At 46.4% G+C, this 70,553-nt stretch overlaps 3 protein-coding genes across 3 annotated transcripts; 1 reads left to right on the top strand and 2 right to left on the bottom strand.

Annotated features, from left to right (window-relative positions):
- Window positions 1–3,834: 3,834 nt before the first annotated feature.
- Window positions 3,835–17,893, bottom strand: ZNF12 (zinc finger protein 12). The gene is made up of 5 exons (XM_034988319.1): window positions 17,724–17,893; window positions 16,893–16,957; window positions 10,402–10,528; window positions 10,064–10,159; window positions 3,835–6,038 (listed from the first exon to the last, which is right to left on the bottom strand). The coding sequence occupies exons 2-5, from the start codon at window positions 16,905–16,907 to the stop codon at window positions 4,186–4,188; spliced, it is 2,091 nt and encodes a 696-aa protein (XP_034844210.1). The 5' UTR covers window positions 16,908–16,957; window positions 17,724–17,893; the 3' UTR covers window positions 3,835–4,185.
- Window positions 17,894–23,436: 5,543 nt separating this feature from the next.
- LOC117999231 (speedy protein E4-like) lies at window positions 23,437–28,009 on the bottom strand. The gene is made up of 7 exons (XM_034988172.1): window positions 27,974–28,009; window positions 27,619–27,751; window positions 26,927–27,124; window positions 26,214–26,272; window positions 25,618–25,703; window positions 23,669–23,837; window positions 23,437–23,496 (listed from the first exon to the last, which is right to left on the bottom strand). Exons 1-7 carry the CDS (start codon window positions 28,007–28,009, stop codon window positions 23,437–23,439), a joined length of 741 nt encoding a protein of 246 aa, XP_034844063.1.
- Window positions 28,010–37,107: 9,098 nt separating this feature from the next.
- Window positions 37,108–57,764, top strand: RBAK (RB associated KRAB zinc finger). Its single transcript, XM_034988318.1, has 5 exons — window positions 37,108–37,189; window positions 37,978–38,036; window positions 48,445–48,571; window positions 48,865–48,960; window positions 54,413–57,764. The coding sequence occupies exons 2-5, from the start codon at window positions 37,998–38,000 to the stop codon at window positions 56,329–56,331; spliced, it is 2,181 nt and encodes a 726-aa protein (XP_034844209.1). The 5' UTR covers window positions 37,108–37,189; window positions 37,978–37,997; the 3' UTR covers window positions 56,332–57,764.
- The last annotated feature ends 12,789 nt before the right edge of the window (window positions 57,765–70,553 follow it).

Here is a 70,553-nt window from a genome sequence, read left to right as displayed (position 1 = left end):
CTGAGCCGAAGGCAGTCGCTTAACCAACTGAGCCACCCAGGCGCCCTTAACGTGCATATTTCTAATGACAGAGGAGTCCAAGCACTGCCCTTTCTTGCTCTTTTGCTGGGTATCTTCATGTGTTCTAGTTATTGGTCTTTAAACAATTTTGCTTTATAGACTGTAGATTTTTCTGTACCTTTCCATTTGGCATCACAAAAGCCCCTTTTATAATTTCATGTTTTTAATTCAGAGAAATTTTTAATTCATAATTTCTTTCCCACCCTGTCTTAAGAACCCCAGGATATGGGTATTATGTCCACTGTCTTCTGGCCTCAGTGTTTTGTTTTCACATGCATCCCTTCCTTCCTTCCTGGCATCTTGGGCGAACAGTTCCTATTACCACACAGCCCACTGTCTGGGTCTCTGGCCGTGTCCATGCCCCGCCCCCTCTTTTGGAGTAACTGTTCCTGCTTCATACAACCAATATACTTTTTTTAAGGATGTCTTGTAAGACAGTTTTGAAATCTGGCTTTTTACATCCCATTAAGTTTGCCAGTTGTGGAGACGTATGGTGTGCTCTTAGTAACTCCTACGTTTGTTTGTTTCCAGCATTAATTTTCGCTTGGGTATCTGCAACTCCAGGACGGTAACAGGTAGCAGCGTGGCTTCAGCAGACCGATGTGCTACAGAAGAGAAAGCCCACCCCCAGCTAGGAGGAACCCCCCTCCTGATGGGTCCTCTCCTCCATCCAGAAACACGTGCCCACTTACTGTGAGGACTTGGCCGTGGAGTGAGAAGAGGCTGCTCCAGGCATGTGTGTGTTGTGTGCAGCCCTCATCCCAGCTGCACGGAGCTGGTGCACCTGCTTTCTGTTTCATGAAGGCAAGAATGTGCTTGGGACACTACACTGGAGAGCAGGAGAGTGCAGGAGACTCCAGTCCCAAAGTTCCCCAGCACCTGCCCCTCTAGTGTCTCTGGCTGCTCACACCTCCCCCAGGGGCCCCCCCACTGCAGTTCCCTGGACCCGCAAACTGCTCTTACTTCTCCGGCAGCCCCAGAGTTGGAATCTGGGAACGAGTCAGCAGCTCAGGCTAGTTCATCAGTTTGGCAGGAATCACAGACTTTACATTCAGGGAAGGGAAAAGTAATTTATCTGTGATGCAGCCATCTCTGTGATGAAAAGGAAAAGGAATTTGCTTGATTTGCAGGCATTCTATAAAGTGGGCAGTTATCTGGGCTGCAGTCGTGTGGCTTATCCAGCCTTCCCTGGGGAGCTTAACTGCACAGCACAGCCAGGCTCACGGCCATGGAACAGAGAGGAGGGTGACTCTGGGGTCTCTGAGAGGACGGGCCCTGGTGTTAACACGTCTTCGATCCGACCTACTTGACAGTGCTTCACTGGCTTGAGGACAACAGGAAAAAACTGGGGGAAGCTCACAGGTCCACCTGCCAGGAAGGGTCTGCCTTCTGCTCAGCCCTTGAAAACCACTCTCAGAGTTCATCATCTGCTCACACTCCAGATTTTATCAGGTCACTGTGTGTAACACACAAGAACGCACGCTCTGCCCCAATTCCACGTTTGGTCCTTGCTGCAGGACAGGGAAGCAGACGTCTCTCTAGCGCTCTCCCTCATGAACTCAGGCCTGTGTATCTTACACGCTTGCCAGGAACAGAAACTTTTCAAATACTGCATTCCATCAAATTTAAGACAAATTATTTTAAGTGCCTCTAGGGAAGAAGAAAAACAGTATCATTAAGAAGAACATGCCACTGAGCCCACTCAGATATAATAAGAAAACACTGACCGCTTTGCGACTACAAACAAATCCTGTCACTATGTCATCAGAGATGCAGTTCAGGACCACGTCTGTGCGCCAGGCCCTTTCACGCACAGGCACTCCATGAGAAAGAATGCTGTAAACCATTTGCACTTTTTAAATATTTTACTTAAAATGCATACTGTGTATTTAAGCTATGAGGACAAACTACTGTGGGAAATCTTTGTAGCTATCATTTCAACAAATACACCATGAATATATTTTCCTACACAAACTATATGATCTAACAGACTTTTCATTCCGGTCATGAAGCATACTCACAATCTGCTAGAAGAATATGGAGGGAAAGTGCTGAGCAACAAAACGGGTTCCATGAATGATTCAAATACATGAAAAATACGGCATTTCACCTCAGTGGGCAGGGCTGTTATTCAAATATAGGCTCTCGGGCTGATCACTGGAAAGCAAGGGTCCTTACCTCCACACCATACACTGTGAACCAACAGTGGAGTGATGATCCCTGAATAACATAAATTAACCTGAACAAATTTAATGTCATGCATTGTAAAAAGGAAGGTGTATCTGACATCGTTATCAGGCTCTAAGGTCAATGATGTAACCATTCGAGGAAACATACACATTTAATTATTTCAAGTTGATTTGTAGTGCTCAAACTATTTACATCAAAACTTACAGAAAATAAGACCAACCTCAATCAGTACTTCTAAATAAGTGATTTACCTGAAGTCCACTTCTCCACTGCGTAATTCCTACGAAGGTGTAACTCTATCTTCAGCTGTCCCTACCAGAGCAACCGAAATCAACTGTCTCCAAAGTAAATTTCGTCTCCTCCAGAAGCAACAGTCCAGAGGTGGACAAGCTACACGGCTGGTTGGTTCAGTGGCTCCACATCGTCCAGGTCCCAGGTTCTCCCAGTCTTCCTGCTCTGCCATGCTTAAATTCTAATTCAGCGTTGAAAGACACAACCAGGCATCACATGCCGTGAAGGCAATGTTCAACTAAAGACTCTACTTCACCCTGCAGGACTCCTTCCTTGAATCTTTGAGGGAACCTTTTCCAGAAATAACCTGTCAGATATCTTGGTTTATCTGAATAGAACTGGGTCCCATGACCATTCTAAACCAATTGCTGGCAGTGAGAAAGGGATTATCAATATGGTTGAAACTAGTCAGGATTCCCCCCCCCCCATTCCACAAGGAAGAATGGATCCCCAAATTCCACCAGCAAACAGTAAGGAGTGACCAGGGTCACTCAACAGTGTCTGCCCCAAACCCACAGGAAGAATTCTTCATTCAGGAAGGAAGGAGTAGAGCACAGTATTTAAAAATACTATCCTATCAAATAAAAATACAGGTAATTCCTAAATTACATAGTATGTGTGCTCTGCACACTTCTTCTGTAAGCATCCAAATAAAACAGATGGAAAAAAACTGATATAAATGGGAATATCTTAAGTACTTAAATATTTTAAGTAAATGTTACTGTATAGAGTACAATGAGTACTACAGGCGCTTCTTACTACTGGAAAAGTCTGGCATTAGCAATTTAAAATTATCTAAGCACTTTTCTATCATATGTGTAGATTTCTAACTCTTGCTGACTCAGATACAGCTGAACATGTTATTAAAACATTGGCTTCTTTACAGAAGACTTCATTCATTAACAATGATCAAAGACATTCATAAATGCCAGGCAAGAATACAAGAAGTACTTGAGACTATCAGATGTTAGTTCAGGGACGGTACCAGGGTATCAGGATACTAACAAGGTGGAGCTATTTAAAATGGATAATCTTACCATGTCTACAAACCATTCTAATAAAGATACAATGGCTTTTCAAACATGATTCAAACTGAACATACACTTCCTGTAATGTAGCATCCTAAAAAGCACGCAGACAAACCAAAAACCCCTCAAATGAACGTAAGTCCTGCCTTCCCAGGAACCACTCCCGTGCGAGAGGTTGCTATGCTGTGGTCTTGATTACTGTCAGCTGATTTTACAGCTTCTATTTACACAAGTATCTTTATCGTCTGTACTTTTGCTTTTAAGAAGCTTGATACATCAGAAACGTAACATTTAATATCAATAATTTCCAAAGGAGCAGGTTTCCCACCTTCCTTAAAATTGAGAGATTTTTCCCTTGGTATGAATTCCCTGATGTGTAAAACGAAAGTTTGAGTCCACGGTGAAGTGCATACACATTCTAAATACGTATCAGTTTTTACGCCTGTATAGTCCGGTATCCGGTAAGTCCTGTGGTCTTGTTACAGTTGTAGTTTCTACCCTGTGAACTTTCAGGCTTCAAGTCTGAGTAACACAAAGGCTTGTGCACAACACCCGTGTGAGCTCTGACGTACGTCGGCAGGCGTCTCCCGCTCCCACACTGAAAGGTTCTCCGACTTCAGAGAAGCCTCCCCACATCCAGTACATTCACATTCCCTCTCCTGTGAATCCTCTGATGGCTATTGAAGGCTGATTTGTGGTAGAATTTTTTCCCACACTCGTTACATTCATAGGGCTTCTCTCCGGAATGAGTTCTATAGTGTACAGTGAGGTATGACATCCGAGAGAAGGCTTTTCCACATTCATTACATTCAAAGGGCTTCTCTCCCGAATGGATCCGGTGGTGGATGGTGAGATAGGACATCTGAGAGAAGAACTTCCCACACTCGTAACACTCATAGGCTTTCTCTCCTGTGTGTGTCCTCTGATGTCTGTTAAGGGCTGAATTCTGGCAGAAGGTTTTACCACACTCATTACATTCATAGGGCTTCTCTCCTGAATGAATTCGATGGTGTATGGTGAGGTACGACATCTGGGAGAAGAACTTTCCACATATATAACATTCGTAGGGCTTCTCTCCTTTATGTATTCTCCGATGTCTGCAGAGGGCTGAGTTCTGGTAGAAGGTCTTCCCACACTCATTACATTCGTACGGTTTCACTCCTGAATGAGTTCTGTGGTGTATAGTGAGGTACGACAGCTGAGAAAAGAGTTTCCCACACTCGGTACATTCGTACGGTTTCTCTCCGGTATGCACTCGCTGATGCCTCATGAGGGCTGAGTTCAGGTAGAAGGTCTTCCCACACTCGTTACATTCGTAGGGCTTCTCTCCCGAGTGAGTCCGGTAGTGTACAGTGAGATAAGACAGCCGTGAGAAGAATTTCCCACACTCGTTACATTCGTAGGGCTTCTCTCCGGTGTGCGTCCTCTGATGTGTGGTGAGTGTAGACTTGCGGCAGAAGCACTTCCCACATTCATTACACTTGTAGAGTTTCACGCCCGTGTGGATTTTCTGATGGTCGTTAAGTGCTGACTTCTGGGAGAAGGTTTTTCCACAGTCGTGACAAACATAGGGTCTCTCTCCTGAATGTGTTCTCTGGTGTTGTGTGAGGTGTGTCTTCTGGCAGAAGGATTTTCCACAGTAGCTACATTCATAGGGCTTCTCTCCTGAGTGAGTTCTCTGATGTTGAATGAGGTGTAACTTCTGGTAGAAGGTTTTTCCACATTCGTTACATTCGTAGGGCTTCTCCCCTGTGTGTGTGCGCTGATGGACAGTGAGGGTCCCCTTTTGGCAGAAGGATTTCCCACACTGATTACATTCATAAGGTTTCTCTCCTGTGTGAGTCCTCTGATGGATGATAAACTTTGACTTTTTACAGAAGGATTTCCCGCATGCACTGCATTCATAGGGCTTCAATTCCATATGAGACCTCTGGTGTACGCTGAGGTTGGACATTTGCAGAAAGGCTATTTCAGATTCATTCCACTTATAGGGCTTCTCCTCCATGTGATTAACAAAAACTGCATCTTTCTGAAAGGCTTTCTGGCATTCAATATATTCAAAGGGTTTCTCCAAAATATGAATGTTCTGATAAATACTTTCTTCATTTAGACTATAACCTTCCCCATTTTGATTAAATTCGTAAGATTCATCTCCTGGATGAGTTTTCTCAAGTTTAACGTGGGGAAGTGGTTTCCCACACGCACTACATTCATCGGGCTTCATTCTTGCATAGCTTCCATCACTACTAATATATTCTGAAATAGATTTCAAACTCTTTTCACATGAGTCACATTTATAGGACATTTTTCTTGAAGGAATGGGGTTCGTTTCCACATTAAAAGTCTTACCAAGACCGTTACCTCTCTCTTCAATCAGGGTTTTGTTGTTGATGGATACAGCTTGCCTTGAATATTTGCCTTCATTTTCCTGGACTCTTTCTCCCAGATCATTGGCTTTCCAGACTTCTTCTAAAAAGAGGCAAAATTAACAAAATTTTGTATATCTTCCTACGTAAGACATGGAAGGTGACTTACATGTAAGCATTTCATTTTAGTGTAGATGCTAGCTCCATGGACAGATGAAAATAATTCCCAGTGTACTTCCTTCCCCTATTGTTATGGTTTGGAATAAACACATGCACGCACGTGCACACACAGACACAGACACACACACACCTCTGAGGTGAGGAAAGGGGAAAAACACAAGCACCTCTGATCTTTGCTACTTTTTAAGATTTTGTCCAAACCGGGCATAGATATACACATGGAGCAGTGATGGGAAGACAGAGGATGGTGGATGAACAGCTGACACGCAGATATGGAAGGACTCACAGCAAATGGGGTGCACGAAGGGCAACACGGAGCAGTGTGGGGCGGAGGGGTGCACAGGTATCCGGGACGACCAGGTGTGGGGGAGGGGACCAGCACTTTGCACCACACCACTGCACAGCAAGTTGGGAGAGGCAACTACAGTCTCAGGCACCATCACCTTTTACTGAGATTTTTGTGGCAACGTTCTCATGGGCCTAGATCCTTCCAAACTATTTTGCCCAGATTCTGCACAGCAGGGCCAAATCCACTCACACTCAAACCTCCTCCTGTTTAGAGGAGCAGCCATGTGGCCAGGGCTCTAACTCCTGTGGTTCTGTGTCACATGGGAGGAGAGCCCCAGGAACTCCGTATGTGCAACAGGAAGGATAAAACAGACCAGAGCATGCTAGCCCTTCAGAAGTTTACAATTTCAGGGGCACCTGGGTGGCTCAGATGGTTGAGCGTCTGCCTTCGGCTCAGGTCATGATCCCAGGGTCCTGGGATCGAGCCCCGCATCGGGCTCCTGGCTCAGTGGGGAGCCTGCTTCTCCCTCTGCCTCTCCCCCGCTCGTGCTCTCTATCTCTGTGTCTCAAATGAATAAATAAAAAATCTTAAAAAAAAAAAAAGTTTACGATTTCATAAATACTCTCTGATGTTATGATTTAACCTGAAGTCAGACCACGGAACTCTGTTTCTCTCTGGACAATACAGCATGTGCTCTGGCTACCTGGGGGAGTCCCTATGTCACCCGTTGCTCAGCATCACCCACAGATGGCGCAGAGACAACGGTACTCACGTTATAGGGTCGCCATGGGATGACATAAATTCATAAAGTGCTCTGAGCAGCCTCTGGCACAAAACGCAGGCTCAGTAATGCAGCCGCTAGTTTTCCCATTTTCAGTCTCCCGGCGATTTCCTTAAATGAGTCCTGCCTCCGACACAGTGCTGTCACTTCATTCTGTGAACAGGCTTCACCACTCCTGAGTTTCACTTGGTTTCATTTTCACTTACAAACCTTACAAATCAGATCCCCTAAACTGCTCTTTATTTTTACTTCCAAGTTTTTAGATGAACTTGACTATTGTACTCGCTGTCATCCACATCAAATGAAACTGTAACAACCCTGTCCTCCCCAAACTACTGCTTCCCGAGTCCACTGCCAAAATGTTGACAGATAAAATGGGGGGAAACATCTGATAAAGAACACTTTCCACCTGGATTCACAGTATGGTTCCAAACTGGGTTTATATTAGTCTATGAAGAATAATTTCTGCTCTAGGAAAACCAAGCTATTTGTTGGACAAACAATGTCATCTGATACACCCAAGGGGGGGCTCGGGTGTGCAGGAGGGGACCAGCACTCAACACTACATCGCTTCGCAGCAAGTTGGGAGACATGGATTCCCGCCCCAGGCACCACAGGCGTCTTCTGAGATCGCTGTGGTGCCCACAACACCCAAGCTCACTTTCAAAGTCTGCGCTCTTACTGCTTTATCCAGTTCGCTTGACCTCCAGCCCTGATCTACTCAAAACCCCTCAGGGAATCTCCGTGTTTAAACACAAAAAACGAAAACTTCTTAAATCCTTCCTCACTTCAATTAGCTCCATTTCCCCTGAAAAAGCTGAAAATAATTACCCCCCATACAATGACTTTAGCACAGTAGTGGTTCAGCCGTGCCTCAGATCATCAACAGTCCATATGAAGGCAGAGTTTTAAATTGTACTATGCAACTCTCTTCTCTTTTCTTAACCAAATCCTGTCTCTTAGAAAGTATGACTCTCTTCCCTATTTTCTTTGAACCCCCGAAGAGAAATCAAAGCTGTTGCTCTTCATCTGAATCCTATGGGTATCTTTCATGCACCTGCAGAGTAAATGGGGATGTGACCCAGGCATGCATATACAGATCTGCTTATAAATTATTTCTCAACAGACAGACAAGAATGTTCTTTCACCTACCTGGCGCCTCAGATACTCAAGTGCAGACTACACATTACATACTAAGGAAGGGAAAACACATTACATACTAAGGAAAGGAGAACACATTACATACTAAGATAAGGGAGAACACATTACATACTAAGATAAGGGAGAACACATTACATACAAAGGTAAGGGAGAACACATTACATACTGATCTGGGGAAGAAAGAAGCTCAAGGGCGCCTGAGTGGCTCAGTCAGTTAAGCGGCTGCCTTCAGCTCAGGTCATGATCCCAGGGTCCTGGGATCGAGTCCTGCATCAGGCTCCCTGCTCAGGGGGGAATCTGCTTCTCCCTCTGCCCCTCCCCCTACTCATGCGCTCTCTCTCTCTCTCTCTCCCCCCTCCAATAAATAAAATCTTAAAAAAAAAAAGCTGAAGCAAAAAATATATCCTACCAAATAACAGATTACTTGATCAAACCTAATTTTTTTCAAGGTATGGCCATGAGGCAGAGTCACTTAGAGAGAAGGAGCAGACTGAAAGAATAAGAGCTAAAAGGAAAAACTTCAAGGAGGGGTGGAAAAACTTCAAGGAGGGGTGGAAAAACTGGGCTCAGACTGGAAGAACGTGTTGCTATCTGACAAAGAGAGCAGGCCCCTCTGAAATAAAGTGACGGGGACAATCACCACAAGAACAGAAGACATTTAGGAGCGAGGACCCCGTGGAGTGTAGCAAGAGTTGTGGAAAACCACAGAACATTGATTTTCCAGGCAGCACAGGGAAGAGGAGGGATGTACACTCCCTCAGGAAGCAGCAGGGAATCACCGAAGGCTCCTCCTGGGCCACCTGTGAGATCAACCGGAAACTTCGAGGAACCCATCTTGCAAGTGCACTTAGCGTGAGGGGCCACAGGGCAGCTACCACGGGAGATGCCGGACAGGAGGACAGGGATGGTAAAGCATAAAAAAAACAGGCAAACAACAACCCTAAGGACAGAGGTCGGAGGAGCCCTGAGAAGAAATCAGGAACTAGAATCCACCAAAGGTGGAAGCAGACCCTTCAGAGACACTTTCTGGAGGGTGGAGGGAAAGGACCTCACTCCCGTGCACCTCACTCACTGAGCGCCTGACGTGACAGGACGCTAGGCAAGCGCTGGGACCGAACGGTGAGTAAGAGACAAGGTGGACACGAGTATCGGGGACAGGCGGGAGACCCAGACACTGCTGTCACCAGACGTAAGACGGGGCTGGATCGTGGGAAGGACGAGCAGCACACAGACCACAGGTGAACCGAACTCACTGGCTCAGGCACAGGCTGGGGTTTGGAATCTGACCTCGGAGAAGGGAGATGTGAAACCAGGGACAGAAACCAGCCCGAGGCATTTCACAGAAAAGAGGAAGAAAAAAGGAAGGTGGCAAGAACCGAAGAGTCCCATCAGTTACTTTTCAATTACAGACTTAGGAAGGCCTAAGAACTGAAAGAACCCACGACAACGGGATGGCTGGAAATGCCGTGGGGGCAAGCGTGGGGCGAAGCGTGGGGGAGGAGGGAAGTGATGGGGGGCGGGGGCTCTGGGGAGAGACAAGCGTGGCAACACTCTGCAGGCACAGGTTCCTGTGAGGAAGGAAGAAGGCGCTGGAGTGGGACTCGGGTAGCTGGGGCACACGGGGGACTGCCTGTAGTCCCTTCTGCAGGTTTCCCGTTCGCGATTCCTGGGAAACACTTCCAAGTTACCAGTCTCCGCACTGCCCGCACGCACACACCTGGGTAACTCTGCGGTAGGAATGCTCCTTCTACTATCCATGGCTCTTCTCCTTGCTCCAACTTGATGATAACTTCCGGTTTGATAATGTGACAGCCTGTTAACAGAAACGAAAGAGAACTTGAGCCTGACTGTTGGGCTGCTGGGTCTCTATCGTCTGAGGTCGGTGCTGCCTCACGACCGGCACCACAATTGGAACCTTTCACTGGGGAGGTGAAGACCAAAATGGTGCCCAAAACAGACCACTCACATTTGTTCCATCAAACTCAAAGTTAGACTCAGTCACATTTGAGGGAAACCCCATGTATCCTAGCAATCGAGAAAGCAGGCTCTCCTCACCCACGGAGACGAGATGGCTGTAGTTCTCCAGCATCACATCCCGGTACGTGGTCTTCTGCTCGGGCTCCAGCTGCTGCCACTCCTCCTGGGTGAAGTCCACGGCCACATCCCTGAATGACACTGGCCCCTGGAACGGCACCAGATCGGAACTGGATGAGGTGAAGGCAGACGAGGACAAGAGCTTACCAAGCTCCCAATCAAGTTAACTATAAATATGTGTACCTTCTTCATTGTGGGAAGAAAATGAACATTCCAGAAATACGCCAGGATGAGTTCATTTGGCACACACAGTCTTGCACTATGAGCCAGGAACAAGCGTGGCTGCTGGGGACACTAAGACCAGTAGACGCAGCGCAGCTCCGGCCCCAAGAAGTGCAGGCCTGAGGGGCACTCACAGAAACACAGGATGCACTTTGCTCCTTTTTGCTTCCAGAACTTTACCAATATTGGCTCTCCTCTGACCTCTTCCACTGCTCCTTCTCCTTTGCTGGCTCCCCTGTTCTCCAAGGCATCCTCAAGTTACAGGGCCCGGGGCTCTGTTTTTGGTCCTTTACTCTTTGCTGTCTGCACCCTGCTGTGATCCCACCAGACCTCATGGCTTTAATGCCCAGCTATGTGTCAGCATGTCCCAAACGTATACGAGCCACCGAGACTTCTCTCCTAAACTCCAGACATGTCCCAGATCCAAACTCAACAGGCTGAAATTCAACCACTATCTCTGTTCACACTGTTCCTACTCCGCTTACAGAAGGAGCTGACCCGTTGTGCTGGCCACAAGGGCCAAAGCAACAAGCCTGGCGACGGACCCCCAGCCGTGCGTGTTACTGCCCGGTAAGCCTACCCAGTCTGACCACGGCTGCCGCGTGAACTGTCGTAATGGCGTGGTTCGGCTGTCCCTAATTCCCAGCCGGGTAACTCGGAATCCCCCTTCTTCCCATTTACACATTCCAGGAGGGCAGGAGCATGGTCCCGAAGAGGGGCGAACAGCTCACAACAGACCCAGAAACTGCCCAAACCAGACCTTTAAACGTGGATCTTCTGAATAAACCACTCCACTCAAATACACCAATCATCACCACTGTCCCGCTATATCACTACCTCTAAGATAAAGGTAATGGTGGAGCCGATCAGGTCATGTAATACCAGCATCAAATGGGCTAATCCATGGAAAGCACTTAGCAAAGTTCTCTGGACATTAAGACACACTTCTCAATGACACCTGTGTATTACTGGTTGACCATCCCTTATGCGTCTTATCACTCTTTCCAAATAAGAACAGAAAGTAATCAGAAAAAACAGAAGTGTAAGTAACTAAACGTAATGTAGCTGTCAAGTTTATGCAATTGCCGAGGAAAAGTTTTTTGTTTTTTTTTTTTAAAGATTTATTTGACAGAAAGAGACACAGTGAGAGAGGAACACAAGCAGGGGGAGCGGGAGAGGGAGAAGCAGGTTCCCCGCCGAGCAGGGAGCCCGATGCGGGGCTCGATCCCAGGACCCTAGGATCATGACCTGAGCCGAAGGCAGACGCTTAACCATTGAGCCACCCAGGCGCCCCAGCTTTATGAAATCTTAATGAGTCAAGAGGAAGGATTCTAAAACGCGGCGGTGCGTTAACAAAAAGGCCCCAGAGATTCCAACAAAACAGAGAGTAAGGAGTAGTGTGGATGGCAGTGAAGGGAAAGGCTGTGTCATACTCAGGGGCCATTTGAGAGGCCCACAAACTCCTGACATTGACCGAAAATCTTAGCTTGTTTATGTGGAACAATCAGAGAGTGAAGGATGCGTCCTGTTAAGATTCCCTGAGATGCCTGGCTACCTGACCCTGTTATTCTCCCACGCTCCAGGTGCGGGGACATCCGGGAATGTCTTTGTTGGCCTGGGAAGGGTAAAGGTGCTGGGCTCGGAGCATCAACTGCTGGGGGTGGGGGGGCGGGAACAGAGTGGTGTTACAAGTGGTTCCTGCCCAATCCAGACCAGTCTGTGCAGAACTGCCCCAGCCCAGCCCGTGAAGAGGCAGCCTGGGAGAGTAACAGTGAGCAGGTCTTCCAGAAGCTCTGCCCATCCTTCACTCAGACATCCACAGCCAAGACTGTGGCCACCTTGATGAAGACCGCACCCACAAGTTCTCATGTTAGAAGTCATTACCAAGGGCGCCTGGGTGGCTCAGTTGGTTAAGCGACTGCCTTCGGCTCAGGTCATGATCCTGGAGTCCCAGGATCGAGTCCCGCATCGGGCTCCCTGCTCGGCAGGGAGCCTGCTTCTCCCTCTGACCCTCCCCCCTCTCATGTGCTCTCTGTCTCTCTCATTCTCTCTGTCTCAAATAAATAAATAAAATCTTAAAAAAAAAAAAAAAGTCATTACCAAAAGCAAGAGAGCAAGGGATGGAAAAAGGAAGTCGTTTAGGGGCGCCTGGGTGGCTCAGTTGTTAAGCATCTGCCTTCGGCTCAGGTCATGATCCCAGGGTCCTGGGATCGAGCCCGCATCAGGCTCCCTGCTCCGCAGGAAGCCTGCTTCTCCCTCTCCCACTCCCCCTGCTTCTGTTCCCTCTCTCGCTGTCTCTGTCAAATAAATAAATAAAATCTTAAAAAAAAAAAAAAGGAAATCGTTTAGTTGTAATACATAAATAGAACAATATACATCTTATTTTAACTTCTGGTATTGCCATCTGTAATTTCACAAAACGTACAATTTAATTTGCAGGGATTTTTTTTTTTAATGTTTGCATTTTTGCCTTATTAGGAAAACATACACATTAAGAAAAAATGATAGTTTTTATCATTTACAATGCACATAAAATGCATGCACTATTGCTGCTTAAAACCAGCATTACTGTAAATGTTCCAAACTGATTTTCTCTTTCCTGATGGGTCTGAGTAGTTTGCCCAAGTTCACGTTCACATGCAAAGGGAGAAGGAGAAAACCATATTGTTCCTTGTCTGGCTTTAAATAAGCAGCTTTACAAGCATTTGAAACTTGAAAAAAATAGGTTTCAGAAAACCTGGTTAACAAATTAAGAAATCAGCCAAAACTGCAGCTATTTAGGGATTTCAGGTGAGTTTCAAAAGGGAACAACCCTCGGTGTCTTAAAAGAACACTCAGTACAATTAATATTCCAGAGACAGCTTCGTTGTCAGGAGCTCCGAGCTGGCTACACATTTCCACACAAGCCAGACCTTCCGACGTGCGAGCGAGAAGACTCTGTGAGCATCATATCTGCCCCACTGTCAGAAGGCTTCCGAGGCAGACAGCGCTGCTCTCTCCCCTGCCGTGGCATCGCATCGGTAAAAGCTGAGAGAGGAAGCGAGGCCCTCGGAGGACTGCAGACAAAGACCCACGTGCAAAGGGACAAGCCACCTCCGTGTGTCCCAGACACACATCGCTGGGACCCGAAGCCCACAGTCCACAGGCCCCACCGAGCCAGAGTCCTCCCGAACATCCAGGAGAAAGGACATGCTCAGACACCCGGGGCCTCCAGAGCCGGGAAGCCAGCACAGCACGACGTGGCCCACCCAGGGAGAGCGGCCGCGGCCGTCCTCCAGAGCCAGCAGGGGAAAACAGAGCCACAGAGACGAGAGGGAAGCCCGAGAGCGCGGACTCTGCCCCACTCGCCACCACCGGTGGTCCGTGGGCCGGGCTGTGGCTCCAGCGCTGGCTGAGGACTCCTACCCACACAGTCGTGCTCGTGTGTACAGTATTTGACTCGTCAAAACGAAAACATTAAAAAATGAAACGGTAGGGACATCTGTGTGGCCCAGTCGTTAAGCGTCTGCCTTCGGGTCCTGGGATCGAGCCCCGCGTCGGGCTCCCTGCTCCCCGGGAAGCCTGCTTCTCCCTCTCCCGCTCCCCCTGCTTGTGTTCCCTCTCTCGCTGTGTCTCTCTGTCAAATAAATAAATAAAATCTTTTAAAAAAAAAAAAAAAAAGAAAGAAATGGTAATGCTGGAAAATAAAGTAAAAAAATAAAGAAGCTTGGAAGAAATGTTTACCGGGGTGATCCAAACAGGAAAAATGTTAAGACTATTTAGTAAGTCAATAAGAAAAGCAAAACAAAAGAGTATCGTGACAGAAAAAGCCTGGCAGTGGGCATGAGTGGGCACTTCACACAAAAACCGAAACGGGCCCGTCTGAAAAAGCTACAGGCCATATGGATTCCCCTGAACAACGCGGGGGTTAGGGAAACTGACCCCCATAGTTTAAAGTCCGCTACAACTTTGGACTCCCCCCCCACCAAATTAATGACTAACAGTGTCCTGCTGACGAGAAGCCTTACCAATAACATAAAGAGTCGATTGATACATATTCTGTATGTTACGTCTATCATAAATCGTATTCTTACAATACAATAAGCTGGAGAAAAAAAACATTAAGAATATACCTTTACGGTGCCAGGCTGTATTTATTGAAAAAAATTCACGTATAAGTGAACCCAAAGAGTTCAGGCCCATGTTGTTCATGGACCTTCCGGAAAGGGCCAAACGATACACACAGTGCAAAGACGGGTAGTTGTCAGGGACGGGGGGAGGGAGGAAGAGGGGGTGCCCAGGGAACTTTCAGGGCAGCAACGTGCTCCGTATGATACTGTCATGGCGGACACATGCCGCCATACGGACACCAAGGCCTGAACCACACAGTGTGGGACCTCTAACATCAACTACGGGCTTCAGATAAGAAGCTGTCACTCCCCACCCATACACTGGAACCATGTGCCACACTAACATAAGACGTTCACAACAGGGCAACACGGGGAACTGAGACCCGGGGGGGGGGGGGGGGGGGGCGGGGTTTGACGGCAGCTCTGTACCGACTGCTCAGTTTTCCTATAAACTTACACTGCTCTCAAAAATAAGTCTACGCGTTAAAAAACAAAAAAAACCACCCAAGAAACAGCTTCCAAACATGTGAAAATATACTTAACCTCACTTGTGATTAAGAACAAATTCAAGCCCACCAACGCAGTATGGGGCCTAGGATCCGCTGGAACACCCCAGGCCATACTCCTTCCTGTGTCTCACTAACAAGCTGGGGTCCCTTGACTCCCCCCACACCCCAGGATTTCCTGCCACTCAAAGACCCCCTGAAGCGCTTTCCACGTGGCGGCAAAATGATGTGATTCACATTACCAAAAGCAAGAGAGCAAGGGATGGAAAAAGGAAGCATTTTTGGAGAAATGCTCAAGGTGGAAAATACGCTTGGGCCCGTGGAGGAAAGATGGAGCACAGAAAGGAAGTTTCTGTAATGGTCCACGGATGAAAGAACGAGCTAATTTAATGGGAGCAGGAAGGGGATGAAGGGGAAGGGATAGAAGCCACTTAGAACACAACAACAGGAACACGCAAATGTGCTAACACAGGAGAAAGAGAGGAGAATGAATCCGTTGTTTGGGACAGAGTGACAGGCTGGACAGCGGAACAGAGAGATGACGGGGACGAGAGCAGAAGGCATAGGAGGGGGGCTGCAACTAATTACTTTCGGATCTACTGGGCCTATTAAGCTGAGGTGTCCTTTGGACATCCTCGCCAGAAGCGCATGCAGGTGGCCGAGCAGTGGCATCTGGTCCACGTGGGAGAACCGACAGAGCGGGCAGTTCAGAACACGGGAGGGGGAGATCTGCCGGGTGTAAAAGTCCCGAGCCGGGGTGGAAGAAACAACACATGAACAGGGCGGAGGAAGCAGTCAGGAAGAGACAGGAGAGACTCGTCACTGACACCAACAGAGCCGATTCTGCAGATGGGAATGGTGGCAAGCGGCCCAAGGCAAGGAGGGGCTCCCAGGTTAACCTTTACCGGGGGTCAGGTTCCAGGAAGGGGCAGGGGACCACAGGCTGTGGGATACAACGTGAGTGGGAAATCAGCAGTCTCTGCCAGAGGCGTCACTGCCCAGTCTGAGATGCAACCCAGACAGACAATCAGAGAGAACTATTTATCGAGACCTAATAGAGGCTGGGAAGGCCATTCCTCCAGAGCTTCCTCGTCCCCCCGCGCGGCTCGATCAGTAAAAACAATGCATTTATGGGACGACGTTCTAATTACCAGAGGAATTCTAGGCACTGGGTGCTCCTTGGACAGTGTACCCTGCTCACAGGAGGCACAAGTTAAGGCACCAATGGCCATGGTTTAGGGATGGCCACTCAGGAAGCCTGTTCACCGTTACAGCGATAGGGCCAAAGAAATCGCGAGATGCGCGAGAAAACAAAACTGTTTCGGCAGGTCAGTGTAAGTCAAGTACTGAACAGTATTTGTCATTTTTTTGCAACGAACGTCAAGCCCCTGAGCAGCGCCTGCCCTGTGGTTTTACGGGCTCTGAAGGGTCGTGCTGTCGACACAAATGAACGTGACGGGGTGCCCGCTGCCAAGCTGGTGCTCCACGCTTTGTCCACCCACGTCTCTCTCCTGTTTCCACCTTCCCATCCCCACTTTAAAAGTGTGAATTACTCATCTCCTAAGGTATACTATAAAAGCAAGTGGGGAATAAACACATACACAGAAACACTCACCACAGATCTACTCATTTTCTGCCGCTCTTGGAAAAACAGGGAGGACAGTGAAAGTGGAGGCTGACCTGGGGAAGAAAAGAGAAGCAATGAAACTATGTGAGATCTGGACTGCCGAGGAAGTACTCTCCTGGAAAGTTCCATGAAAGAAACTGTGACACTGTCCCTTTAAATCTTCAGAATTAACTGGAAGAATGAGGGAGCACCCACCTGTCTTTAACTCCCACCTGACTGATGTTTCTCGGTAGTTAACGAACCTGAATCCTACTTAAATAATCCTCTATCGTTAAATATAAAACAAGAAAGTGTTACACTTCTCTATTTTCTTACTACCCCTTTTAACTACTTAAGATCAGAACAGGATGCTCTGAGTAAACGTATGTGCTCAGACAGGACTGTCTTCAAATTATTTGTTCAAACTTAAATGTGCCGCTCAATTTGTTAAGAAACTCACTTCGACTTAAATGTAACAGAGCGGACAGAACACGGGCCCAGGAGCGGAGTCCGGTGAGCAAGCCCACCCACAGACCCCGTCACCCCGGACAAGCCACCTCCCTTCTCGGACCCAATGTCCTGTCAACCCAGGCAGCAGCACCTGGCCCTCGCACACTGGTCCCCCAGGGCACAACCCAGCGGGGTCAGCAGACCCTCCGCGCTTACAGACGCGTCGGGAAGCTGGACAGGGAACCCGGGGGAGGAAGGCGTGTCGGGTGCGGGCGGAGGCGCGGGCCCCCTGCGCCCCCGGGAAACCTGGGTCCCACGAGTCCCGAGCCCCGGGGAGCGCCCATCCCTCCCCGTCCAGCCGCCCGGAAGATCCACAAGCGCACGACCTACCCCGTCGGGACCCGCCGAGCTGCCCCAAGGCTACCGAACGCTCCGGGACGGGGGCTGCTCCTCCTCCGCCTCCCGGGGCCGCCGCTCCCGGGGAGCCGGGTCTGGGCCTACGGGACAAACTCACTTCGGGCCGACGACCCTCTCGGGGCCCGAACTGGCCGCCCGGGGCCTCGCCGTCCCGCAATCGCAGACGTGCCGTGCCCGGGCCTCGCCGCCCTGCGCCGCCGCCGCCCGCCCGGCCCCTCCGGCCCAGCCCGCGGGCTCCGGAGCTCGCGCTCGGGGGTCCCCGCTCGAGCCCCCGCCCGCCCCGCGCGGACCCGCGCCCGCTGGGTGCCGGCCCGGCCGGACGGCGTGTAACCCCGCAGGTCCCGGGACCCTCGCCCGCCGGAGGCCGAAGCCTGGGAACCACGGCGAGCGGTGACCTGGGCTCGGACAGGAAGCGAGAGCAGCGCGGCGGCACTGCGCGTGCGCGAACACGCACACAGGCCGAGCTGCACATGCGCAGGACGGCGGCGGCGGTGCGCCTGCCGGAGCCCACCCGGGGAGCCCGACAAATACTGGGACTCTGTTTCCCGTGAGTCCAAGCGCCCACATGTTAGGGGACGTCTCGAAAAATCCATACTTCAAAAAAAAAAAAAAAAAAAAGAAAAAGGCAATCCCACCTTCTGTAGGATGGGAATAGCTGTAGAGGGTGTGTGGCTGCCTGTTGAGGGAGAAGCTGAGGGAATGGGAGTAGCTGTGGAGACAGGTGCCCTTGAATTGCCTGCGGGACTCTTCCTGTGTCACTCCTACAATTTCTTTCTAGTTTTCTCACTGTTTCCTCTTCACGAAGCAGCTCCCCCTTGTTTGTCACTCGGTCTTAAATCACCCCAGACTCCCGCGGCAGTTCCGTCTGCCAGTCACCATAGTCCAGACAGCCCAGTTGTCTTCTGAAGTCCTGTAGAATCAGCTTATCCTCCTCACACGAAATTCTGGATGCCCAGTGCGGTGCCATTGTTTCATCTCCCCCATCGGATCCACTCTATGTAAGTTGTTATCACATCACACCCTTGATCCCTGTCACCCCCCTACTTTTCCAACTCCAGGTATTGGAGTTCTTCCATCACTTGTTTCTCCAGGAAAGTCCGCTGCTCCTCCGTTGTGTGCCTGAACTTCTGCTGCCGCTGCGTCCTGACCTCCACTCAGCGGCCACATGTAGCCCTGGTTGCTCTTTGGTTCCAGAAGCTTGGCTGCTCTGACTCTTCTATATTCTTCTTTTGCTCCTGACATTCCCTCCTCAGGGAGTCAGACATCCTTCTGCCATCAGCTCACATTTCCAAAGCAGCTCCCTAGATTCCTTCTCAGCCTCCAGTGGCCTCCAGCCTCTCCCACTTTCTCAGCTGGTCCATCTCTTTGTCCTCCAAGTCTCTTAAGCTTCACCCCCTTCTCAGCAGCCTTGGCTTCCCCTTCTCTTCAACTGGATCAGTCTTGATCTCAGTTTCTCTAGGTATATGGGCTGATACCACAGTGTTCTGCTCCAATGGTCCCAAACACTCCCAGTTCTCACCCTGTCATCAGTCACCTGACCATCTGTTTTCTTGCCTGTTTGTTATTGCTTTATTGTTTGCATCCATCATCCTGTGTCTTGTGTCTTTTCATTCAGGTCTTTCCTCATTTGAGCTGTTTCTTAATCTGCCTTTACCTGCCATCCTGCAGAGACCTAGAGCTTCTTAAATAGACATTTTAATTCCTAGGTGTCTCATAAGTTATATCTGTTTCCAAGCCATCAGACTGTTTCTCCTCTTTGTTTCCATGTCTGCAGAATCTGGTCTCTCTGCTGCTCTCAGTCCATCAACCATGTCCCACTTCTGAATGCCATCCCTCTCCTAGAGCTGCTGTAGTTAGATGCTGATGTCCCTGTGGCTCTTCTGACCTTGGTGGTTTCACTTTCTGAAATTGCTCCATGTTTATCAGTTCATCTCATTTATCAGAACTGCACCCCCACCCCAACACACACACACACACACACACACACACAACTTTTCCTTTGGCTTCTCTTTACTCAGTTGCTCATTGTCATTAGCTGCTCCTATATAGAGAGCTGTGGTCATCTCCTAAATTTTTCACATCTCCTAAGCTAGTCCAAATCCCCATGAGCACCCCATTATTTCAATCCTTATTTGTTCAACTTCTCCAATATCTCCTGTGATAGATCTGTCCCAAAACGTTTACCTTCCTGACCACCTGAGTTCTGCGAGACTCCTGACCATAGCCAATGTGTTGTATAAATAATTTGTCAGGTCCTTCTCCCTGGTTCCCGGGAGAGAGTCTCTAAATCTTTGGAATTTCCTGAGTGATAGGAGTGTTTGTTACTCATGGTGGGCCCCTTGGACCAAACCTGAGTTTGTGCTAATGAGGTGAGTCAGAATAGGGGCCAGCCATACCAGGAATACCAACAGGGCTGGGGCTATCAACCACTTGATATCAGCCCAATCTCTAGGGGAAGGAAGGGAGCTGGAGTTTGAGTTCAATATATGGCCAATGATTGAATTAATCACACTTGCATTATGAAAGCCCAATAAAAACTCTGGTCACCAAGCTCAGGTGAGCTTCCTGACTGGTGATATGCATCTATGTGCCAGGAGGTTGATGCGTCCTGAGGACACTGAAGCTTGGTATTTGGGACAGTCCCAGTATTCTCTGGTGCTACCATCATCTTGGGAGATTTCCTCCAATATTCAGGATTCATGTAATTAGCTCTTTCTTCTCCATGCCTATCTTATTTGACAGCTTTAGCTCCTCCTATCTTACTGTGTTTCTCAGAAAGTTCTCCAAAACCTTCATTTCTTTTCAGTTGTTCTATTTCATCCCACACTCTAGATTTTCCTTCTACCACAGAAAACTGGAATTGGAGATTGTGAAAAGGACTCCTACTATAATTAAAATAATGAACACTGTGTGCTCCCTTGCACCTGTGGGTCTGCTTGCCATGGACCATCGCCTGGAATGCATAATCTTGCCGAGTCACCTTGCCTTCATTGTGAATTTCAGATTATTATCTAGGTCCCCAGAGCACTATCTTCCTTCTTCCCCCTTTTCTCCCTCAATATCTTCTCCTTGTTTCCTGCTTTGAGACACAAGCTCAGAATCCACCTTGTCTTCTATTTTTTTTTCTACATGAAAAATAACTCAGAATTATTTTTCAAAGTTAAGAAGTGTAGCTGAATGATCACAACCCCATTAAGCAACAGTATCACTTGACAGTGAATAGGTAACACAGATTGGGATGACCACAAACAGCATGAAGATAAGAAGACTTTTATCTTTATTATGTTTCCCCAAGAGACACATTGCAGTGTCCTCTTTAATAACCTAAAATAACATAAAATAACATACAAACATGTCACCAAGGCAAGTTAAAAAATTACAACTGATTCTCATAATTTAATAACGAAGACTAAATGTCAAATAAACATTTACAGTTATAAGAACTTGAGGGAACCATCCATCTGGTTGTAAGTGTAATTGATATATTATTGTAAATATAATAAAAACACAAAAACTTACCCTGAATATGTAAACAAAATTTTATCTACAGCTGTAATCTCATCACAAAACTTTGTAGGAACAGCATGTTTTGAAAACTATGACTATTTCAGAACTATTTAAAATAAATACATAAATATAAAATATAAAAATAAATATAATAACTCTAAGGGCAACTTTTTCAAAATATACCAATGAAAATTCATGGCATATATTAGACTATTACAATCCTTTGTCTCTAATTTTATATTTTTGAAGTAATTTCCTCCTCATCTGTGTCCCAATGCGTAAAAAATGGGACCTCCAACTTCTACCTCAGGGGAGATTTGAATTAAACAATCTGAAATATTTGGTGGTGCCCCAGGAAGGGATGGAACCTGAAAAAAAAACCTGGTTTCTTATTGTCCCTCTGTGGACTCCTACATGTACTCCCAGCTCCTAGGAATACATGCTAATTCCATTCAGCTCACTCTAGAAGGTCCTGAGTTCTTCTAGATTATCTGCACAAGAGACTCCTCTCTTCCTTCCTCATGTCTGTCGTTAGTGTCTGGATTGACTTCCTCCTGAAAACCTGCATCTCCCCTGGGCTCAGGGATCTACAATTGAGAGGAAGAGAGGAAGTCAGATAGCAAATGAGGCAACTCTCCAGATATAAAGATTATTCACATTCTCGGTCAATTCTGATCAGAGTTTAGACTAATCGATAAATCCAGTTTTATCTCTAATCCTTCATTCTAAACCCCAATTCATTTTCAGTTATGACTTTTGGACTTTGGTGACCCTGACTCCAAAAATTTCTTAATGTGCCTAAGGTCAGGCCCAGTTATCTGCTCGATAGCCAGGACTCCGGGGGATTTTGCTCAGGGAGTAAAACAAACTTGAGAGAATGTTGCTTTAGACTTGACACTCACCTTGGTCCTTTTGTGCTACTTAAAGTCTGAACTAATAACCATATATGGCAAACATCACTAACACATCAGCACCACGAACCGTAAGACCAGATAATCCCCCTACATCCTAGATCTAACCCTAGATCCTAATGTTTAACCGTAACACCTAGTCCTAAACTTAGTCAGTGCTACATAGTCTGAATGTTTGTTTTCTCCCCCCTCAAATTCGTACATTGAGATCCTAACCCACAAGGTGATGGTGCTAGGAGATGGGGCCTTTCGGATGATTGGGTCAGGGGTGGGGCCCTCATGAATGGGAGTAGTGCTCTGATAAAAGAGACCCCGGTGACCTAGCTCAGAACCCACCCAGTCTGCAACCCAGAAAAGGGTCTGGCACCCTGCTCTCCGACTTCCAGCCTCTAAACCGTGAGAAATCAATGTCTGTTGTTCATAAGCCACGCAGTCTGTGGTGCTTTGTTGTAGGAGCCGAATGGACTGAGAGACCTAGTTCACACTATTTAAACCAAATCTTTACTTAATCCTCTGCCCAAATCTGTAACTCCATGTGTCGATCACAATAAGCCATGCGGAAACTAGTATTTCTTAAGCTTCACTCATTCTGACAAAGTTCCTTGACCATAAAGCTGAGGGGAAAGGTGTAATGGAACAAGATGGGAGACTGGTCCAGAAGCAGGCAGGGGACGTGAAGGACGCACAGGTGGTCTGGCCATAAGCAATGTGCTTGCAAGCAAATCTGGATGAATACATAGTCATAATTTATCTTTTATTATTGGATAGGTAGGCTGGCCCATCAAATATCCTACTGTTAGACATTTACTTTGTTGTAAATAAATCCCTATAGTTAATATCTCCGAGGGATGAAAGAGAAAGTCAAAACACAATCTAGGGAAAAAATTGGAAACCTAGTCACTTTTCAGAGAAAATCAACATTTCATCAAAGCTATCATTTGGGCCCAATTGCTTTCGATGGAATTATTTCAGCCAAGCCCAGGCCTCCGTGACGAACTGGATTTCCTGAGGTCTGGCCCCCACACGTCTCCCCTCTGTGTGGTTGTCAGCTCGTGGCTGGGACCTGAGTCAGCGTCTGGCTGAATAGCCGCTCTGTTTCCCGGTGTGTGGAAAGCTGATGTGTGGGGCGGGGGATATGAGCGTGGGTCCAGGAACTGGATTCCACAGAGTCCCTCAGTACACAAGAAATCCTTGTGCCTGGACCTGTGAGGACACAGACCTACCTTCCCTCAGGCCGATGACCTCAGGCCTCCCTGGTCCCTGGAGCTCTAGGGCACAAGGGTGCGATCTCGCCCCCATACCCACAGCTCTGGATCAAAAGCCTGGATCTGGAAGACAAGCGGCCCCATGAGAAGACAATCTCCAGATGCCCGCCCCCCCCCCCCAGCTCCCTCCCACTGTCCAGGCTCTAATTCTTTCTCGTCCCAAATCCCATGTCCCTCCATGTTCCCCTCTCTCTCCCATTGGGCCCCCTACCCCAAATCCCCCCAGCGCACCCACCTCTTCACACTCTTCCCGGGACACCCTGGCCTTCCAGCCCATGGATCGGATGAATTGGAGTCGCAGTTTGTGGAACAAGGGACGCTGGGAGCGGTTCTTCCCATAGAGGAATGAAAAGATGGCCTGTTTGGGGGCCTGGTTATCCTCTTCCATGTCATTGGCCAGGTAGCTGGAGAGAGACATCAGGTTGCTGGTCAGGAGCAGGACAGGAAGGATGACCCCCCCCCCAACCTGAGCTCAGCTTCCCAGAAAAGACACAGGCTGCTCATTACCCTGGGTCACAGAGAGCCAGCCAGTCATCAAGAAGGCACAGCGGGGCGGAGACTTCTCCCATCTTGAGGATGAAGATAGAACTCACCGGGAAGCCTGCGGGCATATCCTGCCCTGTTTTTCCGTCCCCACACCTGCCCCCTTCGCTTCAGCTTGTCTGTGCACACACCTGTCTCCCCAGGGAGCAGGACAAGTAGAGCTCCTGTGGGCGGGAGCTGACTGCTCTATTTCTGTAATCACGGCTTTCCTACCAAATGACTAATATAGGACTGGGCTCACGTGGGTGCATTAATTCAACACGCACTTCTTGAATCTCTCTTCCAGTCGCCTCATGGTCTCTAGCACATAAGGTGCACTTTATACGTTTTTGTTGAACGAATAAATGAATGCTTTTTCTCATGGTCAAGGGCAATACTGATTACCTCCTAGACCCAACATAACTTAAATTTGCAAAATGGAAGGAATTGTGCTGATTGTCCTTGAGAGCGTGATCATATTTTGACAAGACCTGCCTTCAATAGGCATCCAGCCTAATGGGATTGGGGAAGGGGGCAGAGGGGTGGAGAGGTGGGTGGATAAGAAATAACTATAGTCCAAAATATCCATGAGACTAGGATTTTAACGGAAGCACTACTAGGGTGCAGAGAAGTCAGGGAGGTTGGTGGAGGGGGGCATCTGAAGATTTGGGAGTTGGAATCAACCTTGAGGACAGGTCATTTTCTTCAGGTATATGTGCAAAATCACCTAGACAGAAAAAGCAGTATAGGAATGGAGGGAAGGGTGCTTGGAAGGATGAAATACCAAGAGGGTGGACAAGTTGGACAGAGATGAGAGGGTTGGAGCCAAGCTGGGAACCCTGGCCTTGAATGAGAGTGCCACTAGCCGGTGAGATTGTTACGGAGGGTGAAACAGGAGACTGGAGCTTTGGACAGACTTCAGGCACCTCGTGCCCACTGCCTGGGGGACGGACTTGTCAGAAACACCAGTGGAAGCATTCACAACAGATCTGTGCTATGTCTTGAGGGCCTGAATTGAGGCATTTGTGCTGGGAATGCAGAGGAGGGAGACAATCATGCTTGGTCTGGCCATGGGAAGGAGACAGGCAGAGGACCAGAACTGGTTGCTTGTCGAGCCTATTTGCTTGGGGCAGGGCGGTGTCCGTTATTTCCTTCCCTCTTCTTGGGAGGGTTTTATGTTTTCTTTGGTCAGCCTCTTAGCTGATGTTAGGGTTGTTTGTGTTTACAAAGAACAGTATATTAAAAAAAAAAACCACAATACTATAATCCTATTGTTTTTATACACAGGGTAAACAATTTTTTAAAAAACAGGTTTAAGGGACGCCTGGGTGGCTCAGACGGTTAAGCGTCTGCCTTCGGCTCAGGTCATGATCCCAGGGTCCTGGGATCGAACCCTGAATCGGGCTCCCTGCTCCATGGGAGGCCTGCTTCTCCCTCTCCCACTCCCCCTCCTTGTGTCCCTTCTCTCGCTGTGTCTCTGTCAAATAAATAAATAAAATCTTTTTAAAAAATAAATAAATATTAAAAAATTTTAAAAAAAGGTTTAAAAAGAGTTACAGACAGGTTGGAAAAAAAAAAGTAGATGAAAGGTCAGAGTCCCACTTCTCCCCTCTGTCCTCCCAGGGTATTGGAAACTGCTGATGGATGAAGCAAAATACTCACAGTGCTATGAAGAAATGAATTCGCTGGTGCTGCCAGGAGAATAGACCAGCACGGCTAAAGTATGCTATGACCATAGACAGGAGATACTGGCGGAAAGAGGAGAAGAGGCGTCAGAGAGAGGTCACATGCTGGGAGAGGAAGACCAGTGGGGTAAGGGCACGGGAGGCTGGAGCAGGTGCTGCTGCTTGGACGTGCTGGGTGAACTTGCTTACTCGGTGGCAGAAGGTTGGTTGCAAACCGAAGAAGTCAAGGGAAAGAGTTTTTGGTGCCCGCTGTCCCCCCACCCCCAGGATAGCAAGTTGTACTGGTTTGAGGGCTTGTCTTTAGGACAGCCGGCTTCTGGAGGGTCCTTGATAAGCTGGAGCCAAGGGGAGCCCCCCAACCCCGACCAAGAGCTGAAAGGAGAAGGTCCTCAAGGTGGCAACAGCCAGAGGGGCACACCTGGGACTCAGGTCCCAGAGGATCTGCAAGAAACCACGAGGTCCCCGAGGGGAAGTGTTGGCAGGCATGAGGTTGGCGACAGGGTTTAGGAGGCATCCCCCTGCCCCAGGACAGGTGTTGGAGCAAGAATACATCTTAGTGGAGAACAACGGTACCTTGTCGGATACTCTCAGATTCTTGTCCCAGGCCAGAAATCTTTTAATGACAGGATCCTCTGTGAAAAGAGAGCATGTGTCAAGTTGGCAAGTGGAATGGGGTTACTGTGGGAGCATTCCAGAGCAAAGAGGAGCACGATGCCTCCCCTGGGGAAGTTTCAGGATGAGGCCAAGTGTGAGGCTGATGGGCAGAGGGGAGTGAAAACCATTCACTGGCCAAGAAAAGTTGGCGGCTCCCCTTGTGCGGTGGCTGAGAGAGAGGTAGGTGTCAGCCGCGCCCCTGCAGGATTAGATGTAAACAGTGATGCTGTCTCATCATGCATGGATGTGCCACTGCAGAGACCATAAAGTTGTTCACTGTCATTTTCTTATCCCACAGTGACATCAGGGTACAAAGAGGGCCTGTCATCCCCCCCCCCCCCACACACACACAGCCAAAGGCATTTAGATTCAAAAAGCCAGTAAAAGCTAAGACGTCTCAGGAGTGCAACTAAAACTAAGCTTTCTTATCGCAAGTACACACCTTTCTCCAAGTCTAGCCTAATCCTCTGTCATTTTTAAGTGTCCCCGATGAGGGATCAGTATGGAGCCCTCCAAGGATGGAGACCTCACCAACCTGCAGAGAATTCTTTTCCACTGGAAAAGCATAAACATTGGAAGTTTTTTTGTGTTTTAAGAGAAAAAAGAACAGGGTTGGAGGGTGCTCTTCCTACCTAGCAGCCTGTTGAAGACCTCGTGGTGCTCAGGGAGCACTGAAGAGACCCGCTGTCTCTTCAACTTCATCTTGAGTCCACACAGTGTCTCCGCGACCCAGATGTCCTCAGCCCCGGAGGCTGTCTCCTCATTTGACTCGTCCCTTCTCCTCTTCCTTCCGGGGGACTGAGGCAGGGGGCAGGGATCTACCCAGGGGGCTGAGTGAAGAAACCAGGCTATGGTATAAAGCTTCTTTGGAATTCAGCCACCCCTCCTCCCCCCAAAAAACCCAAACCTCCCCTTCATTCTCTCCAGCCTCATTGATGATTGGCATCTCCCAAACCATCTTTCCATCTTTCGCCTTTGTTGATAGGCATCTGACCCCATTCATCTTTGCCACTGTTTCACCACCCCCATCCTCAAAACTTCTTCATTGTAGATAACTTCTCCCATGGGAATAATGGGATAATTTCCTCTCTTCCTTTATCTCATCTTTGGATCTCATCTCCTAACCCTCCTTCCTTGCTTCCTGGGTTTTCCTTCCATGGGGATAGTCTTGTCCCCAGCTCCTGTACTCTCCTTCTCCAATCCCTGGCTTTCTCAATCTCTCCTGTCACACACACACCCTACTCAGACACTTCTTCCTGACTTCTGTACACATTCCTCCTTACTAGTCAAGCCTCTCAAGTCCCTTCCCCCTCCTCTTCCTCACCTGATGGCCCCGGGCTTTCTTCATCCACCACCGCCTCCAAGGGGTACCCTGAGGAGCTAGGCTGGGGGCTCTGGTCCTCAGACTGGTAACATGGTTGACAACTGGCCATGATTTCTCCCAAGCTCTTTCTGTTCTTCCAGAAAACTTAGACCCTGTTCTGCTCAAACTTCTCTTCTGGATTCTGGCTGAACACAAGCCCGTTATCCCTTCTCCAGGCTGGGGCAAATCCAGGAGTGGAGAAAAGCTCTGTGAAGATGCTGTTATCCACCTTCACTGCCAAGCACCACGAAGTCTGGTCCTTCCAATCAGGAAGGTCAGAAGCCTCTGATGTCACGGGTCATTCTAGCCTGGCAACCAGTTTGAAGGCAAACACCCATAACTGCCAGACCATGTCCGCTTCTGGAGCTCAGGGTAAAGGCTGTCTCCTGCCACCAACTCAGCCTTGGACCATCCTCCAAAACCGTCCTCGAGGGGTCTGGATCACTCTACTCCTCTCCAGCAGATGCCCGGCTCTCTCCATCCTTCTATTCCTATTTCAGGGCACAGTCTGGCAGGAGAGGGAGGAAAGAGACAAGGAAATTTGGGATGAGCAGAAAGGTAAGGCCTTACAAGAGCGAAATAAGTATATAAAGAAGGTCCCAGTACATGGACTTGTTGGGTTTAAAAGTTAGTTTAAATTGCTTGATTTGGCAGAGTTCTTCCATTTGATGTTTTACTGACGCTGTGTTGGGATTGTGTGCTAGGGGAGCACTCATGCTCTACTCTCAGGCATCTCTGAGCCCGAGAGACGTTTTGGGAACCTAAACTCACAGAAAACTGTACATGTGCTCCCACACACTTCAGACAGTGTCTACAATTTCAGAAGTCCCCAGATCACCCAAAACCTGCCTCTTGATTGCAATTAATCAGCTCTAGTCTGCATATAAACTTTGTGAGTGTGTAACACTCTTGACCCAGAAATTTTACCACTTGTGTATCCTACAAGTAAAATGTCACATACACAAAAAGGCGAAATGGAAAAATCTCCAATTCAAGGCGGAATCCGTTTTTTTGAGAAGGTAGGAAGCATGTGGGACCACAGATGCCGTAACAATATAGCTAGCTGACTTCCAAACCTCCTACCTCCTACCTCTGCTTTTCACCTGGGCATCTGACTCTTGTTCACTCTTTCTTTCTTTTTGTGTTAAAATATCATAACATAAAATTTACCATTTTAACCATTTTTAAGGGTATAATTCGGTGGCATTAAGCACATTTGGGTTGTTGTACCACCATCAGCACCATCCTTCTCCAGAACCTTTTCATCCTCCCTGAAACTGAAACTCTGCACCCATTGAAGAATAACTCCCTGTTCTCCACTTCCCCAGCCCCTGTCAACCACCGTTCTATTTTCTGTCTCTATGGATTTAGCTATTCCAGGTACCTCCTATCAGTGGAATCATGCAGTACTTGTCCATATGTTTCTGATTTATTTCATTCAACAAAATGTCTTCAAGGTTCATCCATGTTATAGTGTGTGTCAGAATTCCTTCCCTTTTAAGGATGAATAATATCCATTGTGTGTGTGTGTGTGTGTGTGTGTATTTTTGCATGTTCCTCTCATAATAATATAATAACAATATAATATATAGATACATACGTACCATTTTTAGTTTATCCATCCATCTGTTGATGGATATGTGGGTTGTGTCCACATTTTGGCTAAGCCCTGCTTTCGATCCATTGTTTGAACTTTGATGAGAAGAACATCTGTTATTCGGGATGTGCCTAAAGTTTTATTTTGTATTTTGATCACTTACGTGTTTCTAAGTAGCCCAATCCAAGCATCAATAAAGTCAAATCAGTTCACCCAGAAAACAATATGGATGTTTCTCAAAAGATTAAAAAAAAAAGAACACAACAGAACAGAACTACCATATGATCCAGCAATTCCACAGCTGGGTATATATCTAAAGGAAATGAAAACAGGATATTAAAGAGATATCTGCCCTCCTGTGTTCATTGCAGCATTACTCACAATAGCCAAGATATGAAAACAACCCAAGTGTCCATCAACAGATGCATGGATAAAGAAGATGTGAGGTACATATATAGAGATCTGTAGATATATATCTCATATATAGGTGAGAAAGAAGGAAATCCTGCCATTTGTGACATGGATGGACCTTGAGGGCTTTATGCTGGGTGAAATAAGCCAGACTGAGAAAGACAAATACTGTGTGGTACCATTTATATGTGAAATCTTAAAAAACAGCAAAAAAAAAGTCAAACTCATAGAAACAGAAGGTAAAGAAGAGGTTGCCAGGGGCTGGGAAGGTGGAGGAACTAGGGAGAGGCTGGTAAAAAGGGGAAAACTTTTCAGGGATAAGATGAATGAGGTCTGAAGATCTCCTATCAAACACGGTAACTGCAGCTGATAACACTGTATTGTATCATTGAAATTTGCCAAGAGTAGAACTGAAATGTTCTCGCCCCCAAAAAAGGTCAGTATATGAGGTCATGGATGTGTTAATTAGCTAGATGGTTAGAATTCCTTCACTGTGGCTACACATATCAAATCGCCATGATGTACGCTTTAAACATCTTACCGTTTTATGTCAGTTATGTCTCAATAAAGCTGAAATTTTTAAAAAGTAGTTGATCCAAGGTGCAGGGACTGACTGTTGCCTTTGTTTGCAATCACCAACTTTCACACTTGGACGAGGTCTCAGAGAGCATGCAGACGGCCTTGAGGTTCCTGCACAGCGTCCTTGGGCCCAGGCGCTCCTGGGGGTCCCCACTGATGGAAAAGGCACTGCCGTGTGAAGGACATGTGACTCGTGGCTGGAGAAGTTCAATCTCTAGGAAGCCAATTTGCATTCAGATTCCAGTCCTGATGCTTTCAGCCCCCATAGCTGGTCGGGTCCTCCCATAACAAAACAGAAGTCCACTCTTCCTCCCAGGGAGGCTTCCCGATACGAGAAGGTGGATATTCTGTCCCCATTAAAATTCTCGTCTTTGGGGGCGCCTGGGTGGCTCAGATGGTTAAACGTCTGCCTTCGGCTCAGGTCATGATCCCGGGGTCCTGGGATCGAGCCCCGCATCGGGCTCCTGGCTCAGCGGGGAGCCTGCTTCTCCTCCCTCTGTCTCTCCCCCTGCTCATGCTCTCTCTCTCTCTCTGTATCTCTGTGTCTCAAATGAATAAATAAAATCTTAAAAAAAAAAAATTCTCATCTTTGCTGTGAAAGTGTGGATTACTTTGAAGAGGGGGGCTCTTCAAGATGGTTTGCATCATCCTTTCTCCCCTGCCACCTTGTCCAGACGCACTGCAGTTAGGCAGGGCCCATCTCAAGATACCTTGGTACATTGCCCAAAAATGGACTAAACAGCTCAGATGGAGAAAAGCAAACTACCACCTCTCCTCTGTTTCTTCCAGTGGCTGTAGCTACATTGTACAAATATCAGTAGCGTGAAAACAGAAGTGCTTTGCAAATGCAAAATGGGGATCACATGGAGAAAGTAATTGAAATCCAGATACCTGGATCCAGCCTCAGTGGTTCTAGATCAACAGAGCTGAGGTGGGGGCCAATTTAACTTTCTTATGGATGCACATTCAGATTTGGAAATCTCTCTGTGGGACATGCCACCCGGGTAGGGCAATGGGGTCCTAAAGAAAGCAAAGCCACGGGGTGCCTGGGTGGCTCAGTTGGTTAAGCCACTGCCTTCGGCTCAGGTCATGATCCTGGAGTCCCGGGATCGAGTCCCGCATCGGGCTCCCTGCTCGGCGGGGAGTCTGCTGCTCCCTCTGACCCTCCCCCCTCTCATGTGCTTTCTCTCTCTCATTCTCTCTTTCTCAAATAAATAAATAAAATCTTTAAAAAGAAAGAAAGAAAGAAAGAAAGCAAAGCCACTATTGGATGAAGTAGACTATGACCAAGCCTCGAGTGGACCTTCAGAACCAGCTCCAATCCTCTGGCCAGCTTGCCGGGGACAACCCATGCAGCAGCCTCGGCACTGATTTGGATACGTGTCCCAAGTGTATATGTCTGCACCAATGTAAAAACTGCCCTCTCCACTTGGAAGTCACGGCTCACCAGGGGCTGCTCACCCTGGCCTGTCATTCCCTAGTGAAGAATGGTCTCTGTATTCCCTTCTGTGACCCATAAGACCTAGAGACACCCTAGGAAGGCGACAGGGAGCACTAACCCACAGAAGAGAATTCTGCGATGGGCAGATGGGAAGAGGTTCTGGATACTGATCTCTAAGAGCTGGTGTCTGAAGCTAAGCATTATAGGCCAGTCTTGGTCTTTGACTTTTATACTCCCCTCCACCATGGCTGACATACTCTTGGCGGGTCCTAAAATCAGGTGAGTTTTGTAGTCTGTTACAATTGCCCCTTTTCAGTGTTATAAAATATTGTCTACATGCCAATATGCCCATGTATGTTTGCAAATCTTCTTCTGAAATAAAGATTCATCCTTTATAAGACATTTTCAGGAGGATTGTCTCATTTTCTCTGCTGAGTGGAGAAAGCAGGTTCTGGGATTCGTTTTTTAGAAACAAGGGATGTGAAGCCCAAAAGACTGAAGACCCCAGGATTCACCTCGGCTGCTCTGATTCAAGTCCTATATCCTATTCACTGTGTCCCCTTCTCCATCTGCCCAGACTCCTGATGATAGACAATCTGGAGGACATAAACCAGTAGTTACAATATGCCTGTATAAAAGATGGCGAGGGCGCCTGGGTGGCTCAGTTCGTCAAGCGACTGCCTTCGGCTCAGGTCATGATCCTGGAGTCCCGGGATCGAGTCCCGCATCAGGCTCCCTGCTGGGCGGGGAGTCTGCTTCTCCCTCTGGCCCTCCCCCCTCTCATGTGCTCTCTCTCATTCTCTCTCTCTCAAATAGATAAATAAAATCTTTAAAAAAAAAAAAAAAGATGGCGGGGGGGCACCTGGGTGGCTCAGTCGTTAAGCATCTGCCTTTGGCTCAGGTCATGATCCCAGGGTCCTGGGATCAAGCCCCGCATCGGACTCCCTGCTCGGCGGGAAGCCTGCTTCTCCCTCTCCCGCTCCCCCTGCTTGTGTTCCCTCTCTCTCTATGTCTCTCTCTGTCAAATAAATAAAATCTTTAAAAAATAAAAATAAAAAAAAATAAAAGATGGCGGGGTGGGGGGAGGAGAATGGGAAAGTAGTGTTTTTGTTACAAACCAGTATGTGCCCTCGGGCAAATCCTCCCGCCTTCTGAGCACCCATCTCTTCACCTATAAAATAAAATATTTAGAAAAATAAAAAAATAAAAATACATAAAATATTTAGATAAGATGATCTGTAAGGGCTCTGCCCATGTTAACATAACCAAGGCATTGAGAAAGCAAATTGGACATGACCAGGTACACAAATGCTATGGGTTGAATTGAGTGCCCCCTACCACTCCCACCCCCCCATTCATATATTGAAGTCCTAAGCCCTGGTGCCTCAGAATGTGATTTTATTTGGTGGTGGGGTCTTTACAGAGGAAATCAAGGTAAAATCAGGCCCTTAGGGTGGGCCCTCATCCAAGATGGGTGGTGTCCTTATATAAAGGGAAAATTGGGGGGTGCCTGGGGGGCGCAGTTCGTTGAGCATCCGGCTCTTGATTTCAGTCCAGGTGGTAATCTCAGGGTCATTTGATCGAGTCCCGAGTTGGGCTCCGCACTCAGCGGGGAGTCTGCTTCTCTCTCTCCCTCCCCCTCTGCCCCTCCCCTTGCTCATGTGCGCTCTCTCTCTCTCTCTCTAAAATAAATACATCATTCTTTACCAAAAAAAGGGGGGGGATTTGGACACAGAGACACCCAGGTAGAGGGAAGAGAGTGTGATGACACATGGAGAGAAGACTGTCATCCACAAGCCAAGGAGAGAGGATGGGACAGAGCCTCCCCCACAGCGCTCAGAGGGAACCAGCCCGGCCCACACCTGGATCTCCGACTCCCAGCCTCGGGAACTGCGAGACAGTGCATCTCTGTTGTTAAAGCCGCCTGGGTTGTCTTACTTTGTTACAGCTTCCCGTAATCCCATCCAACCAGTGTTTTGAATAAGAGGGAATTTAGATCTGACGGTCACTTTCCTGACACTTCTGCTGCCCCTTCCATTAAAGCAAGACGTGTGAGGAGGCTTCGAAGAAGAACCAGTTCTTTTCATACAGATTAGAAACTTGGGCTTTCTTAGCCTCTGGCATTTCCTGGTCACGGTGAATGTGCTAGTTTTGGGAAGAAATGGTTGAAAGACTTTAAGAGAAGAATGATTTACAAATCTTGAAGATGGGTGCCAGTTATCTTAATAAAATCGATGCATTAAAGAGAAAAAATAAATAGGAGCAAATGCAGGTAGCTTAGAAAATTAAAGACGGGAAAGGCTTCAAGTACAGTGTCAAAACAGACGACAAGTATGAACAGAAAGTGAACAATCTGAACACAAAAAAATAATGTCCATAGGCAGAAAATAAAGGTAAAACATTAAGTTAAAAAGATCAGTGACAAATTGGGGAAAATATTTGTATTTGATACAAATACAAAAAGAGAAAGCTTTATATTTTAAACACTAATAAATGTAGAGATCTTAATGAAGCCACATTAAAAGGTGTAGATCTGCTGCTTCTGGCCCAGACAGAATCACAGGGTTCAGATTTGCCCTCCCCACTTAAAGAAGTTTCTAGAAGGGGGAAATATATGAATATGAAATGACAGGTTTTAACCATTTGGAGAGAAGGGTGAGTTCCAAGAGTGTCTCAGAGAGTTATCCAGGCCAAGGTATGGGGCAGGGGTCCGGGGGGGGGGGGGCAGTGTTTCTCTGAGATGCAGGGACAGAGTTGGGTGTTATGGGGCAAAGGGGTACAATAGCCAGAATTCACAGCCAGAATGGAGAGAGAGGCAGGAGGGCGTCCCAGTCTTCAGCTGAGCGGGTCAGTGCCGGTGGGGGAGGCAAGGGCTGGAGGCCAGGACCCAGCGGAGAGGGGCTCTGCCTGTCTTCACCAAGGTACTCAGCACAGCTTCCATCCTTTACCTGCTGAAATGGAAAAGAACACAGAAGAAACGTGCCTGGAGGTCTTCCAGGCTCAGACCCAGGGGAGGTATGGTCACCTCGCTCGAATTCCAGCATTCCATCGGTGAGAATTCCATCGGTGAGAATTTGGGCACGGGCCACACTTACTAGCAGAAAGAGCTGGGCAAGACTTCACAGCTTCCAGAGAAGCACATCTTTTGTGCAGGATTAGTTGACGTAGCCGCTCAGCTAGGGAAATCAGGAACGGGTTATGTGCCCATTCATTTGCATAAATCAGTACTTACTATTACCTTTGAAAAGAGTGTTACCTGGAGAGAACTTCCTCTGTTGATTTCATATGTATCTAAATCTCTTTAGAAGCTAAGTAACTGTCTTGCCAGCATTACAACCGGGGAAGGTTGTTCGTAAGGGCCTGGGAACCATCTCTTTGAAATGTAAACCTCAAGGAAGGTAGTGTCTCTCTGTCAGCAGGTGAGTTAAGGATGGGGTCTAGGCACCTAGCTCTGAGCTGTAACTACCTGCTTGTCAGAGAGAGGTTAAGAAGTTTTCTTTTTCCTTTGGACAGAAACAACTAGCACGGATGGGCACCCAGATTACCAGGTGAGGATGAACTATGAAAAAACATATAGCAAATGGTGCTGGCAAGTCCTGTTAACGTGAAACAGGTGTGCTCTTTAGCCTGAGAACGTCTATGTAATGGATTGTATCTGCTGAGTTGCATGAAAAGACAAGGTTCATTTTTCTCCTTGCAATCTTGTTCATGTTTCTCCACAGGTTTGCCTGTGATGTGCAACACAGTCTGGTTCAATGGTTATTTAACAAGAGAACAGGGGCACCTGGGTGGCACAGTCAGTTAAGCGGTGAACTCTTGTTTTCAGCTCAGGTCCTGATCTCAGTCTTGTGGGATCGAGCCCTGCATGGGGCTCCACGCTCAGTGGGGAGTCAGCTTGGGATTCACTCTCTCCCTCTCCCTCTGCCCTTCCCCCTGCTCTCTCTGTTTCTCTCTCTAAGATAAATCTTTTTTAAAAAAAACAACAACAGAACAGTTGTCCTTATTTCTATATTCATGGAGAGGATTTCTTGGATGGCAGGAGATTTTACTTTTAATCCCCACCACCTGCCAGTGGTTAAGAAGCAATTGGCCAAGAACAGGATTATGTAATCTCACACACACACAAATACTGATAAATCATCGTCCTTATGGTCCTGTCTTTGAAAAATGACATTTTAACCTAACACACACATAATTCTCTTTGATGGCAAGATCTCAGGTAGCTGGGTTTGGTGGTATTTTTGTTTCTATTTTGGGTTTGTATGTGATTTCTTTTTTTTTTTTTTTAAGATTTTATTTATTTATTTGAGAGAGAGAATGAGATAGCATGAGAGGGGGGAGGGTCAGAGGGAGAAGCAGACTCCCCGCTGAGCAGGGAGCCCGATGCGGGACTCGATCCCGGGACTCCAGGATCATGACCTGAGCCGAAGGCAGTCGCTTAACCAACTGAGCCACCCAGGCGCCCCTTGTATGTGATTTCTGATTGTTCTACAGTATTTAAGCATTCGTTGTGTAATCTGGACAAGCTACATTTTCTATTTCCCTCCCCTTCCTTGGAGAAACCATGTGCCCATGGATGACAATATCTAATGTCATGGCTGGGCATTAATTGTATCCCAGTGTTTTAGTGAAACTTCTAATATTTCAGTGACGTGCACACGATACACCCTTTGCTTGTCCTCTCCTGCTCATGGGGAATCTCAGTGCCAACCCGATAGATCTCAGGGCAAGCAAAGGACCAGGGATCCAGGACGCAAACACAGCCCTCTACTCGAGGTGACACCTTTCCTTGATCCCTAACAGGAGCGAAGACAAATGGGAAATTGGGCCCTAGGTCCAGGCGGTTGATCCTCAGCACAGCGCCTCTTAACCACCAGATGGGGTGGAGACTTTCGAGACGTCCCCTAACATGTGGGCGCTTGGACTCACGGGAAACAGAGGTCGGGGTATTTGTCGGGCTCCCCGGGTGGGCTCCGGCAGGCGCACCGCCGCCCCTGTCCTGCGCATGTGCAGCTCGGCCTGTGTGCGTGTTCGCGCACGCGCAGTGCCGCCGCGCTGCTCTCGCTTCCTGTCCGAGCCCAGGTCACCGCTCGCCGTGGTTCCCAGGCTTCGGCCTCCGGCGGGCGAGGGTCCCGGGACCTGCGGGGTTACACGCCGTCCGGCCGGGCCGGCACCCAGCGGGCGCGGGTCCGCGCGGGGCGGGCGGGGGCTCGAGCGGGGACCCCCGAGCGCGAGCTCCGGAGCCCGCGGGCTGGGCCGGAGGGGCCGGGCGGGCGGCGGCGGCGCAGGGCGGCGAGGCCCGGGCACGGCACGTCTGCGATTGCGGGGCGGCGAGGCCCCGGGCGGCCAGTTCGGGCCCCGAGAGGGTCGTCGGCCCGAAGTGAGTTTGTCCCGTAGGCCCAGACCCGGCTCCCCGGGAGCGGCGGCCCCGGGAGGCGGAGGAGGAGCAGCCCCCGTCCCGGAGCGTTCGGTAGCCTTGGGGCAGCTCGGCGGGTCCCGACGGGGTAGGTCGTGCGCTTGTGGATCTTCCGGGCGGCTGGACGGGGAGGGATGGGCGCTCCCCGGGGCTCGGGACTCGTGGGACCCAGGTTTCCCGGGGGCGCAGGGGGCCCGCGCCTCCGCCCGCACCCGACACGCCTTCCTCCCCCGGGTTCCCTGTCCAGCTTCCCGACGCGTCTGTAAGCGCGGAGGGTCTGCTGACCCCGCTGGGTTGTGCCCTGGGGGACCAGTGTGCGAGGGCCAGGTGCTGCTGCCTGGGTTGACAGGACATTGGGTCCGAGAAGGGAGGTGGCTTGTCCGGGGTGACGGGGTCTGTGGGTGGGCTTGCTCACCGGACTCAGCTCCTGGGCCCGTGTTCTGTCCGCTGTGTTACAGTTTTCTTAGTAAAAGATTCTTAGGTGCAGCGATAACGCAGTGAAGTGATACTATTTAAAAACAGAAGTATGCTTTGATGCACATTAATCATTTTAGAGAAGTAGTGTTTTCTGTTCCTGTGGATACTTTGATTTTAAGCAATTTGAAGAGTCAGTAAGAAAATATGTAAACAGTATAAGAAGAGGGTTTTTTTTCAACATTAACGGAGGCAAGCTATTTGAAAAATGAGTCGATGTTTATGTTAGCCAATGAGAGTAACCCATCTAATCACCTCCTGATATGTGGGAGTGACAACAGTTCTACTCTATGTTTCTCCTTTCTCACATTTTTAGCCCCTTCTGAGTGTTCACAGGATATGAGCTTTGGTGGTTATTATGCCGGTTGTTTCTGACTTATATTATTTCTTCTGCTTCCCTAGGTCCACTGTTAACAGTCTGTATGCTTTTCCAAGAGCGGCAGAAAATGAACGAATCCCAGGTGAGTTTTCCTATCTCTGTATATGTTCCCTTGCTTGGTTTTGTAATGCATTTCAGGAGATTTATATGGATCCAGATTTTAAAATGGAAATGTGGAAATAAAAGACATTATCACGTAAAGTACCATTATTAAGGGGTCAGATCAGCACCCAGAGTCTTTTTTCGAGTTCGTGTGTGCAGACAGTAGGTCACCTCAGGGCTGTGGGGATAGAGCTACACATAACTCTCGTTTTCTGACAGTCGCAGAAAAGGAGTATGGCCCATTACGTGGTTTGTGGGTTTTTGTTTTTTTTTTAAGATTTTATTTATTTATTTGACAGTGAGAGACAGTAAGAGAGGGAACACAAGCAGGGGGAGTGGGAGAGGGAGAAGCAGGCTTCTTGCAGAGCAGGGAGCCCGACGTGGGGCTCGATCCCAGGACCCTGAGACCATGACCTGAGCCGAAGGCAGACGCTTAACGACTGAGCCACCCAGGCACCCCCATTATGTGATTTGAATTGACTGTTTTGTTACCTGTGGGTTTTCAAGATTTTCTAGGACTTGAGAAATTGTCTTTGTTGAAATTGATGTTATTATGGGTAGCTTTCCTAATAAGTCATTGCAACATATGGCTTATACTTGTTGCTTATCTAAGCCAAGGGCCTGCTGCGTATAGTTTTCCAGGTAGCAAAATACCCTGATCCAAGGAGACATTTTCATTGTTACTGTTTGATCCAGGGATAAAAGCTGAGTCGGAGGGAATGGCCTGCTCATCCTTAAGATGCTTCTGTTACTGTTCATCTGGGTTGTGCAGTAAATAATACAGCAAGGTATTCTTTAGTAAATACGTCCTCACTCCCATTCCTGTTTCAGTTCTCAGCATCTTGGTTTGTCCTCACCCTTCTCCCGAATGTGTTGGCAAAGATTAACAGTGACCTAATTACGGTCAAATCCATTGAACATCTTCCAGCCCTTACCTCACGGAACCACGCATCTGACTGAATACCTTTCTTTCTTAATATATAATATCTGCTGTTCAAAGTTTCACCGTTTTCTGAATGTTTTGGGTTCTTCTCAGTCAGGGTACACGTAGAGACCATACTTCGTGGGGCGGGGAAGCGATGGGGGCTGGTAAGTCTTTTAAGTCTTTTACTAGTAGTTCCTCTGGTATGTCTCTTGTGTTACTATGTAACTTACGTTTGAAGAAACTGGGTTTATCCTCTGTTTCCCACAGTCTGGATTGTGTTTACCACATTGCCACCATTTTAACTTTATAACACGTTTTTTTTATTAATTCCCTAGTTGCCTTATAAGATTGGTAGTTAGCTCTGCAAGTTTACCCATTTCTGTTCAGTTCTTTTGGGAAGACTTTGTTGCGCATGATACTTGTCTGCTTTCTCCTAGAGGCCCGTATCCTCTTCCTGTCTTTGTTTTTGTGATGTTAGCATCCATTGGTTGATGTTCGTTGCCAAAATTCCTGGATTCTTTAGGGGAGACAAGATGGTGCTGTGCTGCTTTGCCATTTCTTTCTCATTCACCGGTTGGAATACTTTTCTAAAGAAAAATATCTCTTTGGGCGCCTGGGGGGCTCAGTTGGTTAAGCAACTGCCTTCGGCTCAGGTCATGATCCTGGAGTCCCGGGATCGAGTCCCGCATCAGGCTCCCTGCTCGGCAGGGAGTCTGCTTCTCCCTCTGACCCTCCCCCCTCTCATGCTCTCTCTCTATCATTCTCTCTCTCAAATAAATAAATAAAATCTTTTTAAAAAAAAGTAAAATAAAGAAAAATATCTCTTTAATTGGTTTTGTGGTTCATACAGGAAAGGTAATTTTCACAATATTGAGTAGGCTCCTGAGCAACCGAGATTTTTGTTTGTTGCATTTTGTTATTATGAGCTTACGGGTTTACACGTGTTTTAAGTATTTCAGTACATCGAAGTTGTTACTCTCTTTGATGCCTAGGTGGTTCTGTCTTTGACCAGAGAAATCCCTTCAGATTGGTTTCTGAGTCCTTTTGAAACATCAACTATATATATATATTTTAAAGGTTTTATTTATTTGAGAGAGCAAGACAGTACGAGTGGGACGGGGGGAGGGAAGAACAGAGGGTAGGGAGAAGTAAGCTCCCCGCTGAGCAGGGAACCCAATGCGGGGCTCGATCTCAGGACCCTGGGACCATGACCTGAGCCAAGACGTTTAACCCACTGAGTCACCCAGACGCCCCTGAAACATCCCCTGTATATTTGATAATATTCATTTTTATTCAGCATTTTATTTTGGAAAAACTTCATACTTACACAACAGTTGCAAGGATCATAGAGGACTCCCAGGTTTCTTTTTTCTTTTGTCTTCCTTCCTTTTCATTGTGTGTCTTTTATGATTCCATTTTACATCTCTTGTGGGCTTGTTAGCTCTAACACTGTTGTTATTTGTGATTGCTTTGGGATTTATAGTATGCAACTTTAATTTATCACAGCTTATCTTCAGGTAATGTACCGTTGATCGCTGAGAATGTAGGGAACTTGTCACTTCCATTTCTCCCCTCTGGGTCATTATGCCGTTGTGTCATTTTACTTTTACAGGTAGAATCAATCCCACAAGACATAATGATTTTTAAGTAAATAGTTATTTTTTCAGGAATAAGAAAATAACATAGTTATCATGTCTAGTACTCTTCATTTCTTGATGTAGATACAGATTTTTATCTGCTGTCATTTTCCTTCTGCCTGAAGGACTTCCTTCAACACTTCTAGTTGTTTGTTTTTTTCTTTTTCAAATTATTATTTAAATTTTAGTTAGTGAACATACAATGCAATACTGGTTTCGGGACTAGAATTCAGTGATTCATCACTTACATAGGACACCTGGTGCTCATCACAACAAGTGCCCTCCCTTAATGCCCATCCCCCATCCACCTCCCTCCATCACCCCTCGGTGTATTCTGTCCTTAAGGAGTCTCTTATGGTTTGATTCCCCCCCTCTTGTTTTTTTCCTTCCCATATGTTCATTTGTTTTGTTTCTTAAATTCCGTGTATGAGTGAAATCATATGGTATTTGTCTTTCTCTGACTGACTTATTTCACTTAGCATAATCCCCTGTAGTTCCATCCACATCATTGCAGATGGTAAGCTTTCATTCTTTTGATGGCTGAGTAATATTCCATTGTATACAAACCACATCTTCTTTATCCATCAGTCGGTGGACATTTGGGCTCTCTCCATAGTTTGGCTATGGTAGATAATGCTGCTGTAGACATCAGGGGGCCATAAACATCAAAGATTCTCCTTTGAATCTGTATTTTTGTATCCTTTGGGTAAATACCCAGTAGTGCAATTGCTGGGTCATATGGTAGCTCTATTTTCAACTTTTTGAGGAACCTCCATACTGTTTTCCAGAGTGGCTACACCAGCTTGCGTTCCCACCAACAGTGTAGGAGGGTTCCCCTTTCTCCACAGCCTCGCCAACATTTGTTGTTTCTTGTGTTGTTGATTTTGGCCATTCTGACAGGTGTGAGGTGATATCTCATTGTAGTTTTGATTTGTGTTTCCCTTGTGATGAGTGATGTTGAGCATCTTTTCATGTCGGCCATTTGTAGGTCTTTGGGAAAGTGTCTATTCATGTCTTCTGCACATTTTTTAACTGGATCATTTGTTTCTTGGGTGTTGAGTTTGATAAGTTCTTTATAGATTTTGGAACACTTCTAGTTGCTGAAGAATCTTTCAGCTCTTGTATGTCAGAAAACAGCTTTATTTTGCCTTGGCTTTTATTTCAGGGGAGCTTTGCTGGGTTTTCTCCTCCTGTACTTCAGACATCTTCCCCTACTGTCTTCTCACTTCCATTGTTTCCAGGAGAAATGTGATGTCATCCTTACCTTCGTTCCTCTGTATGTACTGTGGTTTTTGTTTTTTGGGTTTTTTTCTAGCTGCTTTTAAACTTTTCTCTTTATCCCTGGTTTTGAGCGATTTGATTATGCTATGTCTTGGTATTGTTTTCTTCATGTCTCTATGCTTGCAGATCATTGAACTTCTTGGATCTGTGTGTTTATGATTTTCATCAACTTTGAGAAATTTTTGACCACATTTTTTCAGATATTCCCCCCGCCTCCCTCCATCCATCCTTCAGCGATTCCTGTGTGTTAGGCTGCTTGAAGTTGTCCCACAACTCACTGACACACCTCGTTCTCTTTAAATTCCTTTTTCTCTGTGCATTTCATTTTATATAAGCTTCTATTGCTATGCTTTGTTTTCACTGATCTTTTTTTTCAGTGCTGTGTTAATCTAGTCTGGTGTAACTTCCATCTCAGACACTGTAGTCTTTATCTGTAGAAGTTCAATATGAGTCTTTTTTTACGTCTTCCCTGTTCCTACTCAGATGTTTTGAACATAAGGAATACGGTAATAAGTTATTTTAATGTTCAATACCACTTGTAACATCTGGGTCCATTCTAGGCCTATTTCAGTAGATCCTTGATTTTCTATATGGCTTGTCCTTTCCTGCATGTTTCCCCAGTTTGTCAACCCTCCCTGCTCCAGGGCCAGAAACTCTCAGGGCAGTAACCACAGGCCTCCCCATGTTGATTTCCTGTCTATAATTCCTGTCCTTCATTGCTTCAAGATCCGTGTCTTGAAAACCACCGCTTTGTATATTCTGTTATTCGGTGTCCCCAGAAACCTTTCCCCCCATCCGGGTTATAGGGAAATTCACCCATTTTTTTTTTCTGTGTGGTTTAGTATTTTATATTTAGATCACCGATCCAGTTGGACTTTTTTCTTTTATGGTATAAGGTATGGATGCAGTTTCGTCTTTGCCCAAAGGACTGTAGTTGCTCCAACACTGTGTATTAAAATCAGTGGGTTGGCTCAGTTGGTTGGGCGACTGCCTTCGGCTCAGGTCATGATCCTGGAGTCCCAGGATTGAGTCCCGCATCGGGCTCCCTGCTCAGCAGGGAGTCTGCTTCTCCCTCTGACCCTCCCCGCTCTCATATGCTCTCTCTCTCTCTCTCTCTCAAATAAATAAATAAAATCTTTAAAAAAATAAAAAAATTAAAAAAAAGTCAGTGCGTTGTTACACCGTCTTGTAATATCACAGGTCCTCATGGTTTGTCATGTGATCACAGAAGTCTGTTTCTAGACTTACTGCTCCATTCCACTGACCCACCTCCATCCGTGTGCCAACACTAAACCCTTTTAATCATAATGGGTGTGTTCTAAATCTGGTAGAGGTTAGGCCCCTTAAAGAGCTGCTTTTTTGGAGATTTTCCTAGTTCTTGATTCCCCCCCCCCCCCATATGAACTTTAGTGCCAGCTCACCTAGTTCCAGGAAAAAAGCTTTTTTGGTAATTTTGTTGGGATCACATATCTGTAAAGTAATTGAGGGGAGAGTGATTTACATCTCTGTGTTACTGAATTGACCCATCCAGGGAAAAGGAGCATCATTTCATTTGTTCAAGTGTGCTTCTGCGCCTTTCAGGAGTGTTTTTAAAGTTTTCCTAGTATAGATTTTGTATGTTTCTTATTAACAATTTTATTTTTTCTTTTACTCCATAAAGTGTGTGTATACTTGAATTAAATCTTCTTAGTCTGTTAATGTAACAAGGGCTGTTAGTTTTTTTCTAAGTGATCTTTTTCTTTCCTTCTTTCTTTCTTTCCTTCCTTCCTTCCTTCTTCCCTCCCCTCCCTTCCCCTCCCTTCCCCTCCCTTCCCCTCCCTTCCCCTCCCCTCCCCTCCCCTCCCCCACCCCTCCCCTCCCTCCTGTCCCCTCCCCTCCCCACCCCCTTCCCCTCCTCCCCCTACCCCTCCCTTCCCCTTCCCCTCCCCCTCCCTTCCTCTCCCCTTCCCCTCCCTACCCTCCCCTCCCCACCCAACATGGAGCTCAAAGTCACAACCCCAAGATTAAGAGTCGCACGCTCTCCAACTGAGCCAGCCAGGCTCCCTGGGGGCTACTGCTTTATATGTGCTGATTTAACAGTATTCCTTTATTGAGTTGGTTTTGTTGTTGTTTCTCTGAGTTTTCTGGGTGTAGTATATCACTTGGAAATAGAAATAGTTTTATTCTTTCTCTGTTGATTAGTATGCCTTCTGTTTTCTCCAACTGGAGATAATGAGCATTTTGCCTTGTTCCTTATCTTACTGGGAACGCATCTGGTGTTTGTCCATTAAGTAAAACCCTGACTTTAGAACTGAGAGGACTGTATAAAACCTGTGCACATGCGTCTCCGTCTGTATAAACTTAAAAAGCACACGAGTGCTTGTGTGTGTATCCCACGTACTATGTGTATCAGGGTGTGAGCGTGTGTGTGTATACACACATCTGTGCTAGTGAAGTGTCCATTCCTATTTTCTTGAGGGTTTTTTTAAATCACGTATGTATTTTGAATATAGTCAGAGGCTTTTTCAGCATCTTTGTGGGATAAAAGTCTTTTCTTGGCCATACTAGAATAGCGTGCTGATGGATTTCCAAAGATGAAATGAGCATGTGTTCTTGGGATAAGTGCCACTTAGATATTATATATTTTCGTTCTGGTGTTGGATTCTGTTTGCTAATATCTCATTTTGCGTTTGTGTTGATACAAGGGGTATGGGTGTGTGATTTTGTCTGTCTTACCGATTGCTTGGTCAGCCTTCTGACCCCGCCACTCCTTGCCTTGTGGACTAACTGAACCCAGGAGGTTCTCCACTCTCCGTGGCAGTTCATCAGCTCACTTGTCCTGCGATGTCCTGCTCGGGATTCTCCGTCAGCTCAACTCCTGCAGTCTTGGGGAATGTCGGCTGTGGCTCCTACATGGGGGTAGAAAACCCTGTGTGGATACATCTTTTGTCAACAGCAGGATCATGGGACACATTTGCCGCGCACTTTTCTTCTGAAGCGGGAGTTGAGTATTGGCAGCCCCTAGCATCGCTGCTTGCAATGGCATTGGAGACCCCCTTGCTGCTCTTCAGGGGGGCGTCTGTATCCCCGTGTTCCTCTGTGGCGGCCCTCTCACTCGCTTTCAGTGGAGGATATCTTGAAGGTTTTGAGGAAAGTGATCCCTTGGATAATAAATTGTCCTGCTTTCCTGAAAGAATCTAATGTCTGTAGGCTGAAATGTTAGCTTGGCTTGGTGTACACTTCTGGGTTCGAAATACTTTTTCTTTCACAAGCCGTGGGCAGTTGTCCAAGGGTTTTTCTCAGGTGAGAAGTAGAATGGCAGTTTCCAGGGTAACTGGTGTGTTTTTTCCCCACCTTTTAGGAGTTTTTTTTTTTTTCCCCTTAATTTTTCGGTTTGAGGCATTTTATCAGGAAATCTCTAGATCTGTATTTCCCCCCAAAAATTCTTGTTTGCAAGTTGGATGGCCCCTTGTGACATGAAGGCTTACGCGATCCTTCAGCTCAGGTATCATTTTCCATTCTGCCTTTGATTCTTTGTGTTCGTCCTTCTTGTTTTCTCTTTCTGAAAATGTTGAGTCTGTCGGACCTGGCTTCTGTATCTCAAGCTTTATTTCAGCATTTCAATTTCTTGTTATCTGAGACATTTCCTAAATTGTATATTCTGTGTCCCCTTTGTTATTTAAGCCTCTTACTTGGGGGTTTTAAAAAAATTCAACAATTTGGTCTTTAATTTCTAAGTATTCTCTGCTGGCTGTTTTTGGGAGAATGTTCTCATTTTATGGAAGCAGTATCCTTAATTTATTGAAAAATACAAATCAGTAGAAAAAATGTAAGTGTCCTTTACGAAATTGATTTTAATCATTGTTGAGCTGCTCATCTTGATGCTTATCTTTTATTTACACTGTTTTCCTCAATCAGCTGATGAGTCGTGATTTTTTAATTTCAGTTTTTGGAAGAAAAATCACTAATAGCTAATGTGGATATACTCAACTAATGACGCCATTTCACTCTTTTTTTTTATGGAGGGGATGACTGCAGAGCCCTAGAAGTTAGTGGAGTAGGGAAATGTGTTTAGGTTGACATCACTTCAGTTTTTCTTCCATTTTTTTATTGTGATAAAGTACATATAGCATGAAATTCACTGTTTTAACCATTTTAAAACGTACAAGTCACTGGCATTAAGCACATTCACATTGTTGTGCAACCACCACCACCGTCCATCTTGAGAACACTTCTCATCTTGTAAAACTGAAGCTCTGTCCCCAGTAAATAGTAACGTCGCACGTCCCCCCTCCCCTGGCAACCATTGCACTTTCTGTCGCTTTGATTGTGACTATTCCAAGTACCTCACCTAAGTGGAATCGTCCAGCATTTGTCTTGTTGGTGGTGTGTTTCACTGAGCATCGTGTCTTCAGAGTTCATCCATGATGGAGCAGGTGCCAGAATGTCCTTCTTTTGAGGGCTGAATATTACTCCATTGTAAATATAGACCGCGTTTTGCTTGTTTTTTCGTGTGTCCATGGACACTTGGGTTACTTCTGCATTTTCACTATTATGAATAATGCTGCAGTGAGCATGGGTGTATAAATACCTCTCTGAGACCCTGCTTTCAGTTCTTTTAAGTATATACCCAAAAGTGGAATTGCTTGATCATACGGTAAATTAATAACAAATTTATTTTTAATTTTTAAGGCACTCTCATGCCTGCAGTGGCTGCCCCAGTTTGCATTCCAGCGACAGCGCACGAGGGTTCTGATTTCTCCGACATGTGTTATTTGCTGGCTTTTTGGTAGTAGCCATGCTAAGGGACAGGAGGTGGTGACTCATCGTGGCTTTGATTTGCATTTCCGTAGTGATTAGTGATGTTGAGCATCTCCCCATGTGCTCCTTGGACGCTTATGTGTCTTCTTTGAGAAATGTCCATTCCAGTCCTTTTCCCATTTTGAATTATGTTGGTTTCTGTTGTTGGGTTTTAGGAGTTTGCTGTGTATTCTGGGTATGAGTTCTTTACCAGAGACATGGTTGGCAGATGTTCTTCCCGTTCTGTAGGCTGCCTTTTTCTCCTGTGGATAGTGTCTTCTTACACACGGAATCTGTAGGCACCACTCCCATTTTGAACTGGCTGTGAGTTGGCAGACAAGATTGTCTCCCGAGTCGCCTTTCCCTCAGTGTGGTTCTCTGAGAGCTGCCTTCAGGAAGATCACCCACGTCCAGCACGGATAGAGTGGACGTGTGTCCTGGTTTGCCCAAGACCCTCTTGGAGTGCACCCGTATTCCCTCCGATTTAACATTTATCCCAGACAGAAGCTGTCTGTGTCGCAGTGAATGTGTGACCCCCCCCCCACCTGTGGAGGCCTGAAGCGTGTGGTACTCCGCCACGTGTGTGGCCACGGGGCCCACAACCGGAGAGGTCTTACCGTCCGCCGCTCATCCCACTGCTCTGTGGACCGAAAACCGGGATCCGCTTGGGCTGCTCAGGCGCTCCTGTGGCTCCTTGCTCCTCACCTCCACTGCTGACTGGGGCCCTGCGCCCTCTCGATGGGCCTGGGGATCCTCCAGGGCTCTGGCACAGTCCGCAGTCCACTCTTGCTGGGGCCCTGCGTGCGCCCTGTGTGGAGCTGTGCGGTCTGCGGCTTCGGTTCTCCTCTTCTCGACTCTGTGTGTCAGGAGTCTCCTCAGAGAAATTCCTGCTCAGGGAACAGCCTCTGTGTTCCAGGGCTCTGTTCTTTTATTTCTTTGAATTGGACTTTTAGGGGGTTTTGTTTTGTTTTTGAGGCAGGAAAGTAACTGTGTCCATTGAGTTTACCCTCCTGAATTAGAATCCGCTCCTTCCATCAGAGAGCTGTGCAGGGGTCTCCCTGCCCTGTTCTTCCCACCCCCCTCTTCAGTGTCAATGCTGCCTCTGTTTCTGCCCATTGGTACTTCACGCCTCTGCCTCTTCTTTCCGCCTTACTCCTCTGGCATCCTGGCTGCATCTGTGAAACCTAACCTGGCAGCATAAAATTCAGTTTGTTAAACCACTCTCCGTGCGGCACTCTGACCTCTTGGGTGTTCGTTGGTGCAAGTTATTGCTGCAGGAGTGAGGTGTTTGAGGTGTGGTATTTGGCCCAAAACTTGGAGGAAGTTGAACCCTTAGTCACGCAGGTCGCTACAGATGAAACAGCTGAACAGAAGACGGAGACCAGGGACCGAGTGCTGCATGCGCCCCCGTGACGAGGTGGGGCGGGAGGCTGAGGGTTAAAATGTGTCTTTATTTCCGTGGTGTTTTCCTCCCAGGCTGGAAGCTTTCTGAGAGCAGGAGTGGTGTCTTACTCATCTTACATCCCCAGAACTCAGTTCAGTTGCAAAACGGGAGCTCACTTGGTTTTCTGGTTTCGGGGCTTGGTTTTTTAGGGGGCATGTGAAAGAACCCAAAGGCAGTGTGTTTCCACTCCGATTTTGTTCCATAATCTGTAACACACAGTCAGGTTTTCAGCGTTCACAGTTAACTTTATCAGTGAGCTTGGTAAGCTCCCATGCCCGCATGCCTCCTCCATGTGACCAGTTCTGATCTGGTGCCGTTCCAGGGGCCAGTGTCATTCAGGGATGTGGCCGTGGACTTCACCCAGGAGGAGTGGCAGCAGCTGGAGCCCGATGAGAAGACCACGTACCGGGATGTGATGCTGGAGAACTACAGCCATCTCGTCTCTGTGGGTGAGGAGAGCTTGCTGTGTGGGTCCATACCCCCGGGGGCCGGGGTTGAGGTGGAGGGACTGCCAATTTAATGATTTTCCCTCAAGTTTGAAGAAATAAGTGATAGGACCATTTAACTCCCTTTGGGCACCAGGTTGGGTATTCGTATGTTGGCATCTCCATCGACACCTTTGATTTCGCGAAGGTGCAAAGCTGGCCACGTTTTATCCTGCAGCCTCTGAGGCAGCATCTTGGACTCAGAGATCTGAGAGCCGAGCAGCCGGTCCAAGTCTGCCTCTGTTTCTCACTCACAGGGTATGACAGCACCAAACCGAAAGTGATCCTCAAGTTGGAGCAGGGAGAGGAGCCATGGACAGCCGAAGGTGATCTGCCGTGTCAGAGTCATCCCGGTAAGTTAGGAGCACAGTAGGGTTTTGGACATGGTCGCCCCCGCTTTGAGGGACTGAGGGTGGCCCTCAGCCTCCAGCGCCCCGGCCACACCTCCCAGGCCGCAGGCAGCTTGCTCCCTCCAGCACCGCGTGCAGGCTGCTTTTCTGATTTTACATTTGATTTACACTTGTGGACATTTTCCACGCTAGCCAGTGCTGAGGATCCAGTCACTTCCTCCTCGTGTGTTCTCAGTAACTCACTCACCCCCAGTAGCACAGAATTCCTTTCTTTGCAGGCATTCAGAAGTCTCAGAGAAAAATGAACTTGAGACTTTCCCGTTCATTCTTTTTGTCTTCCATTTTCCTTCCTTCCTTGCCATGAAGTGCCTTGGGCTGGTTTCCTGCCTGTTTCACTCCCTCCTTTGTGCACTCAGACACCAAAATCTGCTCCCTCCCTGAGCCGGTGAGGCCAGCCACTGCCTCATGTAGGTGCACCAGTGCTCCGTTTGGCACCGATGAGCACAGGCCCTAAGTCAGTCCTCACGTGATGTTGTTGAAAACTGACCCCTGTGCTTTGGAGCCCAAATACAACTGAAAGACAGCTTGGGATAAAGAGCAACAAGAGCTTCATTGCTTTGCTGGGCAAAGGAGGCTACAGAGGGCTGTGGCATTCACAAACTGCAAGGAAGGGGGCTTTATATAAGGGAGAGGATCTAGCCGATTTGACAGGAATTGTGTATATGCTGCCAGCCTTGTTAGTTACTTTCAGGGTGGTGCCAGGTTCCTGAGACCACAGGCAGGTTTGCAGAAGAGAGGAAAAAGGTTACTGTAATATCGAGCTTCGGGGCGCCTGGGTGGCTCAGTCGTTAAGTGTCTGCCTTCGGCTCAGGTCATGATCCCAGGGTCCTGGGATCGAGTCCCGCATCGGGCTCCCTGCTCAGCGGGAAACCTGCTTCTCCCTCTGCCTGCCACTCACCCTGCTTGTGTTTCTCTCTCACTGTCTGTCTCTCTGTCAAATAAATAAAATCTTTTAAAAAAATTTAAAATAAAATAAAATCGAGCTTCGCGGGGTGCCTGGATGGCTCAGTCGGTTGAGCAGCTGCCTTGGGCTCAGGTCATGATCCCAGAGTCCTGGGATTGAGCCCTGCATCGGGCTCCCTGCTTGGCAGGGAGCCTCCTTCTCCTCTGCTGCTCCCCCTACTTGTGCTCTCTCTCTCTGTCTCTGTCAAATAAAATTTTTTAAATAAATAAATAAAAATAAGTAAAATCGAGCTTCGCTGAAGCATTCATGCAGCCGTCTTGATTTTTCTTCGACTTCGTGCTTTAAGCGGTGTCAGTATGCTGGTGCAGCACGAGTCGGGCCTTCCTCTTTTCCCAGCGCTCCTTCTCTGTCTGCCCACATCTGCAGCCACCGTAGATGTGCAGGAAGCGTTTACTCATAAGTGAAGTTGGCCTCCCAGGACCTGTTTGCCATTCTTTTTTTTAAAAGTTCTTAGTTTGGGCGCCTGGGTGGCTCAGTCAGTTATGCATCTGCCTTTGGCTCGGGTCATGATCCCAGGGTTCCCTGCTCAGTGGGGAGTCTGCTGCTCCCTCCATCCCTTCCCCTCGCTTAGGCGTTCATGTTCTCTTACAAAAATAAATAGAATCTTTTTTTTTTTAAGTTCTTATTTTATTAATCCTCATGGAAAATCTGCACAATCACCACAGATAAAGTCGCTGCAGAATCTTTACTCCTGTTGTCCAATCTCTGGCTCACTGTTGGCCAGCACCAGCCATGGCTCTTGGCGTCCCCCCTGACTTTCTTCATTCTGCTCTTGACATTCCTCTCACTCTTTCCTGGAGGTCTTTTTCTTCTCGTACAGGCCATGTCTTACAAGTCTGTATTTGGGTTTATTTTTCTTTGCATTATGCAAGGAATCCTAAATCATGCCAAAGCCAGTTGTCTTGCCACCACCAAAATGGGTTCTGAATCCAAATACGAAGATGACACCTGGTGTGGTCTTGTACATTGTGCTAGTTGTTCCCCCATTACTGCGGCCTTCCTGGGGTGAGGAACATCAATGACCATTTGTTTCCACTGAAGTAGTTACTTGCTTGTGAACTTCCTGGTCTGGATAGTTACCATGTCCTTCATGATGGCGGCTGAGCTTCGAGCAGCCAGGGAGGAAAGAGCCTTTTTTCCATTCTTTAATTTTCTTCATATCCTTTAAAAAGGTTCATCTTATCTCAACTGTGAGGCCTTTTTCTTTGTATTTATGCTGCTTGTTCCAATTGATATTTAATGCCTGTAACCTGTGGACTGTTTTACCTGACGGATGCCCATGCTGGAGAGGTACCCCAATCCCTTCTTCCTCAGAGTGGCTGACAGTCAGCTGCAAACTTCTCCAAACCATCCTGTGCATCCTCCCCACTTCCTTTATTTATTACATCATACTGGTCTTCTCTCCCTTGGTTCCTGTTTATGTTGTGAAATGCTTTAAAATTTTCCTGTATATTCTTAGTTTCTTCTGACCTCAGCGTAAAGGATACTTTCTTATACCTGGATTACAGTGAATCCTATTTGGAAGTTGCAGAGTCTGTTCATCTGAAACATCCAGTTGATTTAACACTAGGCTGACAAGATGAGCCCATAACTATTTCTTCTGAAATACATTTTACATTCTCCTCTCCTCGGGTTCCTCTCACTATGGTGTGATGTTGCCCATCAAAATTCATGGCCTGTTTCCCCAGACTCTTGTTAAATTCCATTTGGTCTAGATGTCCAGACTATCCTAGCCCTTCTTCGTATGTGCCTCTTTTACCCAAGTTATACATTTTCCTTCCTTCCTTTTTAAATTGTAGTTATAAAGAGATTACAATATATACCTGAAACTAATATAACACAGCACATTAATAACTATATTTGAATTTTGAAAATAAGTAAAAAATGGGCGCCTGGGTGGCTCAATTGGTTAGGTGACTGCCTTTGGCTCAGGTCATGATCCTGGAGTCCCTGGATCGAGTCCCGCATCGGGCTCCCTGCTCGGCGGGGAGTCTGCTGCTCCCTCTGACCCTCCCCCTCTCATGTGCTCTCTCTCTCATTCTCTCTCTGTCAAATAAATAAATAAAATCTTAAAAAGAAAAAAAAAAAGTAATTTTTTAAAAAATCTACCCCGGAAGAAATGCCAAGGCTCAAAAAACCACAAACGCATAACAAAATTTGCCATTTTAACATTTTTAAGCATACAGTTCAGTGGTACTAACTATATTCACATTGTTGTGCAACAGAACCTCTAGAACTTTATCCTTAAAAGTTCACCTCTTATTTGAGCTTTCCTTAATTACTTCTTCACCACACTTGTTTCTCCCTTCTCTTGATACCCATTCCGCAGTTACCATGAAAGTTAGATATGTTTATATATTTGGTACTTGATTCTCTTTCTCTACCTGAGTTACAATCCTCCAAGAGGAAGGATCCTGCTTTGGTATGTAACATATAGAAGGCATTCTGTAGGTTTTTCATGGATTGAGGACCTAGGGAAGAAAGACCTTTTTTATCTATATCCGTTGAGACATAATTTATCCTCAACTATGATTCGATAAAACAGGGTTAGGGTGGGACCTGAAAGCACCCCATTTGATCAGATTAGGAACTACTTTAGTTTCCAATCACAGAGAGATTTCAGGAAAACTAGGAAACGTTGCCATACTATCCGCAGGCACACAGTTTAAAAGTTAGGAAAGGAAAACATAGTTGCATGGGCTAGTTCAGGTTGAGCTTTCACACAGAGTAGTGACTTTCAAGTACATGTTATTTATAACTTTGTGTTAAACCTGTTTTAAAAATTAAAGGAAGAAGAGCTTTAAATAGCTGGGAAGAAACATTTAAAGCTTCCCCTGAAGTATGGATAGGTGTGGAGTGTAGCCACCGCTGGAAGCCACCTTGGTGCACGAGAGCGTGAGCATAGGCTGGTGATTGGGAGGAAGCGGGCATGGCCTGGCTTCCTGGAGCAGAAGGTATTTTTGGAAGATTAGTGAAATGCTAGTTTGAATACATTTGTGAATCCAAGTAATGAAAAATCTTACTGGTGAATGATAACTTCTCTTTTTTTGTTTTGTTTTGTTTTTTCTGTTGGTATTCGGGGCTTGGAGGCCCAGGGATGGTGTAGATTTCTGAGCACAGAACTGTTGGTGTCGCACTGATTGTGGATGAGGGCAGCCAGCAAGAGCTCAGAGGCTCCAAAACTCTGTAAGAGGCATGGAAATAAAAAGTTAATAGTACAGGGGCAGCTTTAGAAATCTGACGTTTAAGGTTTTATACTAAAACTAAACGAAACCTGTACTATAACTTGCTTGTTTTCAGGACTTGGTTAGTGTTATGTCAGGGACATGACTGGTTTTATGAAATTTAAGTCAGTAAATTGAAAGAAAATCGATGGACATGTGTTTCGTTTCATATACTGTTCTGAGCGATTCACATGCACCAAGTTGGTCCCTTCCCAGTGATTTGGGCACATTTCAGCCATGCGAAGCTGCATCACAGTTAAGTAACTTGCTCAAGGCTCGGCCAGTAGTGTAGAAGTGGCTTTGAATCGAGGTAGCCTCATCTCTGCACTTTGAGTCGCCATGCTCTGTTGTGCAAAGTGCAGTTACAGTTAAGTAAGACTGTCGGGACACTTCAGAGAGCCGATGTTCGTGGCTCGGTCTCTTGCCATCTGGTCCCATCTTACATTCCTTTTGGATATTTATGTGCCTAGAACTCTCCTCCCTCCAGGTGAATGTGAACCAGGGCTGGGGAGTTGGAGCCCTGGTGGTAGGACTGTTTCTAAAGATGAGGAGATTGGAATTTTTAGAATGCTTATTTGGATTTATGTGCAGAATAGAAAGGCAAAGGTTTTGGAAGGGTCTGGGCTAGTGAGGATGTCATCATGGTAATCTTTGTGTGAAGCAGTATCTTACAGTTTAATATAAATTGTGACCTCTTACTCCCAGCGTAATCCATACTTGAATGTTTTCCTTGAATATTCATGTAGCAATTGCTCTTGTTCTCCCACTGGACCGATGTGCTCAAGAGCCCTCCTGTTTCTGCCTTAATCTAGTGCTCTTTCAGTGATGGTGCCCTCTGCTCATCATTTCTTGGGTTTATTTCACCTTTTCTACCAAAGTTTTGAACATATTTGGGAAGTAACAAAGGTACTTATATTTGGTATGAATTTACTCTCCCTTCTCTCTCTAGTGCTGAGTCCTATCCCACTCTTATCCCTTCCCTGTGCCTACCCCACCCCACTCCCGTGTGTGTGTGTGTATGTGTGTGTGTGTGTCTTATGTGACCCATCAAGGGGAGAGGAAGACTAGACCCTTGTGATGATGTTTATTTTTGGAGACTGGCTATAAAGCCAGAGTCACTTCCTCCGTAGGGCACCTGAGTACCACTCCCGTTTGATACCTGGTGTGTTCAGATTCACAAGGTTTGTTTAATTTTATTCCTTTTTAGAAATAGTCTGGAAAGTTGATGACTGGATAGAGAGAATCCCAGGAAAAGAAGATGAACATTCAAGGCAAGCTATTTCTACCAACAGCAAAACCCCGATTGAAGAGAGAGAGAATGCATTTGATAAAACATGTAATGTGGAAACAAGCCTTGTTCCTTCAAACATAACATCTCATACTTGTGTCTCATGTGGAAAGAATTTAGAGTCTACTTCAGAATTAATTATTAGTGATGGAAGCTATGCAAGAAGGAAACCTGATGAGTGTAGTGAATGCGAGAAGATGTACCACAGAGGGAAACCCTATGAATGTAATCAAAATGGGGAAGGCTATTCTCAAAATGAAGAGAGTATTCTTCAGAAGATTAATATTTTGGAGAAACCCTTTGAATATAATGAATGCATGGAAGCCTTAGACAATGAAGCTGTTTTCCTTGCTCATAAGAGAGCTTATATGGGGGAAAAGCCCTACGAGTGGAATGACTCTGGGTCAGACTTCATCCAGATGTCAAATTTTAACGTATACCAGAGGTCACAGATGGAATTGAAGCCCTTTGAATGCAGCGAATGTGGAAAATCCTTCTGTAAAAAGTCAAAGTTAATCATACATCAGAGGGCCCACACGGGAGAGAAACCTTATGAATGTAATGTATGTGGGAAATCCTTCAGCCAAAAGGGGACCCTCACCGTCCATCGGAGATCACACTTAGAGGAGAAGCCCTATAAATGTACTGAGTGTGGGAAAACTTTCTGTCAGAAGTTACATCTCACCCAACACCTGAGAACTCATTCAGGTGAGAAGCCCTATGAATGTAATGAGTGTGGCAAAACCTTCTGCCAAAAGACCCATCTCACCCTACACCAGAGGAATCATTCAGGAGAGAGACCCTATCCCTGTAACGAATGTGGGAAATCCTTCTCCCGCAAGTCTGCCCTCAGTGACCACCAGAGAACGCATACAGGAGAGAAACTTTACAAATGTAATGAATGTGGGAAATCCTACTACCGAAAATCTACCCTTATTACACATCAGAGGACCCACACGGGAGAGAAACCCTATCAGTGCAGTGAGTGTGGGAAGTTCTTCTCTCGGGTGTCATACCTCACTATACATTATAGAAGTCACTTAGAAGAGAAACCCTATGAATGTAATGAGTGTGGGAAAACCTTCAATTTAAATTCAGCCTTCATTAGACATCGGAAAGTACACACAGATGAGAAGCCCCACGAATGTAGTGAATGTGGAAAGCTCTCTCAGTTCTCATATCTCACTGACCATCCTACAGCTCCTTTAGGAGACAAACCCTATGAATGTAATGAATGTGGGAAAATCTTCCTTGACAGTTCAGCCTTCAGTGGGCACCAGCCGCTTTCAAAAGGGGAGAAATCCTATGAATGTAACATCTGTGGAAAATTGTTCTCCGAGTTGTCATACTACACTCTACATTACAGAAGTCACTCTGAAGAGAAACCCTATGGATGTAGTGAATGTGGGAAAACCTTCTCCCATAACTCATCCCTCTTTAGACATCAAAGAGTGCATACAGGAGAGAAGCCCTACGAGTGTTACGAATGCGGGAAGTTCTTCTCTCAGAAGTCCTATCTCACCATCCACCACCGGATCCATTCGGGAGAGAAGCCCTATGAATGTAGTAAATGTGGGAAAGTCTTCTCTCGGATGTCAAACCTCACTGTGCACTATAGAAGCCATTCCGGAGAGAAGCCCTACGAATGTAACGAGTGTGGGAAAGTCTTTTCTCAGAAGTCATACCTCACAGTACACTATAGGACTCATTCAGGAGAGAAGCCCTACGAATGTAACGAGTGTGGGAAAAAATTCCACCACAGGTCAGCCTTCAATAGCCATCAGAGAATTCACAGGAGAGGGAATGTGAGTGTACTGGACGTGGAGACTCTCCTGTGAAGTCAAAACGCTCTGAGTATGACGAAATCCAATAGGGAGACAGACGTCACTGAGAGCTCGTGTTTCTGAATGGGGAAAACCATTTAGGCATTAGATTCATCTCTACCTGATTTCTCACAGAGAAGGATCCCTAGGAATGCAAGAAGCAGCAAAGCCTTCAGCGAGATCCTGCAACCCATTGGGCACGAGATAATTTATACAGGAGCGAAACTTGATGAATATTTAATATTTATTTTGGAATTCAAATTGTATTTACATATCAGGGAATCATACCAAGACGAGATCTGTCAGAGTGATGAATGTGGGAAAACATATTGTCTTGGAAATTGTTATACTAAAAGCCATATTTCTGATGTAAATTCCAATGTTTATAGGAAAGCCATCAGAAGCTATCAGCTCTGAATAAACCATTGTATAAAATGAAGTTTTGGAATCAGGAGTCTATAATGAGGACAGAAACATTAAACATATATGGCAGTTTCTATCATGTTTTTAAAATGCAGTCTAATAGTAATTCTATGCAAATTTGGATTTGAATTATTTGGGAAAAGGCAGTATTCTGAGTATTAAGGTGGCAGAATGTACTAACACAGGATATTTGTTGTTGGTGAGACGTTTGCTAGGTACCAGATAGTTAAATACGTACTTTTCTATTTGTTGGGAGGCATTGACAAATGGGTTTTTGGTGAATGCCCCATCAATAAAGGCTAAGCTGGTGGTTTTTGTAGAGTTTTCAACTACATTTGAACAAAAAAGATTTTAAGACACTATTTTCATAAACTATGCATAGATGATTTGGAGTTAAGTCTCTGTCAGTAAAAGGGCATCCACACAGTTTATCTGTAAACGACACACAGCTCTCGTGCCACTCTGCTTGTCTAATCCATAGGTTTGAGTGCGCGGTGTGCCAATATGTAATTCAGAAACTTCATCTCCTTTTATTTGATGTGAATGCTATGTCACATTATTTTGTGCACTGCTCCTCATTCCCAGTATTGTGGAACAAATACAAGTTTCTGGCAGTTTTAGTTGATTAACTCAGTGTCCTTTTTCCCCTTATTCCTTGCTGGAAGAGTTTGTTCACCATTTCCTCACATGACACAGAGGGTGAATCCCGATTCGTCTAAACCAATCATGGTAATTCCATTCTGATTGCCAGTAACCTGTCACACGACCCAGTTCATTGGGCCAAGGAATGTAAGGGTCATTTAATAATCAAAAATTAATCACTGGACTACATCATGGAAACAATCTAGGATGCAGAAAAGTCACGTGTAAAGTCAGCATCCATTAATGTTCTTCATAAGCTATGGATTTGAAAGGAACTTTCCTACTTGCATGAAAAGTATCTAAAACTACAACCGCCAGCCTACCTAATACTGAAATACTGAAAGTTTTCTCCAGGATGCAAAAAAGGAAAAAAAAAAAAAGGCTATATGCTGTCACTAATTGTATTCAGTATTCTGCAAGAGGACATAGCCAGGAGAATAAGGGAAGAAAAACAAAGAGCATAAGGATTAGAAGTAAAACTTATTTGCAATTGACATGGTTTTGTACATTGAAAGTTCTGAAGAATGCACAGATAATTGAAATTAATGACCAAGTTTAGCAAGGTCCCTGCATATAAGCTCATTGTGCAAAAACAGTTTTTTAATATACCCAGCAGTGAACATAAAAAATGAAAAACTTAAAAGCAATACCACTTAAAATAGCATCAAAAATCCTCAAGTGCCTGGAGGGAAAATTACCTAACACCTATTTTCAAGAACTGTATCTAGAAAAAAACCTACAAAACTTGAGAGGGCCATATCTAGTTCATGGATTCCAGGAGAGTTTTAAAAAGATCTCAATTTCCCCCAAATAATTTCATATATTCAATGCAATCTTAAAAGTCCTAGTAAGTTATTTAATTGAAATTAAGCTAACTCTAAAATTCAAATGAAAATTCAGAAGACCAATAATAGTCAAGGCTATCTTCCGGAATAGAGTGAAAGAATTTATATTACCAGGTACCAAGGAAGACCTGTCATAAAGCCATAGAAATTATTATAATTGTGTGGTATTGGTGCAGAGAGAAACAAATTGACCATTCAGACAGAATAAAGATTCCAGAAACACCCATATATAATAGTCACTTGGTTTTTGATGAAGATGATAATGCAGTGTAATGGGGAAGAGGATATTCTTTCTAATAAATGTCAGTAAATTTAATAGGAAATAGAGAAGTGGGTTGAGATGGATTACAGATCTAAATATGAAATGGAAAATAATAAAGCTTTGAGAAAAATTTAGCAGACTGTATGTAACCTTATAGTAAGAAAATTTTTCTTAAGACCCCCAAATCACTAAACTATAAAGCCAGTTAATTTGGATATATTAACTTTTTGAAACTTATGTTTATCAAAAGGATCCCATTAAGAAAGCAAATAGGCAAGAAACGGGGAGAAAATACACAACTTACATATATGACAGCAGACTTGAGTGTAGAGGAGGGAGTGGTGATGGTTTTTGGAAGGGGCCAGTTAGTAAATACTTGGGGCTTTGTGGGCTAGACAGTCTCTGAACATGTCTGTGTCTCAATAAAACTTTATTCACAAACACAGGCAACAGTCTGGATTTGGCCCTTTCAGCCCTGAATCTAAAATTGAAAAAGAATGCTTACAAATCAATAAGAAAAAAATAGAAAATGGGCAAGAGACTGGGACATCCACTTAGAATATCCAGATGGCCAGTAAACACAAAAAGGTATGTTATTTTTATTAGTAATCAGGGAAATGCAAAATTAAAACACCACCCACTCACTGAGATGGTTAAAATGAAAAGCATAAAAAAGAACCAAGTTTTGGCAAGGAGGTAAACAGCAGGAAGCCTACCCTGCTCGAGGTATTGCCAACTATTATGACCATTTTGGAAAGCTGGCTCTTTGAACATGCGTATACCCTTTTAACCCAAACGTAGCAGATAGGTGCGTTTATGTCAACCAAAGGACATGCTAGAATATTCATGGCATAAAACTGCTAAAACCAGAATTCTCTGAAGGCATGCATACGGTAGAATGAATGAACCTAAGTGGTATGTTTCACTGCAGAAGACTGTAGAGTGTTGAGAACGAGTGAGCCGTAAGTATTTGCAATAGGAGCTCGGTTTCACAGAGCTGAATGCTGGAAGCCAGACACAGGCACACACCCTGCATGACCATCTGTGTAAAGCAAAAGAAGGTAAAAACTTGTCTATGCATTTAGATAGCAGTCTAGTGGCTAGCCTTGGGGCAAGGCTGAAAAAGGTATTTATCTGGTGCTGGTAATACTGTTTCTAAATCTGGGTGCTGAATATCTGAGTGTTCTGTGCACTTAAGATATGTGTCTTTTTCTGCATGTATATTGTTTTAAAATCCTGCATCGTTTTGTGCAGGAAATATTCTTTAGAGTAGTTTTAATGGCAACTACAGAGATTTCCTACACTGTGACCTTAAAGCTTAATAAAAAGTATATTTTAAGTAAAATATTTGAAAAGGTGACAGGGCCATTACGTATTTTGTCATCCTACCCTTTTGCATATATAAATGGATCTGAACCACCTCTTCCAATAAAGAACTAACGTGTGTAAATATTTCATATTTTCTCAAATGATTTTTCACATTCTGAATTGGGGGTGCATCTTCTACATTACCGTTCTCGAGATGACCTTGCTGGGAGGTGAATCCATATAACGGTGACTTTGATTTGATGGGAAGTTGTACTTAGAAGGTTTCTACTCGGTTGTGAGCACAGATGTGTGAATGTGAAAGCTCTGTGTCGTAAAAAGTAAGAGTGCTTGGCGGGTGGGGAGGGAAGAGGGCCGGCTGAGCTCAGCGGCCCAGCAAGAAGGAGTTAGGCCATGGGATGGAGTGGACTGTGTGCACTTGACTTGATTCCCTTCCTCATACTAGGCAAAGCTTGAAGTGTATACAGATTAACACCTGGCTGAAGGAGCAGTAAGCCAGGAGCTGGGGCTTGATGCTTTGCTCCCCCACCCCAGCTGCCTGTTTGTTCCCTCAGTCCACTGGGCTTAACCGCGAGGCATGTGGTCAAGCTCCCCTTCCATCCCAGCCAGAGCCTGCCTCTTTCACCATGGGGTTACAGTATTCCCCAAATTAAAGGCCACAAAGAAAAACAGCAAATATATAACCTCCCCACCCCCCGACTTGCCACCGTGGTAATCATGACAAAGTTCCCTTTCACATTTAGGAAATCAGATTGCTGTAGTGCCTGTCAAATTGGGGAACTGGTTGAATTGTTGACTTGTGAGCAGAGTATGGAGTGAAAATAATGTCCAGAAATCCTTCAAGGGAAGACAGGACCGTGGTCTCTCTATGGAGGAACATGTGGCCTCTGGGGATGGTGAAGAAACAGGTGCAAATATGGCATCTGCCAAGCACAGCTCCCAAACCCTCATCGTTTCTCCACACAGTCAGCTGACCTGACGACAGTGGAACAGGAAAGCAAGTGCGTAGCTCAGGACCACCAGACAACCCTCAAGCCTGGCAGGACTGGGGAGTAGATGGAACACACAGGCGGGTGTTCCGCCCTCCCCCTGCCATACTCCCCAAACCTAAGCTTTTGCAGCAACAGAAGAAAATGGGCATATTTTAGTGGTTAAAACCAAGGAAGGGGGAATCCTTTTGCAGCATGGTGGTCTGGTGGGTGGACAAACAGGAAATGTACAACAGCTTTGTCAGCTTTGGGGCACACAGGTTCTCCAGAAACCCTCACTGGGAAACAGGAGTGTGAGTGGCTTTTCCTGCGGGCAAGGTTCCAGGAACTCCTGGGAGAAAAGGAGCTCGGGAAAATCTGAGACTTAGCCACTAAAAAGGAACAGGCTGAACCGCCTCCGCTAAATGAACGTCCTCAAAGAAACAGTGTATTGCTAACGTCAGGTAGGAATAAGTAAAACGGTGAAGTGTTGAGTATGAACAATAAAGATTCAAGAGTTCAGATGAGCCGGTGGCTGATGAGCTGGGAGATAACTGTGTGGCAAAGAGTGTTTGCAGAAGGCCTCAGCGAGAATAAAGAAAATGTGCGGGGAAAGGGGTAGAAGTGAGGTTTCCACAAGATAACAGGAATCTCCGAAGTGGGGGAGACTGCAGCAGTGAAGAGGAGGAACTACTTGGGGGGGATACTTAATTTCATATATTTGGAAAAAACCAAAATGACCTCAAAAGACCATCTGGTGCTCCAAAAGGAAAGATATGGAAATAGCCATACCTCGTCAAAGTGAAATGTAAGGATACTCAAGATAAAATTTTGCAAGTTTCTGTAGTCACTCACTCAAAAGAATAATTTCTCATCTTCCATTGTTGGCCATTGTGAAGTAACAGGAACCAGATTAACGCTTCTGACTAAACTGCAAACTTGGACAAAATAAGGTCACGGCTTTGGGACAGTGGGCACAGGACAGTGATCTCCCTGGGTGCCCAGCGTGCCTGCTTGGACAGACCTTCTGGACCACAGTGCGGGAAAGGGCACCCCAAGTCGCTGGGCGGTCTTCAAGAGTAGAACAGAGCAGGGGCGCCTGGGTGGCTCAGTTGGTTGGGCGACTGCCTTCGGCTCAGGTCGTGATCCTGGAGTCCCTGGATCGAGTCCCTGGATCGAGTCCCGCATCGAGTCCCGCATCGGGCTTCCTGCTCGGCAGGGAGTCTGCTTCTTCCTCTGACCCTCTTCCCTCTCGTGCTCTCATTCTCTCTCAAATAAATAAATAAAATCTTTAAAAAAAAAAAAAAAAGTGGAACAGAGCAGAGCCCCCAAACACCAGGGGTCTCAAGGGCCTTGCTCTTCAAGTAGAGACGTGGCTCTGGCGTGGGGCGTGGCCTGATGTGGTCGAGGCGTGGTCAGGGGGCGGAGGCTTGTCTTGACGCTAGGGGTGTGGCTAAGGGATGTGGGCGTGGTTATACCAGGGGAGTGGCCATAGTAGGACGGTCGGGTGGTGCGTAACAATGGGGGGTGGGGCTGTCCTGGGGGCGTGATCTTTATGTGAGGGTTGGGTGTAACAATGAGTGGGGCGTGGTGATGCCCTGGGGGCGTGGCCAGGAGTGGGCGTGGCTCCGGCTGCAGAAGGCGTCCGAAGCTCCAGGAACAGCTCGGGCGAAAACCGTGTGGCTCTAATAGCGCCAGAGGAGCGGAAGGCCAGTGACCGGGCTGGGGGCGGACACGAGGGCAGTGAGAAGACAGGCAGGCCTGCGGGCAGGTGAGCAGTGACTGAGGCTTGGGCTTGAGGGCCGGGCTTCGGGGGCAGTGGGCCTAGCACCCCGAAGGGGGAGGGGACAGAAGGGGGCGGGGAGGGGGTTGGCGGAGTGGGAGGCGGAGCCTGGACAGGGGGCAGGGCCTCTGACCACCCGGTCCTCGCCGCCCTGCGCCGGCTCTAGGTGCCCGGCCATGTGGCGCCCGTTGGTCCTGCTGCTGCTGCTGCTCCCCGTCGTCCCCGTTCCCAGCGCCACTGCCGTTCCCATCCCGGATGCCAGAAGCCAGGACAGCCTGCAGAGCCTTCTCCAAGGTTCCAACCGTCTCTCGTTGGGGTTTGGGGCGAGGAAGAAGACAGAAGAGGGGCGGAGCAGACAGCAAGAGAAGTCAGAGGGACACAGAGAAAGGGAGAGACAGAGATAAAGGGGGGGAGCCTGAGGGAAACAGATACAACACGACAGACGAAGGTCTGGAATAAGGAGAACGTGGGACGGAATAGACAAGGGACCGAGATTAAAAAAAAAAACCACAGGGAACAAAATGGGGATGGGGGTGGACTGGTTTGACCCTCCCGGTCAAAGGGTGGACAGGGAAGGGGGTGGAGGGACAAGGGGCTTAGGCTGGAGCGGACTTGCTATGGGACACGGACAGCTTCCTCTCTGCCCCATGGACTTAAGTGCCTCCCCAGGAACTGCCACCACACAGAGGAGCAGGGATCCTGGCTGGGGAGCAGCCCCCTTTCCAGCTAGCACCAGAGAGCCCCTCCTGGAGTCCAACCTGTTCTCCTTCACCAGGTACTCAAGCTGGAAGAGAAAGAGGGCCGTGGGCGATCACAAATCAAGTTCCTCACTCTGGCTGTCCTCCAGGGTTATGAGCCCCAAAGCCCCAGAGGCCGGCCTGTGGCTCTGTGAGCAGCCTCCACGGCTACAGGCCGTCTGCCCCGGGCTTCTTAAAGGGGGCCTGCCCTGAAGGGAGACCTGGGGCCCCTCTCAGTTCAAACAGCCCACCCCCACAACCCACTTGAGGCTCAGCAGCAGCTGTCAGGGCTGGGGGTGGGCACCAGAGCACTGGCAGGGGACAGACATGTACCTTACCAGACCCCATCCCCAGCTCCATTTAGAAATAAAGTCCTTTCTTACAGTCAGCTGTGCCGTTTCCTTTCAGGGCCGGTCCCCAATGCTTGGCCAACTAAAAATACTTTCTTCTACTTAATTTACAAGCTCCTGTAGCAGCAAGATGATGCATGATGCTTACCAGAGAGTGTGGCTCGAATTTAGTTCTCAAAAATACTTTGTCAACAAGAATAGACACAGTTGAGTCCCCTGTGTGCTGTCTGGAGGGACCCCCTCCCTGACACTCCAGCCCCAAAATCCCACTTCAATGTAGCCTAAAGGGGTGATCACATTGGACTGTTGAAAAATACTGGAGTCCTATTGTCCTAAAGCTGAAATTGAAGGTAACAACACACGTTGATGGGTTGGTGAAAAGAAATGGGTCATTCATAGTGGGGGACCTCTACCTCTGTTCAGAGGTGAAGAAGCACTATTTGTTCAGTTAAGTTTTGAGCTTAAAGTGATGACATATTCCTCTTTGGTTCTGTGTTCTGGTGGCTGTGGGTGTGTCTGGGCCCTATGGCAACATGGGCACGGCCAGCTGTACTACAGCCTGTGAGGGTCCTGGCCGTTGTCTGGATAGGTCCCTGCTTGATCCGAGTCAGGTGGATGTGGGGGCACCAAGAAAGGGGGCAGGGGGCCGAGCTTAAGGCCAGAAAGGTCAGGACCGTGCTGATACAGTGGGCCTGGTCTAAGGCCGGGTGGGTGGGCCAGATGGCAATTATAAACTGGGCTCAAGGGCGCCTGGGTGGCTCATTCGGTTAAGCATCTGACTCTCCATCTCAGCTCAGGTCTTGATCTCAGGGTCGTGAATTCAAGCCCCACATTGGGCTCCACACTGGACATGGAGCCTACTTAAAAAAAAAAAAAAAAAAAAAACTGAAACAAAAAACTGGGCTGAGGCAGGGCTCAGGGTGCAGAGCCGGTGGAAGAGCAACTACACCAGGGACCCAAGTGAGCACACCTGATGGAGATATCAGCCAGCAAGAAATGGCACCCTACTGGTGCAGGGGGAGCCTGCAGGATGGTTGCTGTGCCCTGTTTTCAAGCCACAGTGCGTGACTCAGGTTGCTCTTAGGCTTGTCTCTGGGACCCCCGGCCGATGGAACCATCCAATCAAATGGCAGCTGCTTCTGCTAACAAATTCCTATCCAGTGTCAGCAGGACCTGATATTGGGACCCTCTATATCCTTGGGGCCTGTGCCTCAAATCTCCAGACAGGTGCATCCAGCTGCTGGTTCAGTCTGTGAGCTAGGGCTTTGCTCATACTCTTCCACTGCCTGGAATGCCATCTCTGTTCTCCTCCCCTCATCCACTAGGATGGAAAAGTGTGAGACATCATCACTGAGCCCATAGAAGATATTATGAACATTCTATGCAGTAAATTTGAAAGTCTGGATAAAACCGACAACTTTTTAGAAAACACAACTTACTGAAACTGACACAAGAAATGGAATCTACAATTTAAAATCTTCCCATCAAAAAGTCTACAGACTCTGCTCACCTCAGTAGCAAATCCTTCTTAACACTTTAGAAAAATATTAATGGCAATCTTTTTCTTTTTCCCAACTTTTTTTTTTAAAGATTTTATTTATTTATTTGAGAGAGAGAGAGAGAAACAGCATGAGAGGGGAGAGGGTCAGAGGGAGAAGTAGGCTCCCCACTGAGCTGGGAGCCTGATGTGGAACTCGATCCCAGGACTCCGGGATCATGACCTGAGCCGAAGGCAGTCGCTTAAACGTGTGTTAGGACACCAGAATAGCCTTGTTGCAAAACCTGAAAAGTAAATTTTGAGAAAGGAACAATTTCAGTTCAGTATCTCTCAAAAACACAAGTGCAAAGATCCTAAGGTATTAGAATGAATCACCGTCCTAAGACAAGTTTGGGAATGGTGACTTAATTAGGTAGAAGAGCTCAGCCACGAGTTTCTGGCCAAGAGCTGTGTGCGCTTGCGTGTGTGTGCATGCTTTCAAGAGGAAGGGGAAGCAGAGGTCTCCATTTCCCCAGCTGTAAAATGAGAACAGCAGTAGCACCTCCCACAAAAGGGGACTCTATCCTCTTAGGCTGCCACTTTTGATCAGGAGTGTGGAGCTTGGGCCTGTGAAAAGGTGTTCGAAACAACTCTTTGTCATCTATGGCTTGGCATCTGTTGATCACAGGACCAAACTACCGGCTAATGTTTTTTTTTTTTTTTTTTTTTTTAAGATTTTATTTATTTATGTGAGACAGAGAGAATGAGAGACAGAGAGCATGAGAGGGAGGAGGGTCAGAGGGAGAAGCAGACTCCCCGCCGAGCAGGGAGCCCGATGCGGGACTCGATCCAGGGACTCCAGGATCATGACCTGAGCCGAAGGCAGTCGCTTAACCAACTGAGCCACCCAGGCGCCCCCCGGCTAATGTTTTTTACATCTCCTCTGTGGTCTGGCTCTCGAAGGCACACAAAGATCACGCTGCAAACCATCTGTTCACACACCTTGTCCAGTCAAAAACATCTCCTAGTTTCTCCCTACCACACTGGGAATGAAGGCTTGGTCCTACTTCCTCTCTCCCTCTCGCCCCTGTTCCTGCACGTATTGGGGCTTCGTGTGGTCAGCTCTGCTTGGCACGATGTACCTCTGTTTTGGGGGAGCTCCCCACCCTCATCCTTTCAGCAAATGCCCTCCTGCCCTCGCCTGGGAGGGTGGTGCTTCCTCTCTAATCCGATGGAATCTCTCCAATACGAGGGGTTCCACCAGGAAAACATGAAATTTTTTGAAATTCCAATTTATAGGGACAAGTGCCGAATTTCCTTTCCAGAAAGTTACACTCTCCCACCAACTGTGTGTGAGAAAGCCTGTTTCCTCTCATCTTTGTCAGCTCTGGATTCAGAAACTTTAAACATTTTTTGGCCAATATTTTTGCAAAAGCAAAATATTGCACTTCAATTTTTTTTTTCCATTTATTGAATCAAGAGTAAACCTGAGGGGATAGGCACTTCCATAATGGAAGAATAAGGACCTCTGAAAATCTTCTGTTCCGTAAAAGCAACAAAACATTGATGAAAACAATGGTCATAATCAACTTTTCCAGAACTCTGGAAATTGACCAAAGACTCACAACAATTTGGGGAGACTTTATTCAAGAAAAATGGGTGAATATAAGAACAGTGAACTTTGGAGTATTTAAATTTGCCCTATTTCCATCCCCCTCTCCCCAGCTCTGGGGTCGCCTTGAAAACTGGCAGCCCCTGAAACACAGCAGTGGTGAAAAGCATCAACCTAGCAGCCATTGAAGGGACTAAATGGGTTGAAGCTCCCCAGAAGCTCCATCCCCAGGGCACTGTCAAAACTTAGCCTGTATGGCAGCTCCCCAGGAAAGCCTCATCTGTAGGAACTGTCTTTATTTTCCCTGATTACGAGCTCACTGTGGGAGTAAAGACCTATCCCCGGAGCATTTGTCAAAACCAATTAGTGGCCTTTTAATCACATTGTAGCTATCTGGGGTGATATTACCAGTTGAGGCAAACAAGAGGCTGGCCAAGAACTTAAAAAGGAAAATTTGGGGAGGGGCGCCTGGGTGGCTCAGTTGTTAAGAGTCTGCCTTCGGCTCAGGTCATGATCCCAGGGTCCTGGGATCGAGCCCCGCATCGGGCTCCCTGCTCTGCGGGAAGCCTGCTTCTCCCTCTCCCACTCCCCCTGCTTGTGTTCCCTCTCTCGCTGTGTCTCTCTCTGTCAAATAAATAAAGAAAATCTTTTAAAAAAAAAAGGAAAATTTGAGGGAAGAGAAGCTCTGACTTACTGCCCCTTGCCTAGGAGGCCATGCACATGCCCAGGAAGTACCATGGACAGGTTAGTCTCACATCTGCTTGGCCTTGAGACTGAGCAAGCAGGAAATAAAGGCTAGGGCAGAGTTGTTGATTGCTGGGGCAGTGAGGGTGGCCCCAACACGCAAGGGGCCCCTTGACAAAGCCTGGGAGACTTACAGGTTTAAGGCATGTCTGGAAAGCTCTGTCCAACCATTGCCTGAAAACTAGGATAACTGAGCAAACAAAGGCTTCACACAACAAAGAATACAGACTTTACAGAATTAGTCAAAGAAAATCACCAAATAAACAGCACAACAACAAAGAGCAAAAACTCTGAGGAGGGGGAAGGGAATCCCATCGCCACACTGTTATTTAAAATAGCCAGGTTTTTGTTTTGTTTTTTTTTAAGATTTTATTTATTTATTTGAGAGAGAGAGAATGAGAGAGAGCACATGAGAGGGGGGAGGGCCAGAGGGAGAAGCAGACTCCCCGCCGAGCAGGGAGCCCGATGCGGGACTCGATCCAGGGACTCCAGGATCATGACCTGAGCTGAAGGCAGTCGCTTAACCAACTGAGCCACCCAGGCGCCGTAGCCAGTTTTATGTAAAAAAGAGAGATACATACAAAGAAACAGACAAGTGTGGCCTATACACATAAAATAAAAGAGCAGTCAATAAATACTGGCCCTGAGAAATCCCAGATGTTGGACTTCAGACAAAGATTTCAAATAAGCTATTATAAATATGTTCAAGTAAATTATAAAATCTGTGTTGATGGGTTTATAAGATATATTTTGTGTGAAGATAGCACATACAAATGTGGGGAGAGAAAATACAGGTATATTGGAGGAGTGTTTTGTATCCTATTAAAGTTAGGTTGGTATTAATCCAAGCTAGATTGTTTTAAATTAACATGTTAAATCAGGGGATGCCTGGGTGACTCAGTCAGTTAAGCATCTGCCTCGGCTTAGGTCATGATCCCAGGGTCCTGGGATCGAGCCCCGTGTCGGGCTCCCTGCTCGGCGGGGAGTCTGCTTCTCCCTCTCCCTCTGCTCCTGCTGCTTGTGCTCTCTCTCTCTGACAAATAAATAAAATCTAAAAGAAAAAATAAGAGGTTAAATCAGAAGACAAGGAATAACAAGTATTGGTGAGGATGTAGAGGAAAAGGAACCCTCATGTACTATTGGTGGGAATGCAAATTGGTGCAGGCACTGTGGAAAAGAGTATGAAGATTCCTCAGAAACTTAAAAACAAATATCATATGATCCAGTAATTCCACTACTAAGTATTTACCCAAAGAATATGAAAACACTAATTCGAAAAGATATATGCACACTTCTGTTTATTGCAGCATTATTTACAGTAACCAAGATACAGACACCCAAGTGTCCATCTACAGATGAATGAATAAAGAAGATGAAATCTTCGTTGATCTTGAATCTGGCAACATGAATGGACCTAGAGGGTATAATGCTAAGTGAAATAAGTCAGAGGAAGACAAATACCATATGATTTCACTCATATGTGGAATTTAAGAAACAAAACAAATGAACAAGCAAAGAAAAAAGACAAATAAAACCAGACTCTAATACAGAAAACAAACTGGTTGTTGCCAGAGGGGAAGTGGGTAGGAGGGTGGGTGAAATAGATAAAGGGAATTAAGAGTACATTTATCTTGGGGCACCTGGGTGGCTCAGTCCGTTAAGTGTCTGCCTTTGGCTCAGGTCATGATCCCAGGGTCCTGGGATCCAGCCCCACATCAGGCTCCCTGCTCAGCGGGGAGTCTGCTTCTTCCTCTCCCTCTGCCCCTCCCCCCTGCTTGTGCTCTCTCTCTCTCTCCCTCTCTCTCTCAAAATAAATAAATAAAATCTTTTAAAAAAGAAGGTAAGCCCCCAAAATATGTAGGCAGACCCTTAACCAACTGAGCCACCTTGGTGCCCCAAGATTATCACTTTAGATTGAAAGACAAGATTGCTTGAAAGGATGAGAAAAGATGTACCGTGCAAACAATAATAAAAATTAAGTGGAGTGACTAGACCGATAGCAGACAAAATAGGCTTTGTGACAAAAAATTGTTACTAGAGATAAAGAAGAATATTTAATAATGATAAAAGGATTGATCCATCAGGAATGCTACAATTATGCACATATATACACCTAACAACAGAGCCCCGAGATATCTGGAGAAAAACTGGTCAAGGAAGAAATCAAAAAGGAAGTAAGTATTTTGAATCAAATGAAAAAAAAAATTAAAAAACAATGTATAAAATTTTGTGGGACATGGTTAAAACAGTGTTTAAAGGGGATTAGCAATAAATGTCTACGTTGGGAAAGAACAAAGGTCGAAAGCTAATGATGGCAACTTCCTCCTTATCATACTAGAAAAAGCAGTCCAGATTCACCAAAAGGAAGAAGAAATGAAATACTACCTGAGGAGAAATCAATCAAATAGAAAATATAACAGAGAAAAAAAATAGTGGAGAAAGTTGATGAAATTAACACTTGATCCTTTGAGAAGATCAATAAAAATAGCCAGATTAGTTAGGAAAAAAGAGAGAAGCACAATTGATCCCTGTCCACAGATCCTATGGATACTTAAATATGTGACCAATTTTATGCAAATAGATCCAGCAATTCACATACACTGGACAAATTACTCAAAAGACACAAGTTCACTTGAGCGTGTTTATCATTCATTAAATAGAGGAGGTTCCTTTCTCTCTTCCTCTGGTTTGCTGAGAATTTTTATCAGAGATAAATGCAGGTTTTAGTCAAATGCTTTTCCTGCATCTATTGAGATGAGCATGTGGCTCTGTTTCTCCACATTTTACCTGATTTTGGTAATTTGTTTCTTCTTTTTTTTCCTGATCAGTCTTTCTGGAGATTTATCAATCTTCTTGCTCTTCTCAAAAAATAAAATTGTAATTTTATTCATCTCTGTTTTAATTTTCCCATGTTGGGGATTTTTGCTCTGATCTTTATTTTATTCCTTTCTTGTGCTTACTTTGTATTTAATTCACTATTCCTTTTCCAGTTTCTTAAGGTGGAAGCTGAGTTTGATTTCAGATCTTTTTTCTAACAGAGGAACTTGGCACTGTAATTTTCTCTTTAA

The sequence above is a fragment of the Mirounga leonina genome, unplaced genomic scaffold, assembly GCF_011800145.1.
Source record: "Mirounga leonina isolate KUSES-001 unplaced genomic scaffold, KU_Mleo_1.0 Mir_454, whole genome shotgun sequence".
NCBI classification, from domain to species: domain Eukaryota; kingdom Metazoa; phylum Chordata; class Mammalia; order Carnivora; family Phocidae; genus Mirounga; species Mirounga leonina.
Note: the sequence above shows the minus strand (reverse complement) of the source record. Positions and strands in the feature narration are given on the sequence as shown.

Coding starts and splice junctions, on each gene's coding strand:
- ZNF12 (XM_034988319.1), bottom strand. Junction 10,160..10,401: donor CAGCCATCTCGTCTCCGTGG/GTGAGGAGAGCC, acceptor TTCTGTTAACAG/GCTGTCACATTATCAAACCG. Junction 6,039..10,063: donor CCTACCGCAGAGTTACCCAG/GTGTGTGCGTGC, acceptor GCCTCTTTTTAG/AAGAAGTCTGGAAAGCCAAT.
- RBAK (XM_034988318.1), top strand. CDS start 37,998: ATGCTTTTCCAAGAGCGGCAGAAAATGAACGAATCCCAG. Junction 38,037..48,444: donor AGAAAATGAACGAATCCCAG/GTGAGTTTTCCT, acceptor GTGCCGTTCCAG/GGGCCAGTGTCATTCAGGGA. Junction 48,572..48,864: donor CAGCCATCTCGTCTCTGTGG/GTGAGGAGAGCT, acceptor TCTCACTCACAG/GGTATGACAGCACCAAACCG.
- LOC117999231 (XM_034988172.1), bottom strand. CDS start 28,009: ATGGTCTGGCAGTTATGGGTGTTTGCCTTCAAACTG. Junction 27,125..27,618: donor AGAAAGCCCGGGGCCATCAG/GTGAGGAAGAGG, acceptor TTCTTCACTCAG/CCCCCTGGGTAGATCCCTGC. Junction 26,273..26,926: donor GGTCTTCAACAGGCTGCTAG/GTAGGAAGAGCA, acceptor CTCTTTTCACAG/AGGATCCTGTCATTAAAAGA.